Source organism: Benincasa hispida, chromosome 1 (genome assembly GCF_009727055.1).
Source record: "Benincasa hispida cultivar B227 chromosome 1, ASM972705v1, whole genome shotgun sequence".
NCBI lineage: Eukaryota > Viridiplantae > Streptophyta > Magnoliopsida > Cucurbitales > Cucurbitaceae > Benincasa > Benincasa hispida.
Window position 1 is genome coordinate 9,078,681 of NC_052349.1, and position 72,089 is coordinate 9,150,769.

Sequence of the window (72,089 nt, forward strand, 5' to 3'; positions counted from 1 at the left end):
TAGTTTTCGCTAGTCCTCATCTTCCTACAGGGCGAGGAACTTATTGGAAGCATAACCAACCACCTCATGCTATTATAAATTTATGTTTTGGGTCCCAAATCATATGTTTTATGATATGTTGCATGTGACTGTGCATTTGGTCACTACAAGTGAGAAACTACTTACTGAACTATTATATTTACAGACTTTGTAGGTAAGGACACAGGTGGCAGAACTGGACGTCGCTCAAAAGGGCCAACCATAAACTCACAATTAGTGGCATATATGCAATGTTTATGGTCCTGGTGTTTATGTAAAATAACTTTTTATACAATTTTCTACCTATTAATAAATTTTAGAATATGTTTTTTTTTAAATTTTTACCAAAACTCATCTCTGATAAAAAAAGTCTAAGTATGCATGTCGTAGCGATCATAATATGTAAGGATCTGGTGTTACAGTTGGTACAGAGCATTTGAAGCCAAGTAGGCTTCTAACATTAGAAGAGTCGTGGTGTTGATTGGTTGGCCTATTAAGTGATGCCCCATAATTTGCCAAATACTGTAAGGAATTTTCAAATAAGTAATTAGATAAATAATTTAGTAAACAATGGTATGAAAAAAAAAAAAAAATTAGAATTGCTTCCTTACTATGAAAGAATGTGTGACCAGATGCAATCACAAGAGCTCTAACACGACGAGGCAGACCTCGAAGTAAATCAGGGTTCAAAATCAAGGAAATGGACAAATGCCATACGTTAGTTACCAAGATCACTACAAATACTAATACAAAATATGATAATGGAAACACAACATCATCCACCACACGAATAGACTTCTTTTAACCTCTATCAATGATAGTCGTCTATTAATTTATATGAGTAATGAACACAACATCATCCACACACCAATAGAACTTCTTTTGACCTCTATCATGATAGTCGTCTATTAGATTTTTACTGATACACCATGATAGAACTTCTAACAATGTCTATCACAACTATCCAAAAATAACAAAATTTTCAATAAAATGTATGTGCATGTATCATAAACTATCTTAAAAAAAAAAAAGATGATCATCTCTTGATAAGCAATTGATCATAGTCTATCATTGTTTATAAGTTATATAATATCGATAATAATGTTTTAGCACAATATCTTTTTACCATTATTACTGACTAGAAATATATCTTCTTCGACAGAAAAAAAGAATGAACTACTAAGGGCAAGCCAGGCCAGAATCCATACAGCACATAAATTGCCATCCAAAAAAGAAGGTTTTAATGGCAGTGATTTCAAGCCAGTTTAGATCACTGATGACACAGACTTTCATTAATCTCTATCAATGATAGACGTCTATTAATATTCTATCATGTGAACTAACCCTGATAACTTTCTACGAATGTCTCACAAACTATCACAAATTAACAAATTTTCAATAAAAATTGATAGTGCATGTATTGCATAAAACTAGTCTAAAAAAAAATGGAATCTCTTGATAGGCAAATTTGCATGCATTAAATCTTATCATTTTTTTAAGTTTTATAATAATAAACAGCATGGTTGTATGCACCAATTACTAAAAGCCAACAACTTTGGCTTATTGTTTACCATTATTTAGCTAGAAATATATCTTCTTTCGAGCCAGAAAGAAGAATGAACACTAAAGGTAGGTCGCGGGCAGAATCCGATACAGCACAATAAAATTGTTATCCAGAAAGAAGAAAGTTAATTGTGGTGATTCAGCCAGTTTGGTCCAATACAATAAGGAATCTAAAATCATTTTCTCTCAATTTGAAATCATTTTTTTGCCAACTACCACGACCACTACGACTACCACGACCACTACGACCACCACGACTACTACTACGACTACCATGACCACTACCACTACGACTACCACGACCACCACTACTACCACTACTACCACCACTACCACCACTACTACCACCACTACCACCACTACTACCACTACTACCACCACTACTACCACTACTACTACTACCACTACTACCACTACTACCACTACTACTACTACTACCACTACTACTACTATGTTTATGCTAGGGACTAGCAGTGTATGTATGGGACTAGCAATGTATGTATGGTTGCATCTAACCTTACGTTTATGCTAATGGTTGATGTGGGATGTGACTCTAACCCTACTGACTGCATGACCCGTTAATCATGGGTTAGTTTTCGCTAGTCCTCATCTTCCTACAGGGCGGAGGAACTTACGTTGGAAGCATAACCAACCACCTCATGCTATTATAAATTTATGTTTTGGGTCCCAATCATATGTTTTTATGATATGTTGCATGTGACTGTGCATTTGGTCACTACAAGTGAGAACTACTTACTGAACATATTATATTTACAGACTTTGTAGGTAAGGACACAGGTGGCAGAACTGGACGTCGCTCAAAGGGCCAACCATCAAACTCACAATTATGGGCATATATGCAATGTTTTATGGATCCTGGTGTTTTGTAAAATAAACTTTTTATACAATTTTCTACCTAATTAATAAAATTTTAGATATGTTTTTTTTTTAATTTTTACCAAAACTCATCTCATGATAAAAAAAGTCTAAGTATGCATGTCGTAGCGATCATAATATGTAAGGATCTGGTCGTTACAGTTTGGTATCAGAGCATTTGAGCCAAGTAGGCTCTACTACATTAGAAGAGTCGTGGTGTTTGATGGTTGGGCCTATTAAGTGATGCCCATAATTATGCCAAATACTGTAAGGAATTTTCAAATAAGTAATTTAGTAAATAATTTAGTAAACATAGGTATGAGTAAAAAAAAAAAAAAAAAATTAGATTGCTTCCTTACTATGAAAGAATGTGTGTACCAGATGCAATCACAAAGAGCTCTAACACGACGAGGCAGACCTCGAAGTAAATCAAGGGTTCAAAATCAAGGAAATGGACAAATGCCATACGTATTAGTTACACCAGATGCACTACAAATACTAATACAAAATATGAGTAATGGAAACACAACATCATCCACCACACCAATAGACTTCTTTTAACCTCTATCAATGATAGTCGTCTATTAATTTATATGAGTAATGGAAACACAACATCATCCACCACACCAATAGACTTCTTTTAACCTCTATCAATGATAGTCGTCTATTAATTTTTACTGATACACCATGATAGACCTGTCTCTTATACACATCTAGATGTGTATAAGAGACAGTATATTTCTTTCGACAGAAAAGAGAATGAACTACTAAGGGCAAGCCAGGCCAGAATCCATACAGCACATAAATTGCTATCCAAAAAAGAAGTTTAATTGGTGATTTCAAGCCAGTTTGATTCCAAATGCAATCAGGAATCTAAAATCATTTTCCTCATTTTAAATCCTCTCATTTGAAATCATTTTTGGCCAAATCCAAACAGCACATAAAAGCTTCAGATTACTATTACTCTGTCTCTTATACACATCTAGATGTGTATAAGAGACAGGTTATATATAGTGATAATAATGTTTATCACAATTATCTTTTTACCATTATTACTGACTAGAAATATATCTTCTTTCGACAGAAAAAAAGAATGAACTACTAAGGGCAAGCCAGGCCAGAATCCATACAGCACATAAATTGCTATCCAAAAAAGAAGGTTTAATGGCAGTGATTTCAAGCCAGTTTAGATCACTGATAGACACAGACTTCTATTAATCTCTATCAATGATAGACGTCTATTAATTTCTATCATTGATACACCCTGATAGACTTCTAACAATGTCTATCACAACTATCCAAAAATAACAAAATTTTCAATAAAAATGTATAGTGCATGTATCATAAACTATCTTAAAAAAAAATGAATCTCTTGATAGGCAATTGATGATAATCTATCATTTTTTATAAGTTATATATAGTAATAACAATGTTTATCACAATTATCTAAAAGCAACAACTTTGTCTTATTTTACCATTATTTAGCTAGAAATATATCTTCTTTCGACAGAAAAAGAATGAACTACTAAAGGTAGGTCGGGCCAGAATCCATACAGCACATAAATTGTTATCCAAAAAAGAAATTTAATTGTGGTGATTTCAAGCCAGTTTGGTTCCAAATACAATTAGGAATCTAAAATCATTTCTTCTCATTTGAAATCATTTTTTTGCCAAATCCAAACAGCACATAAAAGCTTCAGATTACTATTACTATTATCATTATTTTCATAAGAAAGTGATTCATATGCAAAAAGCATGATATGAAAGCCTAGTCTATCTGAAGGAATTGAATTACAAGAAACCCTTTAAAATAGCTCAAAGTTTGATAATCTGTATCAAAATAGAGTCATCAAAGGGTAATATGCTCCCACCACAAAAAAACATCAACTCCTTAAATATTCCATTGTTTCTTTCCAACTAAAAAGTTGGATGAAAAGCTCTTATAAAATTATTACGAATAATCCTAGCTTTAGCATTGAGATGGTTTACCATGGAAGCAAAAGTGAAGAAGGTAAGGTTAAAGATATTACTAGAAAGAAAAAAAACGTAAGAGAACAGAGGATGAGAAGGCAAACCTGAGTTTTTTCACAAAGAATTTAAGCCCATTTTTTTAGTTTTGATTTGCTTACATATCTTTTAGCATTTAACCCTAATTTCTAGAAATCTTCTCTTCCAATCGAAGTCCAATTCTTGACAAAACCAAAAAATAGACTTAATTTAAATCATTACATAAACTAACACAAAACAATGCATCATGTAAATCATAGCTAAGAATAGTAGGAAGAAATTGTAGATTAGATAATCTAAATCAAAGAAATCGAGGAAGGGACGACTACAAAAACTAAAAATGGAGTTGAATGAAGCAGGTAGGCGAAATAGGAAAGTATATGCTCTCGTGCCGGGGAAGGCGTGCAGTGGCCGGAAATGGGAGGGTAGCAGTGGCTGGACGTGAAATAGGGTTTTAGAAGAATGAATCAAAGCTTAAAAAAATCTGACGCTGAAATAGAAAATAAGATCGATGGATTTTGTTTCATTTTTATGATAAAATTTATGTTTAAATTTTATTATGATCTGACTTTTGAATAATATTATATTTTGGTCTTCAAACTTTTAAAATGTCTGTTTTGAGTTGTAGATATTATTTTATTTTGGTTCATGAATTTTTTAAAATGTTCTTTTTAGTCCATAAATTTTTAAAAAGTATTTATTTTAATCTATGTTATATTGAGATCTTTGTTAACTCTTTAACAAAATGACAAGGTTACTTGTATTTTTTAATAACTATACTATCAAATAAGTTTGTTGTGCTAAAAAAAATCTAGAGTTTCAATTTTTTAAGGAAGAATTTAAGACATTTTTAGTTCAAAATTTCGGTCGTTCGGTATTTTATCGTGTTGGTTGTTGTCATTTTACTCCACCTTCATCTTACTCAATACATCTAGAGCTAAGTCATTTAAAAAATATAACCTCCCTCACATTAATATAATTTTACTAATAGGAACTAAAATAAACTTTTTTTGAAAATGTAATAATTATAGATTTGATCCCTCTTCAAAACTTATTTTCGTAAATGTTCAAACTTTTTTATATTTTCGTATATAAGATTTAATGGATTTTTTAACTAGAATATCTTTGAGTGTGGCGGGTGGCTGAAGGGAATATGGCATTGGGAAAAACTTTCCATATTTATGAAACACCTTAATGTTGGAGAGAAAAATACATTTATTTGTTTAAATTTTATTCATTTTTGTTTAATTTAAGAGATAAAATGCATTCATTTGTTGATATTTTTTCTCTTTATTTAATTGGAAAGAGAAAATGAATTTTTATTTATTTTTTATTTACGGTCGTTTCACGTGTCAATTATTGTTTTTTTTTCTGGCAGATTCATGTTATTTTAAATATACCGCATAACGTTTTGTTAGGTATTTGAACATATTATAACCAATATATAAATTAGAGATTGGTTCAATGCTCGACACAGATTATAATATAATCCAATACATGAAATATAGCATGGTATATAAATCACATATTGACTTCATGTTCGACATAAATCACGGTACATATCATAAATTTCATTTACATCACAGTAAATATAAAAAATCGAAATAAATAAAAAATTATATATATCTAGAGACGTCCATGGGGCAAGGCAGATCCCGTCCCCATCCCGCCCCTATTTCAATCCTCATCCCTACGAAATTCCCCATTATTTCCAAAAGAAAATTATAAAATTTTCTNCCGTCCCCATCCCGCCCCTATTTCAATCCTCATCCCTACGAAATTCCCCATTATTTCCAAAAGAAAATTATAAAATTTTCTAATTAAAACAATAGTATTTTATGTGCAGATATATAATTAAAAACTTAATCTCGTCAATTTTAAATTTTAAATATTACCTTCAACTTAAACATTATAACATAAAACATGGATATTTAAAAAATATATTAAACTATGAAAAAGTTGAGATGAAAATTAGAAAATAAGTAATTCTTGATGTTGTGATTTTTGTAATATATATATAATCTGCTCACACGATGTGAGTTTAAATAAATGCACATAATGTGAATTTTACATTTAAATTTATTATTATTACTATGTGTTTTTATATATATTATAGATATATGTGTTTATATATATATGTCATATATGTGCGTTAATTTAGTATATATTCATTGGGTGGGATAGAGTCGGGGCAAATAAAAATGATTTTGCTAGGAATATGAAAACTTAAAGCTTAAAATAGTTTAAAATATCAAAATTTGATGGTTATTAAAAGTGTAAATCAAATATTAAATTGAATTACTATGATCAAAGACATGTTTGAATGTGATTTTGAATATAAATTTTTAACGTTTCCTATTCAGTACTTATTTTTAATTTTATCGTTTATCCAGATCTCTACCAACACCAATGCCATGCAATACACGCCCCATAGAAAATAATAATCTAATGTTTGTAGAGCTTGATCTTTCTGCATATCCCCACCCATGGCTTTCCAGCCCACTCCCTTAAAGGGTCTTTTTGCTTTCTCCCATTGCTATCTCTAGGTTACCTCAAACTCAATTCTTACGGCCTACCCACGGCTTTCCAGCCCACTCTCTTAAAGGTCTTTTTGCTTTCTCCCATTGTTATCTCTAGGTTACCTCAAACTCAATTCTTACGGCCTTCAACCTAAAACAAAAGAATTAGAACCATCAGATTCGAAAGGATTTCATGTGTTTTGTAAATAAACTATTTACAACAATTAAAAAAAAAACCACTAATATACAATGGTAGACTTCTATCCATCTCTACCAATATTAGACTTCTATGAGTTTCTATCACTTAGTATTAATGATAGACGTCTATTAATTTTTATCATTGATATATCCTGATAGACTTCTAACAATATCTATCACAACTATCCAAAAATAACAAAATTTTCAATAAAAATGTATAGTGCATGTATCATAAACTATTTAAAGGAAAAAAATGATCATCTCTTGATAGGCAATTGATGATAGTCTATCATTGTTTATAAGTTATATAGTGATAACAATGTTTATCACAATTATTCTAGAAATATATCTTCTTTCGATAGAAAAGAGAATGAACTACTAAGGACAGGCCAGGCCAAAATTTATACAGCACATAAATTGCTATCCAAAAAAGAAGGTTTAATTGTGGTGATTTCAAGCCAGTTTGGTTCCAAATGCAATCACGAATCTAAAATCATTTCCTCTCATTTGAAATCATTTTTGGCCAAATCCAAACAGCACATAAAAGCTTCAGATTACTATTACTATTATCATTATTTTCATAAGAAAGTGATTCATATGCAAAAAGCATGATATGAAAGCTTAGTCTGAAGAAATTGAATTACAAGAAACCCTTTAAAATAGCTCAAAGAGAAGATAACCTACTGTATGAAGAAGGGTTCGATAATCTGTATCAAAATAGAGTCATCAAAGGGCAATATGCTCCCACCACAAAAAAACATAACTCCTAAATATTCCATTGAGAAGGTTTACCATGGAAGCAAAAGTGAGGAAGGTTAAAGATATTACTAGGAAAAAATGCACAACGTAAAAGAATGAGAGGCAAACATGAGTTTTTTCACAAAGAATTTAAGTCCATTTTTAGGCCAAACAAAACAAAAATAAATAAATAACTATAACAACCCGTAATTTCCTTTTCCAAAAAAAACTCAAATTATTAATAAAATATTTAATTCCTAAATTTTGGCATTTAATTAAAAAAAACGATTAATTCCACGAATTAATTTAAATCTTACCTAGATTTCAGGTTTAACGTGTCAATTACTGTTTTTCCACAATATATAAGTTAGAAATGATTCAATGCTTAACACAGTATAATCCAATACATGAAATATAGCACGATATATGAATCACATATTGGCCTAATGTTCGACATAAATTACGGTATATATCATAAATTTCATTTACATCATAGTATATATCAGAAATCCAAATAAATCAAAATTTGTATATATCTAGAGATGTCAGGTAGCAGGGCGGATCTCATCCTAATCCCGCTCCCTATTTCAATCCCCATCCCCGCGAGGATTGGGGCGGGGATTCCCGGGAATTTCAGGGGCATCGTTTCCAGCGGAAAAATTCTCCATTTTTTTTAACAATTTTTAAATTATTTGTGTTCAACCTTAATAAAATTTTATTAGTTAGGTGGGTCATTTCCAATGCATTATTTTTAAAAGAAAATTATAAAATTCTCTAATAAAAACAATAGTATTTTATGTGCAGAGATAAAAACTTAATCTCATCATTTTTAAATTTAAGTCTAGCTTTCTACTTAAACATTATAACATTCATAGTCATAAAAGTAATAAAATTTTAGATATTAAAAACATAAATATTTTTAAAATATATTAAACCATGAAAAAATTGAGATGAAAATTAGAAAATAAGTAATTATTGATGTTGTGATTTTTGTAATATATATTTAATCTGCTACACGATGTGAGTTTAAATAAACTCACGTGATGTGAATTTTAAATTCACGTTCTTTGAATTTCAATAAACTCACGGAACGTGAATTTATTAATATTATTTTTTTATTATTACTACTATGGTATTATATGTATTATAACACACATATATATAGTACATGAACCCTAATCAAATAAATAAACTCTTAGTTATATCAAATAAACAAATATATCGTTGGGTTGAAATCCCAACAAAAAAAATCGTAGTTATATCAAATAAACAAATATATTGTTGGGTTGAAATCCCAACAAAAAAAAATTCGTAAAAATTAAAAGGATATTGTATTTTTAGAAACTATTTAGGAAAATGTTGTTGTTTTCAAACTATTTGTAAAAATATTGTTGTTTTAAATAAGTCGAGGGTTGAAAATTCGACCATCATTTGTAAATGACTTGATTTATCTGAAAACAGACTTCCACTCATCATTTGTAATATATATGCTCGCGCATATCTTATGACGGTTGACAAATTTCTAACTAATCATCGTATATCACTCCAGTGACCGGCTCACTGTCAACAGGTAACCCCAATAACACTTCTATGTCTTGTAGAGTGATAGTGCACTCTATGTATGCGTCTCAGGCCTCCATCTTTCGACCAAGGCTGTGATCAGATGCCAGTCCAACTGAATAAATCCTGCCTTTCGACGTCTGCAAAATATTCTCCAGTAGTACGATCTCACCATACAACATATGATCGATGAATGGACTGGTCGTACAAAACATCGGGATCAATAGGTCCTGGGTTTATCTTGACGCTCCAATGCATCCCTTATTTCTGCTCTTCTTTTCTCGAAATAGTTCACGCATTTGAAGAATGTTATCTAAGCAGAGCCTTTAATAGGCAACATTCGAGCTCCTTTGAGGACTCCATTTATGCATTCTGATAGATTTGTCGTCATCCACCATATCTGAATCCTCCATCATTGTGCAAGTCCATTGCTCTAAACTAATGTTGTCAAAAAAAACTTAGACAACTCCGATTTATTCCAGTTGATATCTTCATTGCTTTGTTGAACTTTTGAATTTGAAACTGACACCCGACACGATAAACATAAACTGACACCCGAAATAGTTCATGTTATCACAACGAGATGGATTGGACAGAACCAGCTACTCGACAACGATGTGGATTTTGTACCAGTTAGGACATAATCGAAGGAAGTGTGCCTTCGTTACTAAGACAGGCTCCAGATAGTTAGGGATTGAATAAATAAATAATTTTTTTTTTATTATTATCATTTTATTGTATATTCAATTTTTTTATTATAATTTATTGTATAAATTCAATTCTTTTTATAATATCTACTGTATATTCATTTATTTTTTTTTTGTAATCAATAAAGTTTTACATTATAATAATCTAATATATTCAATTTATTGTCTAATGATTATTCAATTATAGTATAATATCTAATATATTCAATTTGTTGTCTAATAATTATTCAATTATAGATATAATAATCTAATATATATTCAATTATAGTATGATTATTAGCTATTTTTTCTCTTTTTTATATATAATTTCTATGGAAAGTTCAAATATAGTGAAGACTCCTTCGCTCTCTCCTTCGCTCTTGTCTCTCTTACGTTGATTGTGTTATTTTTCCATTAATGATTACTCTAGCTTTCATTTTCTCCTGAAAAAATCACAACACTTTTTTGATTATGGATCTACTTTTTTGTTCGTAGACAAAGCTAATTCGGAATTGTCTTTCATTCCAAGGAATAACTTGATATCAATGCGCTTCATTTTCGCCTGAGTTCGCTCCAGAAATATAGCCATCCTACCCCCTCACGTCAATCCCACAAGCCTCCGTCTAATTCGAAATGATAACAAAATGCATAGGTGTGTTAGAAGATAGCTCAAGTACATAGATATATAAAGTATACCATCTCATTACTTTATTTCCTCTTATGAGGGAAAAAGAAAAGTAATAAACCTTTCAATCTCGATGGGTGGATGTGTGTCGAAACTCACTTCGACAACCTAAGCGAGATTCGCGAGATTTCCCTTGTCGAGTGGTTGCAGTTTCGGCTTATGCATTGTTTCCAAGTTTTTTCTTTGTTTGACGAGTCTGCATGAAGCACCTCCACATTAATCAAGTTCTCAACGTTCGACCTTTAGCCTCGAATTCCCAAAACAACTATATTTCTCTAATAAGTTTCAGAACAAACAATATTTTTCTAATAAGTTTTGAAAACAACAATATTAATATTAAAGGTCCAAAAAATACAGATCATTTTTAGATTTTTATAACAAATTGATAGATAAAATAAAATTTAGAATCTCTTATTTTTGTTGACGACTCGTGAGGTCTTCACCAACTTTTAGATATACAATCTTGATTTCTCCTTGAGATAGATAGAGGTGGAATCTTTAGAGAGAATTTTTGTTATAAAAAAATTGTTTAAATTCATTATTTATTTAACCAATAAATTAAATCAAATTTAATTTATTTAATTATATAACAATAAATTCATTTTAAAAAATAAATTAAATCAATATTTAGTCTATTAAAATGAATCAAATAATTATTAATTAATTAATTAATTATTTCAATTAATTTAATTTAATTTAATTTAATAATTAATTAATTAATTTTACAATTAATTAACCATTAAATTAAATATCACATATTTAATTTAACCTTGTAATCGAATCATATTCAATTATGTTTTCTCTCATATTACCTATAGTTTTAATGTGCATCTAATGCGCATTAATTTAACCTATAGTTTTAATACGAATTCTATTCATATTAAATTTAAAGATTTAACCTCCTTTAAATATTTAGTTCTCCAATAAATTAGTTTTTGAATCAAATTCAAAATAAATTTATATTATAAAATTTAATTAAAATATAAATTTTATGTTATAATATATCACCATATATTATATTCTTTCTCTTAATAAATTTGAACATTTCAAATTACTTTAATTATCTCAATACTTTGTATGAGCTACCAATGGGACCTAATGTACCTACATATCAGAAACGAGATTAATTTGCTAAACTCATTAACCAAGTTAATCAATATTCGTCGATTATGGGTACACTTCATTTTAGACCCACAATTGCACTATTCTCACTCCATGTATATTTCTATGCCCATGGATATTGACCAATGACAACAAGTTAGTCTTCCACGGGTGTTCGTTAACATTAGTTGAGTCAAATTATTGTTTTACTCCCGAGTTAACTGCTTCTCTAATAAACAACATATTTATAGTCCAACCATTAAATAGAAACCTCTCTCGGGCCAGCAAGAGAGTAGGACCCTTTGTTCAAGTCCCGTAGATACCACTAAAGGGAACACTCCTCTACTTACCTAAAGTTGGGAATGAATTAATTCTATCTCGTGAAATTATGTTCTCAGCTCCCTACTTGATTTTGTCACCAAAATAGTAGACTTATTGAGTCGGCAAACTGGTTACTCTCACCCAAATAAACCAAAGGACTACCCTTCATGAACAGAGTCCATAATCCTCTCAATCCACCCCAGTGAAATAAAACATAACTAATCAACAGAGTTACATCTAAAGGTTACTATTTTGTGGTCTGGTCTTATACAAACTCATTGCATAGAATACCCTCACTTACATGTCCCTTACATGAACGTGTTGGATCATTGCATTTGTATCAATTACAATGTAGGTCATATCCATAATGTCACTAGGATAAGATACACATTCTCATCCATATACTATAGACCCTTTAGGTTGTATCTTGAACACTGATCCTCGTATGTCTCCACATATAGTTCAAGACTCACACAACAGTCTAAGATGTTAGTTTATTGGATCAGAGTTATTTAGGCAAGATAAATACAAGATAAGCAATAACAGTTTATTGTAATAAACATTTACAATATTTTATTAATGATTGGTCAAATATTACATTTACTATCTACGAGTTTTATGGCATAAAATCCAACATATATATCACAATATATATCAAATTTCTTCTTCGTGAAGCCCTACCACCGTCACCATCACAATATTTCGCCGTTTGAGCGTCTGTTGCTGTAGCTACCATCATCAAGTTGAGTCCCCCATAATCTGCCCTCCAGCTGGATCGTGCATTGTCCAAGTCTGTCATGTCGAGTTTGTCGCATGTGCACCGTTGTTTGAGAGAGGTTAAATAGAACGAGGGAGTCGGACGACCGTCTGTCGTCAAGCGGAGTCGTTAATTGTCATTCGTCGTCCAAGTTCGCCGTTCATCATCAAGTTCCAATTCAAGTTAGCCGTTCATCATTCGTCGGTCGTCGTCTAGTGCGGTCCTCAGTCATTTGCTCGCCAATTTCGTCATTGGTAGGCTGCTGTGAAGTGAAGAGAACGATGGATGGTAAAGAGAACCAGAGATATAGAATATGGGTTTTGAAAAAAAAAATGGTTACAATAAAAAATGCACGTAAATTGAGGAAACTTGAGTTTCTTTTTGGAAATATGTGTGATGGATTGTAGGACGAGGACAAAATTGTATTGGACTCTAATTTATGTGTAATTAAGAAGCTATTTGGACATTTTTGAAAATAATAGACAAACTATTGAAAAGTGAAATATAGGATCTTTTAAGGGCCTCATGTTTTATTATTCCATTAAAAATTTATGGACTAAAACGAATTATTTTAAAGTCTATAGACCAAAATAGAATCAGATTCAAAGTTTAGAGACTAAAATGGAATTTAAACCTAAAATTTATAATTCTCAAAGCTTCCATTGTTCGGGGAGTTGGGAAAAATATTACAATATTAGTTTTGGGTATTTTCCTAAAAAATTTAACACATCTTTTTGCCATTGTTTACTTTTCAAACACCAATGTTTTAAAATTATTTTTTTATCCACTTTTAATCTATCGTGTAAAAGAAATAAGATAGACGAGCTTTTGTCTTGTGTTTGTTGAAAAAGTCTAAAATTGAAAAAAAAAATCAAAAAAGAAAAATATAGAATGAAAAGTTAAAAACACATATAAAAGAAAATGACAGAACAAAGATTCTCTTCTTGTAACATTTTTTTATATATAGTATAGATATAATTTCAAAAAAATAATGCAATAATTATAACTTTGACTCCGAAAAAGGAAGGAGTGCAATTTTGTTTTCATGGTTGATTTGTAAGTTTTAATTTATCAAGTTGTTTTGTCATGATCGTGATATGTTTTAATTTGTTTTTTTTTTAATTAAATGATAAGTTTACGTGATTAACATTCTACTATTAGAACTTTTTTGTTATTATTTTAGTGTCCATCACATTAATAACATTTGATTTTACGCCAAAGTGTCGTGTCTTACTATCACCGGTTGCATTTTTTTTTTAAATGGTAATAATAATAATAAAAAAATAAAATACATATATATTTTTGTAAATTGAAAATTAGAAACGTACTATTGTATTTTGAATTGACACAAACATCTTACTAAAAATATAAGGACAAAATGGATATTTAAACTATTTGCAACAATTAAAAAAAGTACTAATATATAATGATAGACTTTTATTAACCTGTATCTATGATAGACTTCTGTTTCTATCACTTAATAGTAATAATAGACTTCTATCAATGCCAATTTGTGATAGACATCGATAACAATGTCTATAACAGCTATTTAAAAATAACAAAATTTTCAATAAAAATGTATAATGTATATATCATAAACTATCTAAAAGCCCAAAAAAAAAAAAAAAACCACAACAAAATGATATCTCTTGCTAGACAATTGATGATAGTATATCATTGTTTATAAGTTATATATAGTGATAACAATGTTTATCACAATTATCTAAAAGCAACAACTTTGTCTCACTCTATCATTATTTACTGAAAGGCTAGAAATATATTTCTTTCAACAAAAAAGAGAATGAACTACGAAGGGCAGGCCGAGCTAGAATCCAAACCAAACTTTTCTTTGTTTGAGCTGCTCCATGCACGCAAATAAAAAAATGTGTCCTGGACCGAGCAAGTGTGTAGAGATCTTCGTGGGACGATGAAGCCTTCTTCTTAGATAAAGATGTGTCTCATGCGACTCTCCCAGCCTCTTTCCTTGCCGTCAATGGAGAGTAAGCCAACGACCTTGCTTGTTTCTAATAGGTGCGGTAGCAATACCAAAAAAATAGGGAAGGCAGGGAGGGATAAGATTGAATAAAATGTGCTTGAGAGGGCAGTCTTATCTAGGATTTTCTTAACCCTCCTTTTTCGAAAGCGAAAGGAAGAACATGAAATTCTTTTTCTTTTCTTCCGCAGGGATCAAAAGATTTGAAAAATGATCTTAGAATGTGAAAAGGTTATTATATATAAATAGGAATTTGGTTTTTAGCAAGCACATTGACATCCCCTATGAAAAAACGAGATAAAAGGCGACCAACCGGTTCGTCAAGGGAGGACGAGGTAAATGGTGACGTCCCTGGTAAGAGTGAGGGAGATTCATCAAAGAAAGAGAAATACGAGCTATCATGATTGGTTAAATCAATTAAAATGAACTCAAAGCAGCTTTAATTGCAATCTGGTGGTGGTAAGATGGCGAAGAAATATGGAAAATAGAGTTTTCCAGCGAAGGGAGAGGAACTGTAGCCACCGACCATGAATAAGTCAGCTAAGAAGAAGCAAAGAAAAATTTAAGATACAACGGATTGAAGTCCTTGAACTATTAATAGAAAAGAGCAGATTTCAGCGATGGAAGAGGGAACTGCAGCCACCTACCATGAATGAGCGAGCTTAGAAAAAGCAAAGGAAAATGCAAGATAGGCAGATTGAAGTCCTGTACCATTAATATGGGTTTAGGTCATCCTTCGAATTTACAAATTTCATTTATGTCAATTTCTTTTTGACAAATGTTCCATCCATCCACTTACCTTAAGTTTCTTGTCAACATAATCCTATGTAGGCAGTAATTGTATTATTGATTTCTTTTTTGAGTTTAGTGTCTTTCTTCTCCGGTGAAAAGAAAAGAGGTGGGAGTAAGAGAAAAGAGGGTCAAAAAGGGAAAGAGAGGAAAAGAAAAGAGAGTGACTGTTAGTATATCAACCTATGTTTCCTTTATAACAGAAAACTCACGGTTAAGGACTTCAATTCAAATATTTTTCATCATGGTTGTTGGCATTGAAGATCAATTAATAGTACAAAATGAAACAATTGTTTAACCCTTTCATATGGTTGGTTTCTTTCAGCATATTGAACAATAAGTTGTTTTGTTGTATGGTTGTTGCTTCAACATGGTAATTCCATCTTGTTGACTCTTTGATTCTTATGTTCAAAGCCAATGAGTTTTCTTAATTTCAAAAGGTAACTAAGAGTTGAGATTTTCTTTAGAAGACATGATTTTTACTTTTTTAGCGATGCAATTTGAGATTTATTCAAGACTCAAATGAAATTTGAACACCCTCTAAGGGATATTGCTACAAAGGTTTGTATATTGATCACGTATTTGTCCTCTTTGACATTAATTTCAAGTAATTTTGTAGTATTGCATTAAATATTTTGACATTGAATTTGCCGAACTAGTTGGTCTTATAATGGCTTATAGGTAAGCTTGATTTGCGGAATTTTGATATAACTCGGTTTATATATTCACTATTTAGACAAAATTATCAAGGAAGTCGAGACCCCCCTACAAGCTTTCTAAGCTTTACCCAATACAAAGCAAAAAGAAAATCTATCCCCCCACACAACCTAAATATAGCCCCTCCTTAGGCCCACTTCCAATCTCTTTATTTTTCTCATATACCTCCTAACAACCGGGGCCTATCACTACCCACCCCAAAAAAATCACATTGTCCTCTAGGTGAAAATCTAGGAATTGTCCGATAACATGCAATCCATTTTTCCATGTAGCATCGTCAGATGACATCCCATCCCATTGGATGAGCACCTCAAAATCGGTATAAGATACCACAGTAGCTTCGATTTTGTCGATGCCCAAAACGGAGGTTGGTCGTATGGTCATTAATCCACCAGATTGCAACATAGGAGGAGTTGTAAGTCTTGGCAAAACAGAACCAATTGTCTTACATAGCTACATGAAAGACGGGATGAATATTGATATTGGTTGACAGCTTCAATTTATAAGCCACTATACCAATATGTTCAATAATCTTAAAAGGACCAATAAATCGAGATGCGAGCTTTAGATGTTTGTGGATGCCCAATGTACTCTGTCAATAAGATCGAATGTGAATTTTTATTCATTTTATGACTTAATAACTCATAATCCGATCTCACTGACTAAATATTTGCTTCACCAAAGGTACACTACTTAAACTATTAAAAATTGATGCAAGCAAAATTCCCCGGTACCTATGGGCCGAAACGTTTCATAAAGTAGTGCATATTAATTATTGATTACCATCATCGACTATTGCTTTTGAAAACCCTATTAATTAATAAATAATTAAGTAACTTAAGGCATGATTTCGAAAAAGATACCTTCCATTCTCTTGTTTGCGGCATTACCTATCCAAGGTGTTAGCCTATCTTGCACCACTCAAAGTCATCATAAACTCATTCAATAACAACATCTAGTGTATAATTGATGGTAACAAAATTATAAACAAAATCATTATCTATTGATAGACAAATGATAGTAGTTTATTACTGTTTGTTTATTACTGATAGACAATAACTATAAGTGTCTATATGTAATAGATAATGATAATGTTCTATCACTTGGTCTTCCATTGTCAATGATCATCATTCTAGTTATTATCATTGTCGTTTTAATTAACATTTTTAAACTAGCCACAAAACTATAAATAGAGTAGAAAAAAGAAGAATAAGATTTAAAGGAAAAGGAAAGGAGATGAAGAGGAGGAGTAAATGATTAAATTTTGATATTTGTGTAAACATTTTTCCTTATTTTTCTATTTTGGAAAATTTTTTGTTAGAAATGTCACCTCTGTTGTCTTTTGAATCGATACACACATAAGAATTTACTAAAAATATAAGGACAAAATGAATATTTGAAATTTGTATCATTATAATCCATTTTATTAGTATAAAAATATAGATAGTATAGATACATATAAATATTTTTATTTAAAATAACAAATAAAAATAAATCCTAATATTTTTTATTTAAAATATTTTTATATAAACATCTTGTATTCCTCAATTAACTACCGTTAACATTATTTCAAAATCCTACAGTTTTACTATTTTACCTTCATCATTTTTTATTCATTGTTACTGTGTTTACTATTTATTTCTCAAACCCTAGTATTATAGTTGGGCTATAATAACAAGGCTGTAATAACCAACTTTTCGTCCCAAACGTCCCAAAAGTTCTTCTAAAAAAACACCCCTCAAGTGCTTCTTAAAAAAAACTAAGGCGCAAGGCCTTTCACTTTTGTTCCTCTCAAACCCCTTATAATTCTCTATTTCTCCCATCTCTTTCTTTTTATTGCAGCATCGCAGCCTTACTTCGCCACTCACCTACAACAAGTTTTTTACCCTACTCCACCGTTGTTCCCCCGAGGCTTTGTTCAAGCTTTACTGTTGGCTATCAGAGACACTATTCTCCTTCCACCAACCATCGAATATTAGAGACGCGAGCTACCCGCGATGAGGCTACCAAAGTTCGCGAGAATAAGTTTTCAGAGTTCAACGCTCTAGGTTCCTTCAAACTTGATTCAAACCTTAAAACTCCACTGTGAGGCAAGCTGACAATATTATCCCTCTTTTGTTCTTCGATGTCGTTTTTTATTATACTGAAACCCTTCTTTGCAATGTTCATCTTTAGATTACTCTTACCATTCTAAACCATCAAGTTTATTTGTATCCATACATCCTATAGGTGAAATATCAAAATCCAGTTTACATACCACAATATTAACATGAATAAATGTGGATTGTTGTTAAAATATTTATGTATATGCATATCTTCTCGTGTGTGATGTCGTACATGGGCCAGCTTGGAGGCATTTTATAGACCAACTTGAAAATTCGGATTCGTTTTAAACGAACCCTATCGGTTTATTTTTGAAGGGCCAACCCAACCTGACTCAACAAAAAATTGTTGGGTTGGTTTGGGTGGGTCATCTTTTTTTTTTTTTTTTTGAATTTTGATTGTCATATTCTTATATATATATAGTCGGGTCGAGTTGGGTCAACTCGACCCTAGTCGGGGTAACCCGAGACCCAACCTGAAATTTAATTTTTTAATATCTTTTAACCCAATCCAACCCAAAAATAAAATATAACCCAACCCAACTCTTATGATTTGGGTTGGGTAGTCCAGATTGGTCAGATGATTAGGTTTTTTTAACATGCTTAAAATTATGTCTATTGTACGCTATAATATATTGGGGTCTTTTGGAATTTTGGAACTCCTTTGGGGTTTACCGTCGTGGGCCGCCGCTTTCAGTCAACGTCGGGCGTCTTCGCTGGGGTGGGCTTCTGCCGGTCGTCTTCTGCGGTTTTTGCGACTGGGTTTTTGGGTTCTGGGTTCGTTTCGAAGTGTCCATGGGTTTCGCCGACTGGGTTGTCTGGGTTTGTTCATTTGTTCTTAAGCGACCGTTTTGTTGGCAGACGGTGAGGTTTTGTCAGCCGATTCGTTCGAGGTTTGAGACAGTGACGGTGATTAAGCAGTTCACTGAGGTTTTGTTTGTTAATTTCTACGATTTGTTGGATGAGGTTTGGCAGCCGATTTTAGATCTGAGGTGTTGGCAGACGGTGACAGTAAGGTGGTCTGCTGGTACATTTTCAGTTACGGCTTTGATATGAGGTTCGGGCATTAATAGATTTGAGGTTTTGAGGTGTGGGTTTATCCACGGTGAAAGTTGGTGACGATGGTGTGGAAGCGGTCGCCTTTAAGACTGAGGGAGAAGAATGGAGGTCGAGTTGCTCGTCAACCCTTTCATCTGCTTAGACTGGAGATCGATTTGGGATTGGGTGCTCGTTCTTTGGAGGTGAAGGATTTTGGGTTGTCTAACGGTCGTTCTGAGGAAGGTGAAGGGTCCGGTATGAGGAGTGTTGGGTTGAAGAAGCCTCTATCGTCTGACTTAGAACTGGAAGAAATTCGAATTATGGGGGATGAACCGGGTGGGCTGAGTATTGGGTCAGTTGTTGGGCAGGGAAGTTTGGGCTCGTGTGGAGTTGGGGCCCAGGAAGTGAAGGATGTCTGGGAGCCTTGAGGGTGTTGGAGGCCCGGATGAAAACCGGGTTGTGAGGGGTGTGGGTTGGGCCTTGAGGGAGCAGGGTAAGCAGAATGTTGGGAGTGGGCTGAGGCTGAGTGAAGGGAGTGGATTGGTGCAAGGGGAGCTGGGGTCGAAAGGCGTGGGGGCGTCGGTGTCGCGTGGTGCTGGGTCGGAGTTGGGAGGTTCGGAGGAGGGGGCAGAAGTCGACAGTGAAGAGGTTTCACGGGTTGGGCTTTATGGAAGTGAGGGTCGTTCAGTGGACACACGGGTTTTTTGTGAGGGAGAGGAGGGGGTGTGGTTCTGGTGGTTCGGGTTCCGGCGTGAAGGGGGGAATTCATGGGCCGCTTTTTTGGGTCTAAGTTGAGGGGTAATTTAGAGTTCATTTCCCGTGGTTGAAAATGATAAAGTTATTGTCGAACCTTGTGAGGAGATTATTGATAAAGGTGTTTGTTTGTGGGAGAAATCTTTGGTTGGTCAGTTTGTGGATGCCAAACTCCTATTCTGTTATTTGTTGACTTATTCAGAGAATTTGGGGACGTGTAGAGATACCAATTATTAGCTGTTGGAGAATGGTTTAAATATCTTTAAATTTAAGAAGGTAGAGTCATGGGATTGAGTGCTGGAGAATGGTCCGTGGCACTTGGGTGGCAAGCCCATCTTATTACGACAGTGGTCCCCAGGTATTGTTCTTAACCTTGTTTTTAATTCTGTTCCTAATTGGATTATAATGGAGCGTGTTCCCTGGAGTTGTGGACGGATAGGGTTTAATAGTGTTAGCTAATGTCATGGGTAAATCTGTCCCTTTGATTTTGCAACAAGAGAGTGGCGGCGGTTATCGTATGCGAGGGTTTGTGTTCAGGTGGATGGTGATTCGTTAATGCCTCATTCAGTCATTGTTAGAATGTGGGGCCAGAAGTTTATTATATTCCAGTAGTGTATGAGTGGGAACCTCGTAGGTGGATTTGTAGAGATGTCCATGGGGCTAGGGATACCATTCCCCATCCTGCGGGAATTTTTCCCCGTTACTCTTTTTTTTTTTTTTTTTTTTTTGTAAAAAGCTAATTAATTTAAATCGCTAATGTGAGCAAATTTTATTTAAATAATTAACTTTATACATAAATTGTTTATTATGGTTAGTTTTATATGACAATTTGAATTAAAGATAAATTAACTCAAATTTTGGCCTAAAAAAGCTAATTAATTATTTTTAGTAGAAAGATAAATCACATATATAATCTAAATTTAAACATTCAATTTAAACATATTCATTATGTTTCCAATAAATAATCAAATTTTAAATTTAAATGTAATATTTATATAATAATAATAATAACAACATAACATTAGATAACCATTACTAAATAAATATGTAAAAGCTAATTGGACGAGGACGGGGAACGGGGTGGGGTCGGAGATGGGAAATGCATTCCCCGTTCCCATCCCCATTTAGCTCACGGAAAATTTTTTCCCCACTCCTTCTCCCATTCCCGCCTAATCAGGGAATCCCTATCCCCGTGGGGAAATTGGACATTCTATGTACTTATTGTGGTTCTTTAGGCATAATAGGGCTGTGTGTGAGAAACAGATGTGTGGAACAGGGTCAAGAGTTTATGTATTGTGGCAGTTAATGAGGGTGTTTGGAGAGAATGGGGGAATTGAGAGTGTGAGAAAGGGGCGGGATTTGGGTATTAGTGCGAAGGGAGTTAGTCTAGTGGATGGGAATAAGGGCGCGAGGAGAGTTGACGAGGTTACTATGGTTAGTCGTCGTAGACTGTGATAGAGGAGGTGTAGGGCATAGGGGTAGTAGTGGGTCACCGGGTTCGGCACCCTGAGAAGTAGAGTAGTTTATGGGTCCCCTGGAATTATGGGGTTTGTAAAGCATGTTGATGATTGTAATCAGTTTGATGTTTTGGGTGATGAGGGGGAGACTCGTTGGCATTGACACTATGCAGGAAGATCATGATCCGTTGTCTGTTATGGATGGGATGTTCGGAAGTTCGAGCAAAGGCCCAGTGGGAGGTGGTAGGTGTGATTTCTTGCAAAGTTCATGATTTGGTGTTCCTGAAAAGTTTGGGGGTTGAATGACCTTGTTAAGTGTAGGGTGGTGGCAGACTTTCTGGCTTCATCCTCTGTTACTTTATGTTATTTGCTTGAAATAAGAGTTTGTCGCGAGAATTTTGGTATGATAATGGGTAGGTTTGGTGATGCTTGGAGTTGTGTGTGTAGCTATAGTGTGTGGGGAGTTGGGAGGATATGGGTGATGTGGCATAAGAGTGTCTATGATTTTTCTATTGATGTCAGTGAGGAGCAGTTCATTTATGGAACCTTAGTGGATATTGTATCTAGTGCTAAGGTACATATTGATGCTATGTATGCCTTTAATCACGTAAGCGAGAGGAGGAACTTATGGTCTCAGTTGAGTGATGTGTGTGTTATGTGGCAGCTTCCTGAAGTTGTTTTGGGGGATTTTAATGCTATTTGTAGTAGTTCAGAGGATTTTAGTGGTTGCCTTAGCTTGAGGGAGATGGAAGAATTTGATGGGGCGTTATTGGAGGTGGATCTGGTTGAGTTGGGTGTGACAGGTAATTGGTTTACTTGGACTGGTAAACTTCAGGGGAATGGTATCTTGCACCGGTTGGATCGATGCTTGTCTAATAAGGCATGGAAGGTAGTTTTTCTGTATTTAAAGGTTAGGGTTGGTCAGTGGGGGATTTCTGATCATAGCCTTCTTTTGGTTTTTATAGGGGAGACAAGGAGTAGGCCGCCTCCTACGTTTCGTTATTTTTCTCATTGGGCAGAGGCTGAAGGTTTTATTGATACTAACAGGTTAGTGTGGAGAAGGTATGAGAATGTGTCTCATATGGTTAGCTTTGTGCGAAATTTGAAGGCAGTGAAACGGGTTTTTTGTGCATCGTTTGGTAGGCGTATCTTTGTGTTAGCTAATGAGGTGTGGGCGGCTAGGCAGGTTATGGAGGTTGCTCAGGCTGAGGTAGAAAGGGATCCTACTTTAGAGTCGGTATTGCGGAGGTGGCTCGGGCCACTGAGTTGTTCTGGTTAGTGGCGAGATTGGAGGAGGCGTCGCTCCGAAAAAAGGCCAGGGTGAGGTGGCTGAAGTTAGGTGATATGAACACAACTTTTTTCATCGTTGTGTTTATTCTCGTCTTAGTTGCAGTGGTTTATTTACGGTTGTGGATGCTGAGGGGACTAGCTAGACGGTGCATGATAGAATGGCATGGGTGGCAGTAGAATTCTTTTGGGGTTGTTTAGGGTTTTAGCCTGTAGGGTATAGGGATCTTACTGCCCGAATTGGGGATATTGTGTAGTTCAGCTGGTCCAAGGAGGGGGTGGAGGCACTTAGTCGGCTAGTGAGTCGAGAGGAGATTCAGAAGGCTTTATTATCGATGAAGTCTGGGAAGGCTCTTGGGTCTGATGGGTTTTCGGTGGATTTTTACAGAGCTGCTTGAAGTGTGGTTAGGGATGACTTCTGTGACGTTGTGTTGAATTTTTTTTTAGACATGTTACCTGCTTGGTGGAGTTAATTCTACTGCTATTACTCTTCTCCCAAAGAGGCGAGGAGCTGAACGTATGGAGGAGTTTCGTCCTATTTCTTGTTGCAATATTGTGTATAAGTGTATCTCGAGGATCTTAGCTGAGAGATTACGATTGTGGTTGCATGCTTTCATCAGTTGCAACCAATCTGCATTTGTTTTGGGTAGGTCAATTTTCGATAACATTTTATTATGTCAAGAGCTTGTAGGGGGCTATAAGAAGGGCAGAGGGAAGCCACATTGTGTGTTGAAGGTAGACCTTCAGAAGCGTATGATTCGATCAATTGGGATTTTCTGTTTGGTGTGCTGTTGGCTATAGGTATGCCCCTTCAGTTTGTTAGTTGGGTGAGAGCTTATGTTACTTCGCCTAAGTTTTCTGTGATGATTAATGGTTCCCTTGAAGGGTTTTTTTCCTGGTAGGAAAGGGTTGAGGTAGGGGGATCCATTGTCTCCTTTTTTGTTTGTGATGGTGATGAAGGTGTCTAGTTTGTTGAATAAACCTTCTATATGATTTATGTTTCATGATCGGTGTGAGCGTGTGGGGTTGACTCGTTTAGCTTTTGCAGACGATTTGATGATTTTCTGTACAGTTGAGAGAGATTCTTTGGAGTTTGTGAGGCAGGTCCTGGCAGATTTTGCAGGGCTGTTTGGGTTAGTTGCAAATGTTGGGAAGAGTTCCATGTTTGTTGGGGGTGTAGAGTCTGGGGAGGCGGAGGAACTAGCTGCGTTTATGGTTTTCTCTCTTGGTTCGCTGACTGTTAGGTATCTGGGTTTACCTTTATTGGCGGGTCGGTTGAGGGATGTGGATTGTGCGCCTTTGATACAGAGGATTATAACTCGTATTAGAAGTTGGGTAGTGCGGTCCCTCTCCTTTGCTAGGAGGTTGCAGCTTGTTAGGTCTGTTTTACAATTCTTTCAGGACTTTTGGTGTAGCATCTTCGTGTTGCCTGCGTGTGTAACTCATGAGGTTGATCGTCTACTACGTAGTTATTTATGGAAGGGTAGTGCGGTGAGTCGGGGTGGTATATGGGTGGCGTGGCATAAGGTGTGCTTGCCATCGGGAGAAGGAGGGTTGGGTGTGAAGCATGTGGTCTCTTAGAACCAGGCTGCTATTATGAAGCTGCTATGACTTCTCTTAATTAAATCGAGATCATTATGGTAGCATGGATAGAGGCGTATGTTTTGCGTGGGCGGTCTTTTGGGCTGTTCAGAGTGAGATTAGGAGGTCTTGGTGCTTGAGGGCTATTTTGCGAAGTAGAAATAGATTCACATACCTAGTTCGTTTGATGGTCGACAATGTTCGGTCTTGTTTTGTTTGGTGGGATCCTTGGCTGTCGGAGAGCGCGATGTTGGATTCATACGGGTCTACGGTGGTTTATGATGCAGGGAGTAATTTGGAGGCGCGATTGTTGGAGATCATGGATGGTGAGAGAGGTTGGAGGTGGCCCACGGTGTCTTGGGAGCTTCCTGAGATTTGGGGTCTTATTCATGCAGTAGGGCCTAGGGTGAGGGGGGGGGGATTATTGGGTTGGGTGTTGGATGCTAGTGGTCGGTTTTCTATCGCTAGTGCATGGGAGAATTTGCATCCTCGTCGTCCTAGGGTGTCTTGGTCTGGTATTTTGTGGGCGGGGGTGGTATTCCGCGTCACTCCTTCTATGCGTGGTTAGCTGTGAGGGACAGGTTGAGTACGCAGGATTGGTTGAGGAGTTGGGGTGTGTTGTCAGGGGGTGCCTTCTGTATGGGGGAGGTGTAGAGTCGCGAGATCATTTATTTTTTGATTGTGGGTTTGAGAGAGAAGTGTGGTCTGGGGTGTTGCATCGGTTGGGTTCGTCGCATCGGGTGGCGGGTTGGGATGTAGAGTTGAGTTGGTTGTGCCGAGTGGGGTCTAGTAAGGGGGTGCGTAGTAAGTTGTTCCGAGTTTTCTGGTGTGCTTCCATATACTGCATCTGGTAGGAGCGTAATCGGCGGCTGCATGGAGGTCGATCGAGGTTGGTGTCAACACTGGTTCACCTTATGATCTCTACTGTTCATGCTCGTGCTGCTTTCGGGTTCTTATCTAGTGTATTTACAGATTTTTTTTTCTTTTTGAACTTTACGTTGTTCTTTTGTTTTGCTATTGTCACTAGTTTGTGGGGTTTTGGGTTCTTTTCTTTGGCTTTCTCCTTGGTGGTTTGCGAGTTTGCGTTTATGTGTTGGTTTTGTTATGTTCTTTATCTTATTGGCTTTGTTTTGGTTTTGTTACCCTATTTTTACTTGTGCTTTGTTGCTTTGATGCCTTATCGCGAACTGTGAGACCCTCTCGTTGTTGTATAATAATATCACCTATTCTTAAAAAAAATATTGAGGTCTTTTGTTGATTTTTTTAATTTTATTTTCTATGTAATCTATTCCAAGTTTATTAGAATTAAAATAAGTATGTATCAAAGATATTTTGATTTTATTTCATCTATGAATTGGAAGATTTAAATTAATTTGATAGGGAATCTGAAAAAGATTAGTAACATTGAGTTATGGAATAAGATTTTATTTGGATTTAATTTAGAAAAAGATTTAGAATTGGAAGGAATTTGGATTTAATTTAGAAAAAGATTTAGAATTGGAAGGAATTTGGAATTAAAGGAGAAAAAAAAACGAAGGGTTTAGTTATTTGAATCGAAAGTAAAGGAAAAAAAAAAGAAGGAAAAAGAAAAGAATTACTCGCAAAAAAAATATTTATTTCTTCTTCCCTTTCGTTTCCAACGCTAGAGCCCCCTCCTCCCTTCAAACCTGCCGTTGCCGAAGGGAAGTGGTTGCCTGACGCCGCCGACATCCGAAGCCCTAGCTGTCAACGTCTCAGCCGCACACTTTCAGTCAAGTTTCTTCAAGCCGCGCGTCGGTCGTCAACCTCGCCGACGTTGTTGTCGCGCGCCGCCGGAGTTCCTCAGCCTCGTTGCGCGTTTTCTGTCTGAGCGTCCCAACCCTCGCCGCCTGCAATCATCCGCGCGTCCCCCGACAGAGCCGTTACACGACCAAACCGCGCCGCTCCTCATCTGGTTTGTCAGTCGGCCGCTCCGTTTTGTTCGCCAGTTCGTGGGTTGTTGTTCGCGCCTTTGGATAGCCACGTGTCTGTCTGGTTCTTCCAGTCGCTGGGTCTTGTCAGATATGTGTGTTTTGGGGTAAGGACTGATTTATTTGATAGTTTATGTGAGAAGATCTCCTTCACCCATTCAAGTTTTTGCCTGAAGCGCTATTCGGTAGAGTTTGGGGATCGAATTTGCGCATTTTTTTTTGGAATGTGCTGTTTTCGAAAAGTTTGAAGTGATTTAACTGTGGGTCTTTTCTTGATTTTTTTAAAATTTTTATTTAATTTTCCATGTAATCTATTCTAAGTTTATTACAATTAAACTGAAAGTACGAATGGAATGTATAGGCATGTAACCCACGCTTAAGAATATAGGCTAATTAGGGAATTATGGTCAAGCTACTGATTTGGAATGGTAAATGGTTAACGAAAATCTTGATCATCTCAGGTTACCATAACCCAACGTCCACACAGATAAGGTTTAGAAGCCTAAACTCCATCATCTACGATTATCACTGCATATCACCAGTTGCACTCCGATCCACCGCCTTTCATCGGTAGGATCGTAGGTCGTCATCATGCGCTCCGGAAACTTGAGCAACTCGAAGAAGAAGAATAAGAAGAGTAACAAGACCAAAGATGAGAAAAATGTTCCGTCTTTAGCCTCGGAGCATACTGGCATCAACCATGATCGAGCCAAGAAGAAAATTATCACTGATGCTCGGTTCTCATCCCTGCATTCTGATCCTAGGTTTCAGAATGTCCCCAAGCATAAAGCAAAGTTTGTTATTGATTCACGATTCGACCAGATGTTCGTAGATAAGAGGTTCTCTTCGTCGTCGGCTCCATTGGACAAGCGAGGCAGGGTTAAGAAGGGTAAGTCGGAGAATTCATTACGTCATTATTATAAACTTGAAGAGAAAAGTGAAAGGGATGAGGATGGCAATGAGGATGGTGTGGAGGTAGAAGAGGATGACAGTGACACGGTTGGTAGTGATGTCGAGGTAGAGAAAAAGAATCAGAGATTAGAGAAACTTGATTCAAGTAGTGAGTTGGAGGAGCCAGAGTCGGAGGATGATGATGATGTAGAAACTGAAGAATCTAACTATACGACTGAAACAGATGAAGGTGATCTTGATGATATTTATGACGATGAAACACCTGAATTGCCGGTGCGTTCTGAATGCATTCTTATATTGGGTTATTTTTTGTATTGTTGCTTGTGTGAAATTGGCTGCAATCTTTCATGTTTTGACATATTCTTGTATTGGCAGGTGGAAAATATTCCAGAAATTGACAAGGAAACTCACAGGCTTGCAGTTGTTAACTTGGATTGGAGGCATGTGAAGGTATGCTGTTGATGAACATTCTTTTAAAATGAATTTGTAGCTTCAAGCAGTGTAACTTTTGTCAAAAATGGACCAATAGCCTTCTTGGGTAGTGTTTATCTTGTCAATTATTCATCTTAGCCAAGTCCAAATTGTTACTTGAATTGTGTTCTTAATTACATTATAATTTCTAACCCCATGTTGAATCATCAGTTAGTTCTCCATTTTTTTCAATGTACCTAAAACAATAGATTCAAACCTTAATGGTGTACAAAGAATTGATAGAAAATCTTGTAACAGATGGGAAAGCTGAGCAAGGAGAGGCTAAATGGATTATGTCTGCATTTACGAAGTTAATGTGCACAATATTTTGATTTGGTTCCTCATTAAGGTGCTGTTCCCTGAATGAAAATGTTATTGTAGTCAAGGGGATAGATTATATGGATTTGGACCATTTGGTTCATATTGTAGAGTAGTCAAGAGGAATAGCGAAGTCTGTATTGGATGGCTGAAATAGTGTCCATTCTGATGCCCTTTGAAATCGTTTTAATTTTTATTGTCCTACATCTTTTCTGTCTTATCAAAAAAAAAAAAAAAAAAGAAAAAAAGTCACCACCTTTCTTGAACATGATCTATTTTATAGGTTGTACAATCGTGTCCTTGGGTTTTCAGAGTCCTATATATATATTTTTTTTCTATCATTACTTGTTCGTGCATTAACATTGTGGTCTATTAGATTTCAGTTATCTTTCGAGTGTTCCTTTGTGATTCTTGTTTGTCTTGTTTCCTTCACCGAAACGTCATTTTATATTTAGAAAGTATCCTCAACCACCACCTTTCGAGAGAGATATTCCTCTCCATTTGTCCACTTTCGATTTAAACCGCTCCTCAAGATTTCTCCAAGCTTCCTTCACACCATGAGTCCTACCAATAGTCTCCCTTGTTAATTTTTCTCTCTTTTGCAAGCCCCGGTCAAAGTTATAAATAGCGTAGAAAAGACCATTAGAGACTTTGTTTGGAATGGAGGTCCTTGTAACCCTGCATCCCACCTTGTCAATTGGAACTCTAGCTCCCTCCCTACTATTTATGGTGACCTTGGTATCGGGTCTCTTCGTCAAAAAAACATTACTCTTCTCATGAAATGGCTCTACTGCTTTTGTCATGAACAGGATGCTCTCTGGAGGCGCTTTATTGTGGCTATTTATGGCTTGGATCATTCTGGTTGGGTTACAAACATGCCTAAAATGGGAAGAAATTGGAGGCTGTGGACAGGAATTCTTAAACATAAAGATTTGTTTTTTAAATTCACAGACTTCATCATGGGTGATGGGAGAGCTATTCGGTTTTGGAAGGATAGTTGGTGTGATGATCAGCTCCTGGCACAAAAATTCCCTAACATCTTTTCTCTCTCCCTGAAAAAGGACACCGTTGTGGTGGATTGTCTGAATTTTACTAGTCGATCTTGGACTTTTGGGCCTTAGAAGGATCATCCTCGAGAGAGAGAGAGAGATGGGCGATTTGATTGCCATTTTGGAAATTCTGTACTCTTGGGCTCCTCAGAGTGGTTGTGATAGCCTCAAGTGGAACTTAGAGGTCTCTGGAAAGTTCACTACACAGGCTACCTTTTTTAACATCGCGAAGAGCACCTCCTCCAATTTTCCTTTGGTGAGAGTTGTTTGGAAGCTTAAAATTCTAAAGAAAGTGAAGTACTTCCTTTGGTCCCTTGCTTATAGAAGCCTTAATACTCTCGAAAAACTTCAAAGGAAGCTCCAACAATCCTCCCTCAGTCCTTCTATCTGCTGTCTCTGTTTGAAAGGTGAAGAGTCCCTTGATCACTTGTGTTTGTAGTGTGACTTTATCTCTAAGGGGTGGTCCCTCCTGTTTATAGAACGTTTGGTCTTGACTGCTGCCTCCCAAACAAAATTGATGATTGGATGATTGATGGGCTCAATAGTAGAGCCTTTTGTGCTAGAGGGAAGGTGCTTTGGAGATGCGCTTCTAGATCCCTTTTGTGGTGCATTTGGAAAGAAAGGAACAGTAACTGTTGAAGATAAGTTTGTTTCTTTTGATTCTTTTTGGACTGTTCAGCATACAGCTTTTTGGTGGTGCACAAATTGCACCAATTTTTTTTTGTAATTTCAGCCTTTCTATTATTTTTAACAATGGGAAGACTCTTATTCAATAGCTACTGGGGGGAGGGTGGTCTCAATCCCTGCCCTTGGGTTGTTCTCTATTGATCTTCTTTGAATATATGTTTCTGTTTCTCATTAAAAGAAGAAAGAAAGTGTATCCTCAATCACTTGTCAATGTAAAGAAAAGTAATAGCTGTTTTATTGTATAAGGCTTGACCCAATTCACAATGCTTGGATATGTACTAGCCTTACCTTTTTAAATGTGAATAGTCCATCTCTCTTACTTATTTGCAGCTTTACACACACTTCCGCAGACCTGTGATAATGATATTCTATAGCTGCTCCTAATCTGTGCTTGACTCAGTTAAATCATGTTTTGTAGGCTGTTGATTTGTATGTGGTACTAAGTTCATTTCTTCCAAAAGGTGGGCAAATATTGTCTGTGGCAGTTTATCCATCTGAGTTTGGGCTTCAACGTATGAAAGAAGAAGAATTGCATGGTCCAGTTGGACTGTTTGATGACGAACAAGAGAAAAATGATGAGGATGATGATGATGGCGAAGAGATGGACAATGAGAAATTGCGAGCTTATGAAATGAGTAGGCTAAGGTATTTTATTTTGGTGCCTCTGTTTATAAATGTTAGAATCTATATTTTGTTTAAGATGTACAGTGTAGTGCTAAAAGGATGTTGTAACTATTGAATTTTCTGGATTCTCTCTCATGAAGAAATGGTAGAAGGCACGGAAGTATATTCCTTAAGTGGATGTGGGGATTTTTTCTCCATATGATATATGAAGACACAATTTTAGTCATTTTTGGATCACAAATATTTGCAGCAGCAAGCTGCAAATTCTGCCTAATTAGTTGTTTTACTTTTAGAGTTATGTTAGTCATGACTCGTGAGAATTAAAAAATGCATTGCCCATTTAATAAAAACTGTTTGTTTTCTTGATTTCACCATCGGGTTTAGTCTGGTCTTAGTAGAAAAAGATGTGTGCTGTATATAACTCTCCGTCTATCTTTTAATCATAGCACTTTGTGCCATCTGTGTACAGGTACTATTTTGCTGTGGTGGAATGTGATTCTATTGCGACTGCTGATTACCTTTATAAAACATGTGATGGAGTGGAGTTTGAAAGGTCATCAAATATTCTTGACTTGAGATTTATTCCCGACTCGATGAAATTTGAACACCCTCCAAGGGACATTGCTACAGAGGTTTGTGTATTGATCATTTAATGTACTTGCCCTCCTTGACACAAGTAATTTTGCAGTATTGAATTTAATAATTTGATATTGAAATTACCATTTTTTAGATGAAAAATATTGAAGATGTCATATACTCTAGACTAATTTTCAAACACATGCAAAAGCAAAACAAAATGCGAAAAACTAGTTAGTCGTGCCATAACTTATGGCTAAGTTTTATTTGATATGAATAGCAGTTTAGTTCTATCCTGAGGTTTAAGGCAAAAGGCATGGTTTGAAAAAAAAACTCATTATACCTTTAGCATTTGATGATTGAATCTTCTTTGCCTTTACAAAAGAATGAAAATGTAATTATGAATCCAACATGACAAAATTTTAGGTAAGAAAATTGAAATATGAATTCAACATGACAAAATTTTAGGTAAACATATTTATCAGTGAGTATGGAATTCAAGATTCATTTCAGTATAAACGATTGAAGTTGGAGTCATGTATTCACTCTTAATGTGGCTTGAATTCTGAGGCTTGGCTCCATTGGCCATGGTTGGGACAGACCTAATATTATGAGAGCTTCAAAGTAACCAAAGGAACACTGATTGAGAAAGTTTAGAGAAGATTAGTGTCCAGGTTTAAGTAGCTTGCTAGGATTTATATAGCGATTGTGTTTGCTTTCATTGGAAGGTAGTGTAAACTAATTTGAAACAATGATTGTATAATTCTGTGAAAAGTAATAGCTCTTACAACTTAGGACCCCTACTTAAAAGGCTTTGAACCAGCCTTTGTTCCTTAACTAACGGGTACCAAACTAGGCAATAACTTAACCATTAACCAAGATAAAAACATAAAAAATAGAGTAAAGGTTAAAACAGAAATTAAAATACATGAAACAGAGAACCTGAAGCCAACATACTAAATGATTTATATCAGAAGGTTACTCTATGGGGGAAGGAGGGAAAGAGGGAAGGATCAACAAATCAAAGAGTTAACCGATCACTAGAACTTGTTGCATAAAATGTTGTTAATGTCTCATTAACCATTTTTTTCTTATAGTTGTTTATCGTCATAGTTAATTTTCTTGGATTTACTCGATATGATTTTTGTTACTTGTTCTTGGCTTAAATCCTTTCCTTCCTTTTGTAATTGCACACCATATAGTGTTCAGTATATGGTGTGGGAAGGTAATAGGAAGAAACTAATGGCTTCTCATCCTTTGTATATCAGGCACCATCATGTTATGAAGTTTTGAATTTCCATACCCCAGCCCTGCAGCATAGTAAAATCCATCTTTCATGGGATGAGGATGAACCCCAAAGAGTGAAGGCCTTGAAACGAAAATTCAATGCGGATCAGGTTTATGCTCGGTGACACAATGATTCTATGCAATTTTTCAAAAGCATTTTGTGTTATATGTCCAATTCCTCTACTGACAATATTTTCACTTATTTAGCTGGCCGATTTGGAGCTCAAGGAATTTCTGGCGTCTGATGAAAGTGATAGTGATGACGAGAGTGATGACGGAGAGCGAACAGACAAAAAGCGTAAGAAAGGCGATAAGTACCGTGCCTTACTTCAATCTGATGAAGATGGCGAGCAGGATGGTGGTCAGGATATGGAAGTGACTTTCAATACTGGCTTAGAAGATATAAGCAAGCGCATCCTGGAAAAGAAGGATAAGATATCTGAGACATTATGGGAGGCTCATCTGAGGAAAAAACGCGAGAAAAGGATGGCTGCAAAAAACAAATCCGCACACTCATCAGATGATGAAAACAGTGACACTGATAGAGAAGTTGACGAAGTGGATGACTTTTTCGTTGAAGAGCCTCCAGTCAAAGAAAGCATGAAGGATCGAACAAAAAGTATTAAAGATAGGGAACATGTTGGTGTGGACGGGTCAGTGGAAGCAAGCAGAGCGGAGCTCGAGTTGCTACTTGCTGATGATGAGGGCGTTGATACTGGTATCAAAGGATACAATTTGAAACATAAGAGGAAAAAGGGGAAGGAAGATATTGCCGAAGACAAAATACCCACAGTTGATTATGATGATCCGCGGTTTTCAGCACTCTTCAATTCACCTCTCTTTGCTTTAGATCCGACTGACCCTCAGTTCAAAAGGTATCTCTAATACTACTGAAAACTATGAAATACTTAAGATTAGAAACATCAATTTATTTCCAAATTCCAGATATATGACGATTGCACTCACTATATCTTTCTCACACCTCATATGAACCTATCGGGGGAATATGCTTCATCCATTTATATTCTTGTGGAGTTTTCCCATTAATCTGAGATATTTTCAGGAGTGCCGCTTATGTTCGTCAAGTGGCATTGAAGCAGCAAAAGGGCGACGGATATCAGTCAACAAAAAGTCAGCATGGCAAGTCTTCCACAAAACAACCTGCAGTGTCTGGGGAAGACGAGGTGAATGGTGATGCCCCTGTTAAGATTGAGGGAGATTCGTCAAAGAAAGAGAAGTACGAGCTATCGTCATTGGTTAAATCAATTAAAATGAAATCAAAGCAGCTTCAGTTGCAATCTGGTGGTGGTAAGATGGCGAAGAAAGATGGAAAAGAGCGGTTTCCAGCAAAGGAAGAGGAATTGCAGCCACCGACCATGAATAAGTCTTCTAAGAAGAAGCAAAGGAAAATTTAAGATACAGCGGATTGAAGTCCTTGAACAGAACAAATTGCAACAGGGAAGGAGTTGTAAGTTTTGACAAAACAGAACAAATTTCCTTATGTAGTCGGGATACATGAAAGACCGGATGAATATTGATATCGGTTGGTAGCTTCAATTTATAGGCCACTAGACCAATACGTTCAATAATCTGAAAAGGCTTTAATAAATCGAGATGCAAGCTTTGGATGTTTGTGGATGCCCAGTGTGCTATATCTATAAGGTTGAAACTTAATATATATCCAATCTGTAACGACAAACTCCACCTCTCGCCGTTTAGCATATGCTAAAGACTTCATCCTTTGTTGTGTGCGTTCTAAAGTAGCCTTCGACTCCTTCAACATTTCATCACACTCCTTTAAAATGCCATCAACTGTTCCTACCACGACTGTTCCTACTTCATATGCCACCAATTTTGGCATTGGCCTGCCATAAACTATTTCGTAAGGGGATTTCTTTATGAATTATGGTAAGATGTGTTATAGTTGTATGCAACCCATGCTAACTATTGAGACCACTTGGTCAGCGAGTCCATTACGAAATACCGTAGGTATGCTTTTAATCCCGGATTCACTACCTTTGTTTGGTCGTCGATTTGAGGGTGGTAGGTGGTGCTTCTCTTAAGTTGTGTGTCCATCAATCGAAACAATTGCTCCTATAATAGGATTGTAAACACCTTACCTCTGTCAGATATGATACTCTTTGGTATCATATGAAGTCGCACGATCTTCTTGAGGAATATCGCAACTACCATGGTGGCTATATATGGGTGTTTCAATGGAGCAAAATGAGTGTATTTTTGTTGGGATTGGTGTCCTAATTCTCCCAGAGTCTCGTAGTTTGTAAACAATTTGTACACATTGTTATTAATAAAATAAGAGTTATTTTATTTGCATTTACTCATATCCAATAAACTAAGATCCATGGTTGTTTCATATAAACTTAAACATGCATGTGAGACATACAAGTGGATCATGCCTTAAGTAATAACCTAAATGGTCTGTAGTATAAGGATAAAGGAGGGATATCTTATCCTGGTGACACTACGGATACGAACCGCTTTGTAGATAGTTGCAAGTGTTGTAACGTGCTAAAAATGGTTTGATCTTGACCATTCATGTTGAGACATGCGAGCGGAGGTGTCCTATACAAGGAGTTTGTATAAGACCGGACCACGAGATGATTCGTCTCTTTATATAACGCCATTGATAATTGAGACTTACATTTTACTAAAACGACCATAGGTGACGTGATTTTAATCCTGAGTGTTTTGGGAACTCCTGCCTATGAGGACAGTCCTTTGATTAGTATAGGTGAGAGTGGCTAGATTGCCAATTCAACAAACCTACCTTTTTGGGGATTTGTCTGATTGGGGAGCTGGGAACTCAGTTACACAAGATGGAATTTACTCCTTTCTCGAAGCAGGGGTAAGTAGATAGATTGCTCCCTTAATGGTTGATTCCGAGTCTTGAACATAGTGGCCACACCCTCTCTTTGAAAGAGAGGACTTAGTCATAGTAGGACTATGACTTATTGTTCATTAGAGAAATCAGTGGTACTTAAGAAGTTAGATGTAACAACAGAGGAAAAATGGTAAATTGGCCTAGCTGTACTTACGAGCGATTTGTGAAAAGTTATCGCACTGTTGATTGGTTAATATGGACACAGAAATATATCTATAGTGAGAAGAGTGCAGCTATCGGTCTTTAGTGGAGTGCTCGACAGTTAATAGATGGTGGATCTCGTGACTAAAGAGTTTAGTCAACTATTCACATACCATTGGAGTTTCAAACTACAGGTCCATAAGGTCCCCTTGGTAGCTCAATGGGTTCAAGTTGAGAATCAGATTTTGGGGTTGATTTGAAGTGTTCAAATTAATAAGAGGAAATTCCAAGTAATTCATATATTCAATAACAACATTATTGGGTTCAATATTGTATCAGCCCCATAGGCTCTAGCAATAGGTGCTAAGCGTTAGACGATGGGGTGCACGATGAGCGTAAGGTTGAGCGTTGAGGCCCAATATTGAATTGCAAAATGATCTATAGTATATGAATAAGGTTGGGTGCCTTATTCTTGTGACACTGTCGGATGCGACCCACTCTGTAGTTGTTACAAGGAGTTGTAAAGTGCTACAGATGAAGTGATCCTAATTCGTACATGTGATGACATAAGGAGTGGGGGCATCTTGTGCAATGAGTTTGCACAAGATTGGACCACGAAATAAGTCACTTTTACTTTATAATGTTGTTTACTGTTTATGACTGACTAACAACGATGACCCAAGTAACTTAACCTGAATCCTGAGCTAACTATGAACTCCTGTTTATTTAGGATTATCCTTAGATTTGCATGGGTGAGGGTTGGCTCAACAGCGCCGACTCAATAAACCTCTCATTTTAGGGATAAGACCGGGTAGATAGCTGGGGACATAGAATGCAAGATAGAATTCACTCCTATTCGCTTTAGGGATAGTAGAGAGGCTGTTCCCTTAAGTGCTGACTCCGGGTCTTGAACAAGGGGCCCCACCCTCTCATTGGTCTGAGAGGGACTCGGTTTGATAATCAGATCACATACATATTGTTCATTAGAGGATCAGTTGACTTAAGGAACAAGGGTAATCTCAGGAGTAGAACAACCTTTTGACCCAACCATTATTACGAACAAACTGTGAAGGTTTAACTTACTAATCATGGTTATATCGAGTGGACACAATATATCTACAGTGAAAAGAATGCAACTCTGAGCTTTAGTGGAGTGACCTAGTAGTTAATGAATGAAGGTTAATTCGGTGTAAAAAGTTTTAGCCAATTAATATCGGATCGTTGGAGCCCATGATCTATAGGTCCACGAGGTCCCCCTACTAGCTCACGATTAGCCTTAGAGTAGCATGATAAGTTTATTTGAAACGTTCAAATTAGAATTAAGGGAATTAGTAATTATATGTGATATAATTACACGTTTAATTTTGGAATTATACAAAATTGGAGAATCAATTAATATTTAATGATTTAAATATTAAATTCATGAATAGGGATTCATGTTGGTAGTGGAATTGGTGATTAATTAATTTAATATTTGATATTAAATTAATTAGAATTAATTAAATTGTTCAATTAATTACTAATTATTAATTTGATTAGAAAAATTAATTTTGAATTAATTTTTATAAAACTAATATAATTTCAGTTTTAATTATAAAATTAAAAACTGAAATTAAGATTTGATTTTGAAATTAAGAAGAAAAATAGAAAAACTCAAAAGTGGGGTTTTCACACTTCTAACCAAGTAGGTTATTCACCAAAACATTAACCAAATTAAGTCAAATTCCAAGTAGCTGTTGGAATTCATGCAACAATTGAATTTGCATGATGATCATACAATTGTAAACTTGAGAATCTGAGTGGAAATGGGCTTGTAAAGGTTGCATTTTGGCTGAAAATTCGTTTTGAAGAAAGTGTTCTTCATATTGTCAAAAACTAAAAATCTTTTCTCCTTATTCCCTTAATCCAAGTTTTTTTGAGTCCCACAAATCAATCTAAGGCACCAAAAGGATAGTAGGGAAGACATTGTGGTAGTTCGCGAGTAGAAATCAAGGAGATTGCAGCTGAATCAAGCTTGAAAAAGAATATCTTCAAAGGTATATTTGAAACCCACTTTATAGTTTATGAGCACGTTGAATTTAAAGCCAAAATTAATGAATTAGAATGCTTAATGATCCTGTTTTCTTCCGTTGCATGTTTCTTAACTCTATCACTAACTCATCCAACAATTCGTTCACCACAGGGATCGGAAAATTATCAGGGATTGTCACTTAATTAAGGGCTCGATAATCAATCCAGAACTGCCAACTTCCATCATTTTTTTGAACTAAGAGAACGAAGCTAGAAAAAGGGCTAGTGCTTGGCTGTGTTATTCCTGCTGCTAACATCTCCTCCACCAACTGTTCAATCTCATCTTTTTAGAATTGTGGGTAACGATATGGTCTTACATTCACAAGTCCTTCACTTAACTTTAGTTCAACGACATGGTTATGATGTCTTAACGACAGAAAACCCTCAAACGAATTAAATATGGATTGGAATTGTTGCAATACTTCTTGAATTTCCAAAAAACTTTCAATATTTTCTCAGTTGCTCTGGTCGTCGAGGACTTTCACCATATTTAATTCAAGTAGTACTCTTTGCCCCTCTTCTTTGACACATTTCATCATCGACTTCAGAGATATTTGAGACTTTACTAAGCTTCGATCGCCCTTTAGATGGACTCTCTACTCATCGACTTGGAATTCCATTTCCGAGGTGCCCCAATTGAAGGAAATCAAACATGAGGATTTCCATGAGCAGTGGAAAGATCGTTCCAAATTCCATTCGAATGAACACAATCAATTACAGTCTAAGAACGAAAACTAACAGGTCATGAAAAACTAGAAATTACAGCATGCTTATAAGAGTATCAAGGGATAGAGTATGCACACCTTTGAAGAAACATTCTTTACGAATCCCTCGATCAATCTCCAAGCGCCCAAGAACTGCAACGCTCGAACGCAACGACTGGAACAACACGATCACCAACATGAACACAACCTCCACGAAACCAATCGAGTCACACTCGATTCACGAAGTGAGTGAGGACACCACCACGATGGTTACCTTGGTATTCTCGGTGTGAGAATCCAGGAGTTGTGGGCTTTGTATGAACTTGGCTTGAGGAAGTGACTAGAGGACAACGATCGTGTCGACAATCGAGCAAGTGAGAAATAGGAAGCTGTCTATTGTATAGACGATGTGCTCGATCGTTTAGTAAATGGCAACCTATCGTATAGACTTAACCACTCAATTGTTTAGCTACGATCAGCTAATGAACTATCGTACAAAGCTCCACGATCGTTTAGTCTGTTAGCTATCGCTTAGTGAAACACTTTCACTTGATAGCTTATCCGTGAGTTATTTCCAAAAGTGGAAACTCACTAAATTTAGGAAAACAATTTTTCTTTTATCTTACGGTTACCATAAACCACCAATAACCTCCACCTCAATCGGTTATTAGAGAAAAAGAAATTAATTATCATATAATTAATATATTATAAATAAATATGATAACCAACTTACCATATTATATTTATAACCTATAGTTTTAATATTTCATCTCATGAAACATACCAACCATAGTTCTTTTTCTATTTTATGATACTTAATGTAAATCATATTTACATTAATCCTCCACTTGATGTATCTCATACATTACACCAATTATATCATATTTAATTGAATTTCCTCTTGTTAATTTGAACACTTAAAACTAACTCCAAGAACTGATTCTCAACTTGAATCTATTGATCTACCAAGGGGACCTTATGAACCTGTAGCTTGAAGCTCCAACGGTACGTGAATAACTGACTAAACTCTTTAGTCATAGAATCCAACATTCGTTAAGTGTCGAGCACTCCACTAAAGATTGACAGCTGCACTCTTCTCACTACAGATATATTTCTGTGTCCATATCAACCAATCAACAGTGCGATAACCCTTCATAGATCGCTCGTAAGTATAGCTAGGCCAACTTACAATTTTGCTCCTGTAGTTACATCTAACTCCTTAAGTACCACTGATTTCTCTAATGAATAATAAGTCATAGTCTTACTATGACTGGGTCCTCTCTTTCAAAGAGAGGATATGACCACTATGTTCAAGACCCGGAATCAACTCTTAAGGGAGCAATCTATCTACTTATCCTTGCTTCAGGGAAGGAGTGAATTCCATCTTGTGTAACTGAGTTCATAACTCCCTAATCAGAAAAATTCGCAAAAAGTTAGGCTTGTTGAGTTGGCAATCTGGCCACTCTCACCCATACTAATCAAAGGATTGCTCTCAAAGGCAAGAGTTCCCAAAACACTCAGGATTAAGGTCATGTTACCTATGGTCGTTTTAGTGAGATGTAAGTCTCAAGTATCAACGACGTTATATAAAGAGACTAATCATCTCGTGGTCTGGTCTTATATAAACTCTTTGTATAGGACACCCCCGCTCGCATGTCTCCACATGAATGGTCAGGATCAGACCATCTGTAGTACTTCACAATACATGTAAACCTCTATAAAGCGGGTCGTATCCGTAGTGTCACCAGGTTAAGGTATCCCTTCTTTATCCTTATACTAGACCTTTTAGGTTATTACTTAAGGCATGATCCACTTGTATATCTCATATACATGCTTAAGTTTATATACAATAACCATAGATCTTTGTTTATTGGATATGAGTAAATGCAAATAAAATAACTCTTATTTTATTCATAACAATGTGTACAAAGTTTACAAACTATGAGACTCTGGGAGAATTAGGACACCAATCCCAACACCAATCGCATTCAACACAATCCAACGTCATTAATCACTGAACCCCAAAATCAAATCAGCACTCTCCAAAGGCAAAGGGAAAAAATCATTAAAGACGGTTAGATTAGGGAGACTGAGGATCATACCTTTGCAGTTTCCGTTTGTTTGAACTTACTTCCCTGTGCCCAACATAATGCCATAACTCAAAGTTGCAAACCGGGGGCAATTGAGTGAATTCACCAATGCTTCATCAATAAAGTTGTGAGATTCTCTACTATCAATTAGAACTACCACGTCCCTCTTGCCTAACGCGCTTATTAGTTTCATTGTTTTTGGAGAGTCTAAGCTAACCAACGAGTTGAGGGATAATTCAGGTGACTTAGCTTTCGTCGGTTCAAGAACCAATGTCTCTAATGTCGTCAGAGGCATTTCCTTTTCCGCGGCCGATCCCTCGATTGCTTCGATTGTGCTTTCCCTTTCTTCCTCATCATTGTAGATCAAGGTTTAGTTCCTTCTTTTTGCATCGATGACCCGCACTATAATTTTCATCACAGTGCTAACATAGGCCTTTATCCCTCTGACTTTTCATTTCGCTATCCGACAACCGTTGGAACGATCCCGTAGTGAACGATTTCCCATTCATGTCACATATGGTCACTGTGTTTGTGTTGGGGTTGATGCCCTAAATCTCGTAGGGTCCTATAGTTTGTAAACCTTGTATGAACAAACTTTTATGTGATTAATAATATTTAATATTTTGTTCACTTTGTCTATGAAATATATGATATTTTATTTGCATTAACCACAAACCAATAAACTAACATTCAAGGTTATCGTTGTAACTTAAACATGTATGTGAAGACATACAAGTGGATCATGTTTAAGTGATAACCTAAATGGTCTGTAGTATATGGATAAGGTTGGGTACCTTATTCTGGTGACACTACGAGTATGACCCACTTTGTAGGTGTTACAAATGTTGTAAAGTGCTACCAATGTTCTGATAGTAATCATTCATGTATTAGACATACGAGCGGGGATATTCTATACAAAGAAGTTTGTATAAGATTGGACCACGAAATGCTTAGTCTCATTATATAACGCCGTTCATAATAGAGACTTTCATTTCACTAGGATGACCATAGGTAACATGACCTTAATCCTGAGTGAGTTGTGAACTTCTGCCTATGAGGGTGGTCCTTTGATTTGTATGGGTGAGAGTATCTAGGTTGCTGACTCAACAAGTCTACCATTTTGGGGATTCGTCTGGTTGGGGAGTTGTGAACTCAGCTACACAAGATGAAATTCAATTCTTCTTTGAAGCAGGGGTAAGTAGAGAAATTGCTCTCTTAAGAGTTGATTTTGGGTCTTGAACAATGTGGCGCCACACCTTCTCTTGGCCCGAAAGGGGTTTAATCATAGTGGGATTATGATCTATTGTTCATTAGAGGGATCAGTGGTACTTAAGGAGTTAGATGTAACTATAGGAACAAAATGGTAATTTGGCCCAACTGTACTTACGAGCAATTTGTGAAGGGTCATCATACTGTTTATTGGTTATATTTAATGGACACAAAAATATATCTGTAGTGCGAAGAGTGTAGCTGTCAATCTTTAGTGAAGTGTCCGACCGTTAATGGATGGTGGATAATGTGATTAAAGAGTTTAATTAATTATTCACGTACCATTGGAGTTTCAAGCTACAGGTTCATAAGGTCCCCTTGGTAGCTCAAAAGGATTTAGTTGAGAATCAGTTTTTGGCTTAATTTGAAATGTTCAAATTAATAAGAGGAAATTTAATTATATATGATACAATTAAATTAATTAAATTATATATGATATAATTGTCATAATGTATTTGATACATTATAGTTTAATTGGAGGAACAAATATTTGAATATGATTCAAATATATTATCTATGAATGAGATTCATAGTTGTTAAATTTAATATAAATATGATTTATATTAAATTTCATAAAATAGAGAAAAAGAACTATGGTTTATATATTGTATATGATGCATATTAAAACTATAGGTTATAAATATAATATGATAAGTTAGTTATTATATTTATTTATATTATTAATTATTTGGATAATTATTCCCTTTTTCTCTTTAACCACCTTAGTGGGAGGTTAATTAGTTTTTATGGCAAAATGGAATAAATAAAATATGATTTTATTATTCCAAAAGAGAGTACACTTTTATGAACAATCTACATGATTTACTTAGTGCCTATACGATAGTCTCATTGAACTACACAATTGAAGAACTTTCTATGCGATAGAGAGTTTCTTCCTTAATTATCTTCCTTCTCCAAACTTCAAACTCCCTCCTAACCAAAATAGCCAGAGCCTACCACTCCTGGATTTTCACCCCGAGAATACCAAGGTCATCAAATGAAGTTGTCATTCACTTTTGATTCGAGTGTTTTGGTTGCTATTTGTTCGAGGAAAGTTCGTGCTTGTTCGAAGTGTTCGTGAAAGTTCGAGGGATTTTCGTGAAGAAGAGTTCTTCAAAGGTATATTACTTGAATGTTGTTTCTTATTAGAAAACATGCTGTAATTTTATATTTTGATGCATAATCTGTATCGTTTATTGTAAACGTTTATTTTCAATTGAAATGGGATTTGGACGATTCGCTTCCGCTCATAGATTCTCTGTAAAACGAGTTCCTTCAGTTTGATGACATTGCTGAGCTACAAACAGGGTTAAGGGGAATAGTCCGAGTTATTGTCAAGCTCGGGCTTGTCTGAGCTGGTGACGAATTTAATCCTAGTGACTTATTAGGCGTGCTTGGGCTTCTTCCTCCCCCCCCCCCTCTATTTCTTTTGTCGGGCTTCCTCAGTGTCTTCAATTAGTTGGGCCTTTCGCATTTTCTCTTTGAGGCTCACCAATTTAAACATCCTTATTTCAACTTGGATATCCTTCTTGAGCCCATTTACAAATTTGCTCTCTAAAGTTTCATCGATAAAATCCTTCAGAGGTTCAGATAACTGTTCAAACTTACGCCGATAAGCCCTTACCATCCCTTTTTGTTTCAGATTAAGGAACTATGCTTGACAGTCCTTCTCCTTCGTCTGCAAAACAACAATTGCTCCTTAAATTTTGCCCATGTGTCCATTAGCATTCTTTCTTCTTCCCAATAATGCCATTCCAGTGCCTCCCCTTCCAAGCAAAGCACCATTGCATCGATTTTTATCTTTCTCTGACAATCGATTAAACACAAAATATCCTCCACTCGATGAAACTAGATAAATGGGTCCTCCCCTACTTTACCTTTGAAAATCGAGATTTCAAGCTTTTTTAATCGCATATCAAACAAAGGTACCTCTCTCTTCTCCTTCCCAGATGTGCTCCCCACCCGTTTAACTTTCTTCTTTGTTGGTTGTTTACCCTTATCAGTTATTGTGCATCTAGATGATGGGGATCTATTTCTGTCCTCGCTTGTGCCTCCTCTCCTTGACCATGCCTCAAGTGCCGATAACATCTTTTGTTCCATAGTCTCCCCCATAGCTTCAAATCGTGCTGCCATGGAGTTCTCCGTTAGCTGCTACAACTCCACAAACCGTTGATCTATCCTGGTCTCCATTCCCACTTGTAGCAATGTAAGTTGTTCTTCAATTGCTGATATTTGAGCCTCCATTTTTTTTTCACTATCCTTTGAGGAATGACGACTCCGATACGAAAATGATAGAACTTGGTTTATATATTCACTATTTAGGCAAAATTGCCAAGGAAGCTGAGACCCCTTCCCCTTACAAGCTCTCTGATCTTTACTCAATACAATGCAAAAAGATAATGTATCCCTCTCCCTGCACAGCCTAAATATAGCCTCTCCCTCCAATCTAACAAAACGAATCTTTCCCCTCAGGCCTACTTCTAGTATGTTATTACCCCTAATTAACTAATATTTCTTTTGCAATGATCGAAACCATTTACAATTCATTCTCCATTTCTCTTTCTTTTTCTCATATACCTCCTAATAACTGGGGGCCTTTCAAATTCTTCTAGTTCTCCATATCTAAAGGTTTAAGGCAAAAGACAGTGTTAAAAAAAAAAAAAAAAACTTATCTTGCCTTTAGCATTTGAAGATTGATGGTGCATTTATTTTGAGAGGGTTAAAAGAGCCCTTTAAAGAATATTAATCATTCTTATGTTCGGTAAAATAGATTGGAAAATCCATTAAAATCGCTTTTAAAACTTCTGACTAGCTTTTAAATTTTTGTCGAATTAGATTCCACCTTTTTATTAAATTTTTAATTTTTCCTTCAAAAGTAAGATGTATTTTATATCCTAATTTTTTTTATACATTTAATCCAACATTTTTTTTTTAAAAAAATCATACCATGTTGCTTATTTATTATTATTATTTTTTAAAAGTTAAACTTATTTCCCTTAATACCTGATCGCTAGTCTAGATCAACAAAATATAACATTTTTAAAAATTATTTTCTTAAGAATAGTTTTATTTATAGTTATTCTATCTAAAACATAATAATCGAATATTTAATTTATCAAACACTCTAAACAATTTATTTAGATATAAGGCTAAAACTTACCAAACACTAATTTACTTCATATTACAACTATTTTTTCTAAAAATACACGTCGCGAACAATTATTTTAAAATCTAAACAAAGTCGAAATCTTCTTTGCATTTACAAAAGAAGGCAAGTTGTTTTAGGAAGCATAGAGGAGATTAATATATTAAAAAAATTGTACATATCCGATAAAGCCAAAGAGTTGCAAATGCAAAAGCATTTTTCCTATCTAAAACGAGTCGTTTTCATGGAAAAGATAACCCAACAACACCAAACACAAAGATTTTCAATCCCTACGCGCATTGCTTGGGTCCCACCCATCCCATCCATGCTACATAAAAACATAATTCAATTCAATTACATACATATACATTATTTCATTAATATATACCCTTTTCCCCCTTCAACTATTTTGTTGTATTAATATCAATTCTTTTTTTAGAATTAGCAAATGGAACGAGACCAAAATGAGTATAATTCAACTGATATAATATTTGTACTATCAATTTCAAAACCAGAGGTTCGATTCCCTCACTCTATATATTGTCAAAAAGGGAAAATTATCGATTTTGACCCAATTTTTTTCAATTCAAAAGTAACCTCATTTTTAAAATCTACTATTTTACTTCTTTTCCATCTTTTTAGTCTTTAAGTGGAGGGATCCACCATATAAAAATACCATAACAAGTGACAAACTATCTTGTTTGTCTCGTAATGTTGTAAATTTGTCTTGTGAAGTTATTTCATGAGACAAAATACTTACTTATGAACTCAACTTTATGAGACAAACGACTACTTTTCAACATAAAAAAATAAAATACTACTTTTCAATATACTTGCCTCTTTTAGAACTCTTAAAAAGGAAAGAAATTGTTCCCTTCAACTTTTGATCCTCTAAAAAAGGATTATTCTCTAAAGTTGGGATCCTCACGTAAAGTATTTCTATCTTAAAACAAAATATGAAATTGAAGATTGAAGTTTTTAATTTATGATATATGTGTTAGGCAAGTTGGGTGATTTCATATTCAAGACAATTGAATGGTTATTTATTGAGCGACCAAATGATATTTTCACATGGTGGGTCCCTCCACTTGAAGACTGAAAAAATGGAAAAGAGGTTAAAAAAAAAAGCAGATTTTAAAAATGAGGTTACTTTTGAATTGGAAAAAACTTTATGGATCAAAATCGACAATTTTCCGTAAAAAAAAAAAAGCATGAGAGATATGAATCTCTGATTTCGAAAGAGGTAAAATATATGCCAATTATTACTCAACTTTGTTCTTTACAACTTATAAAATTTTTTATAAGTTATTGAATACAAAATTGAAAGTTTCAAGAACTTAATAAATACCTTTTAAAATTCATAAACCAATTAAACACCATGTACTTATCAAATACATTTTGTAACACCCTGAATTTATCATGTAAATTTTCATTATTTTATTTTGGTTTGTTTGGATGGATTGGAATTCAGGATTTAAATAAAATTATCCAATTAATTTTAATTTAATTATTTTGGATTAATTGAGATTTAATTTGGATTACATTGGACTAGTTTGTTAAGATATTTTGATTTTATTTCATTTACGAGTTAGAAGATTTAAATTAATATGCAAGGGAATTGTGGAAAAGATCAGGGATATTAAGTTATTGGATAAGATTTTATTTGGATTTAATTTAGAAAAAGATTTGGAATTTGAAGGAATTTTGAATTAAAGGAGGAAAAAGGAAGAAGAAAAATTATAAGCGGGAGGGTTTGGTTATTTGAATTGGAGGTAAAAGAAAAAGAAAAGGAAGGAAAAAGAAAAGAATTACTTTTTCTTTCTCCCCCGCTCGGTTTGCGTGTAAAAAGAATATTTATTTCTTCTTCCCTTTCGTTTCTAACGCTAAAGTCTATGAAGCACATATACTTCATGTGAGGCAAAGAATTCGTATCATACACGTATCAGTTATTGATATTTCCAGATACTTCTCAGATACGTATCTGACTAACGGCTTGATGTATCTATTTTTACGCTTACTTTTTTTAAAGAAGAAAGACAAAAAACTCATATAATCTTTTTCAATCTAAAACTAGGCAACCTATTTTTTTTAAGTAAGAGAAAATATACCTTCAATGTATCAGTATCCTTATTTTTTTAGAAATATATAAAAAATGATGTATCCTTCAACGTATCCGTATCTTAGTTTTTTAGAAATTGATGAATCGCTGTATCCAATTGTATCCGTATCATGTAGTCGTATTCGTGTTTGTGCTTCATAGGCTAGAGCCCCCTTCCCCCCTTCAAACCTAGCATCGTTGTTAAAGGGAAGTGGTCACCTGACGCCGTCAACATCTGAAGCCCTAGCTGTTAGCGTCCCAGCCGCACACCGTCAATCGAGTTTTTTCAAACCGTGCATCGGTCATCAGCCTCGTTGAGCGTTATTGTCACATGTCGCCGGAGTTCCTCAGCCTCGTTGCAAATTTTCTAGCCCAAATCCAAACGTCCTAGCCTTCGCCGCCTGCAATCAGTCGCGCTCATTTTCGCAGTTTCGTTCACGTGTCGCCCAATAGAGTCGTCTGATGACCAAACCGCACTGCTCCTTGTCTGGTTTGTCAGTTGGCCGTTCTGTTTTGTTTGCCAGTTCGTGGGTTGTTGTTCGCGCCTTTGGATTGCCACGTGTCGATTTGGTTCTTCCAGTCGTCAAGTCTTGTCAGAATGAGTGTTTTGGGGTAAGGATTGATTTATTTGATAGTTTATGAGGGTCTTTCTTGAAGATTTCCTTTACCCATTCAAATTTTTGCTTTAAGCATGTTTCGTTTTCAATTTTCAAATTAGAAATCGAGGTTTGGAGGTGGTTAAAGCCACTGTTCGGTAGAGTTTGGGGATTGAATTTGGGAAATTTTTTTTGGAACGTGTTATTCTCGAAAAGTTTAAAGTGATTTTTGGATCCGCGCAATTAGATAAAGATTATTCAAAATTTGTCTAAATGAATTCATAAACGAATTAAAGCTGTAAATGGTTGGATTTAAGTGTGGGTTTATGTAGTAGGATTCCATTCAAGTTTTTGTCAAGATTATTTTGGTTCTGATAACCAAGTTTGGATGTTGGTTTGGACTCAATATCAAGGTAAGTGACTTTCTACTGGTTCGCCTTCGAATCAATCGTCCCTACCACTTGGACTGTTTACTTAAGATTACTTGGATTATTTCTTGAGACTATTAAGACTGGCTTGACTGATTATTCTAGATTGTTTGGACTTATAATTTATGGCTGATTGAACTGCATGATTTAATGGCATTGACTAATTAGATTGGACTGTTAGATCATGATGAATGTGTTGTTGACTGATGATATATTGAAAATTTTGCCCCTAAGATAAATGACTGTAAAATATAACACAAGAGTTATATGAAAACTAATACATGTTAAGTTATGGGGTTCTTGTTAGTTTTTATTATCTAGGCAGGTGTATACATATGAATGTATATGTGCACATTTATGACTGATCGTGGACCTCCAGATTACACATTATGATTGATGCATGTTCCTTCGGATTCATGTTTATGACTGATTGGTGTACCTTCAGATTACACATTATCACTGATGCGTGTTCTTTTGGGATCATGTTTATGACTGATAGGTGACCCCTTCAGGATCACTGCGGCTAAAATGATATGGGTGTACATCGATGCCTAGATAAACTAGCTAACAGGTAACCTAGAGGGCCTGAGAGTGGTCACTTATTGAGTATTGTTATATTTTCCTTTCCTCTTTTATGTTTTTCTTTCAGGAAATGACGAGAATAGACTGGCGAGGGATAGATGGAACCCGTGATAAAGCCATACAAGGATTAGAAAATGCTTCTGCACATGTTATGTTTTTTTTAATGGTTTTTGTTCCTTTCATTTGAGTACGTTGTTAGATAACATGTTTTCACTAATTTTCTTTGAGTCATTTTCTTTGTAAATGTTTTACTTGGGATCCTAACTAAATGTTTTGGTTATTGAATTTATAATTAAATTAATAATTCATTTTATAATGGTTATTTGTGTTTTCACTGTATTTACATTATGTCGGTCAAAATGTTTGAATGAACACGTGCATTATGTCGTAATGGTCCTTGTCTGAGTACTTGAAAGGTCGAGTCGTTACTGATAGTATCAGAGCCTAAGTTTTAGGTTTTGTAGACTGACTTATGATGTAAGTCTTGGTTTTGTGTCCCATATGGCCAACTATGAATCCTTCGTCCTCGTCGGGTATGTTTCTAGTTGAGATGTTTTAAAACTTGTATGTGCATGACTTTGTCTGTTTTCTCTGAGGTTGGTATTAGAATATTTACTTTCACTGAGAAATTAATTGAGGATGGACTATGAATGATAGAAAATGCCGCCACGTCGAAGTGCATATAGGGGTGGTCGAGAAGGAAGGACGATGGTAGTGTTGGGGTTGATGCCCTAAAGTCTCATGTCCTGTAGTTTGTAAACAGTTTGTACGAACGCTTGTGATGTATAATATATGATATTTACTTCACTTCTTGATTTTGCTCATTTGATTATTTTATTTGTTTTACCACAAACCAATAAACCTAAAATCCCTAGTTGTCTTTATGTAACTTAAGCATGTATGTGGACATATAAGTGGATCATGTCTTAAGTGATAATCAAAATGGTCTGTAGTATATGGATATAGGAGGGAAAACTTATCCTGGTAATGTTACGGATGCGGCCCGCTTTGTGGGATAGTTACAAGTGTTGTGACTTGTCACAGATGGTCTGATCCTGATCATTTGTGTAGGGGATATGCGAGTGGGAGTGTCCTATACAAAGAGTTTGTATAAGACCTGACCACGAAGTGTTAACGTCTCGTTATATAACACCATTCATGACAGAGACTCCACTTCATTAGGATGACAATAGGTAACATGACCTCAATCCTGAGTGAGTTGGGAACTCTTACCATTGAGGGCGGTCCTTTGATTTGCATGGGTGCGAGTGGCCAGTCCACTGACTCAAACCTATCACTTTGGGGATTCCTCTGATTTGGGAGCTGGGAACTTAGCTACACAAGATGGAATTCACTCCTTCCCGAGGTAAGTAGATAGATAGCTCCCTTAAAGGTTGATTCCAGGGCTTGAACGATGTAGTGCCACATACCTTCTCATGGCCCGAGAGGTATTTACACATAGTTGGACTGTGTTATATTGTTCATTAAAGGGATCAATGGTATTTAAGGAGTAAGATGTAACTACAGGGGCAAAATGGTAAATTGGCCCAACTGTACTTAGCATCTGTGAAGAGTTATCGTACTCATGATTGGTTATATTTGATGGACATAGAAATACATCTGTGGTAAGAAGAGTTCAGCTATCGGTCTTTAGTGGAATGCCTGGCAGTTAACGAATGATGGATCTCATGGCTAAAGGGTTTAGTCAGCTATTCACATACTATTGGAGCTTCGAGCCATAAGTCCATAAGGTCCCCTTGGTAGCTTGGATAAAAGTTGAGAATTAGTTTTTGAGTCAGTTTGAAATGTTCAAATTGACAAGAGGGAGTTCATTTATATATATGATATAATTGAACTGGTTAATTATATATGATATGATTGAATAAATGTATGAGATACATTATTTTGGAGGAAATTGGATATAAATATGATTTATATCAAGTAGAGGAGAAAAAACTATAGTTGATATATGATATCAAACTATAGGTTAAGAATATAATATGATTATATTCATTATGTTACTAATTAGGCGGTTATGAGATAATTGGCCGAAGTTTTCTCCGGATTCGTGAAAAAGTGGAAAGTTGAATTCAGTTCTAGTAACTGAAGAATAAAATGAAAATTGTTTTCATTTTGCAAAAGACACACTAATTCGCTCACGGTGTGAAAGCCTTGTATCGCTTAGTTGTTGAAAGCCTATATGATAGCCCCATCTACTAAATGACCGCATCCGTGCTTTCTAAATGATTGCCCACGATTTTCTAAACGATCACTTACTTTTACTAGACGATCGCTTAGTGCGTCGAGCATAACTAAATAATCACTTACCTTTTGATAGACAATCGTTTAGCAATTACTACACGATCGTGTACCCCGACCTAGAAGATCAAGCACCTGACTATACGATAGTCTTCTCATTTCTACCACTTGCTTGTTCGTAGTACATAACTGCTTTTCCTCCTCCCCTCTACCAGTTCCATCAAAGTTCATCCTTTGGATTCTCACTATGAGAATACTAAGGGCTTCGAGTGGTGGCGTTGTCCCCATCGCTTGGTGTTCGTGTGCTACTGATCGTGTAGACGACCGTGGTAGTGCTAGGCAATTGCCTGCTAGATGAGAAAGAGCGTGAGGAGTTCATTCACGGTGAGATCAAGATTTGTGAAGAAAATCTTCAACTGGTAAGTTCTCGATCTCTTGTAATTTATTTTTAAAAGCATGCCAATAGTTTAGTACTTTTCAATGCATATTTGTATGTTAGAATGTATGTGTGGAAATTCTGTCACAATGAATTGGAAAGATCCACTTCCGCTCATAGGTACTCTTGTATAAGACTTCCTTCAATTGGTATCAGAGCCAATTTCTGATATTCCAATTTCATTGCTGCAAAGAATTGCATATACATTCTCGGTGGGTGCAACATATCTACTATTTGTTTAATTGTTAAATCGCCTGTGGATGTGTGGATTAATGGAGTTTTCTGGGATGAAACCTCGGTTTGATTAATTCTTTTACATTTTCAGTTAATTGTAAAGGCCCCTGCGTTTTTTTGCATAATTAATTGCTATGGAGATTGTAATTTCAACGTTAGTTTGAGTTTGAGTCGTTTGTGAAGAAGTTCGGAGCAAGGGTTGCTGTTCTTCGAGGAAGAAGACGATCAAGCATTGATCGGGTCGTGTAGCGATGAGGTAGGAGATCGCTGAGTATCGGATGCTCGAGTATTGTTTAACGCGTGCACGCACTAGACGATCGTATAGCTCAGCAAGCCTCATTGCTTAGTTCCTGACTATACGATCGTGGAGTAATTGCACGACAAATCGTTTACCTTTTCGCGTGTTAAGCGATTGTCTAGACGATCAGACTTCGCAACCTTGTTGTTGTCTAAGCGATCGTTTACTTGAAGGCTTTTACTAAACGATGGAGCTTCGCCCGATAGTTCAAGACCTAGTTTGCTTGTGAACCGGTTTGCTCAATGGAAAAACATAATAGATAGAATTTTTCATTCCGGTTTTGTGTAGGTTCATCCTGGTCCATTAATCTTTGGTTTAATACATGAGATGTATGTTTAATTATATGTCATATGGTATGAACATATAGAAAAATTTCACCTTAGGTTATGCATTGGTCATGCATCATCTCTTTATTATAAATGTTATAATTTTGAGAAGCATGATTTAAATTATGTAAGAGCATGCTCATGCATCATATAATATAAGAGTTATATTTATGCATGCATAAAAAGCATTGGCATGCATCATCTTTATATTATAATTGTTATAGTAGGGTGTATGGAAAACATGTTTGCTTGGTTATTTCATGTATATAAAAGTTATGTATAGTAATGACCGGACATTGTATGAAGCATGACACATAGGTTACTTTATAAGCGTTTAATTCTCCCGAAGTCTCATTGTTTTGTAATGATACACATTGTTTAATAAATAATATAAGTGTTATTTAATTTTGGCATTTACTTATATCCAATAAACAAAGCTCCTTGGTTATCTTATGTGAACTTAAGCATGTATATGTGGTATACAAGTGGATCATGCCTTAAGTGATAACCTAAATAGGTATATAGTATAAGAATTAATGTAGGATATCTGATCCTGGTGACACTACGGATACGAACCGCTTTGTAGAGGTTTGCAAGTGTTGTAAACTACTACAGATGGTAGTTCCTGACCATTCATGTGGAGATGTGCGAGCGGAGGTATCATATACAAAGAGTTTGTATAAGACCTGGACCACGAGATGACTAGACTCTGTATATAACGCTGTTGATACTAGAGACTTACATCTCACCTAAATGACCATAGGTGACACGTATTAATACCTGGAGTGTTTTGGAAACTCTTGCCTTTAAGGGCAGTCCTTTGATTAGTATGGGTGAGAGTAGCCAGATTGCCAACTCAACATGCTCTACCTTTTTGGGGACTTGTCTGATCTGAGAGTTGGAACTTAATCACAAAGATGGAATTAAGTCCTTTCCCAAAGCAGGGATAAGTAGAGAGATTTTCCCTTAAGGGCTGATTCCGGGGCTTGAACATAGTGGCTACAACTTTCTTTGGAAGAGAAGACTTGTAATTAGTAGGACTATGACTTATGTTCATTAGAGGGATTAGTGGTACTTAACGAGAAGCAATGTAACTACAGGGGCATAACGGTTATCGGCCCAGCTGTACTTACAAGCGATCTGTGAAGGGTTGTCGCACTGCTGATTGGTTAAGATGGACACATAATATATCTGTGGTAAGGAGAGTTCAACTGTCGATCTTTGGTGGAGTGCCTGACAGTTAACGGATAGTGGATCCCGTGATTAAAGAGTTTAGTCAGTTATTCACATACTATTGGAGCTTTGAGCTACAGGTCTATAAGGTCCCCCTGGTAGCTCAATGGATTCAGTTGTGGATCAGTTCTTGGTGTTGATTTGAAATGTTCAAATTGACAAGAAGTATTTTGATTATATATGATATAATCGGTATGATGTAGGAGATACATCTAGTGGAGTATTAATGTAAATGAGATTACATTAAGTACCATGAAATAGAAAAAGAACTATGGTTTATATGTTTCATGAGATGAAATAATAAAACTATAGGTTATAAATATAGTATGATAAGTTGGTTATCATTTATATTTAATTATTAGATAATTAAATCTTTTTCTCTAATCACCAATTGAGTGGATGGTTATTGGTGATTTATGGTAATCGTGAGATAAAAGGAAAATGGTTTTCCTAATTTTAGTAACTTTTGGCAAAAATTTATTTTTGAGATTTCTCTCGCAAAAAGAAACTCACGAGTGCTGGTCAAGTAAATATCGATTTACTAAGCAACAACGTGTTTTAGTAAACGATCGTGTAGTGTTTGTAGGTGGCAGACACCAAGCTAAACGATGAGCTAAACGATCGCTTAGTTTTAGCTAAACGATTGGGCATCAACCTATACGATAGGTTCCTGTTTTCTCCCACTTGCCCAATCGTGTACATGGTTGTTCTTTCCTCCTTCGTCCGCCTCAACCTAAGTCCGAACAGAGCACACCCTCTGGATTCTCATACCGAGAATACCAAGGTAACCTTTTTGGTGGTGTTACACTTAACTCGACACCGTTAAGGTTTTGTGGAGGCCGTTCGTGTTGCTGAGGAGTTCGTGACCAAGGCGAATGTAGAGGACGAGTACGCAGTGTTCGTGCTGCGGAGCGGTCGTATTGTTCGAACGTTCGAGGTTGCTGTGTTCGAGCATTGGTGAGCAAGGAGCATGGAGACGAGTCTAAAAATCTTCGTAGAGTTTTCTCCTTGTTCATTTGTAGTTTTTCATGCTGTAATTTCTGTATTAATTGCATACTGTATGTTTCTATACGACTGTAATTTGTAACGTTCATTTATGATTGTAATTTGGAATGATCTTATTTCCGCTGCTCATGGAAATCTCGAGTTAGATTTCTTTCAGTTATGTGCAATGTGTTTTAGTTGTTTCTTTTTAAAGGTTAAAGAGAAATTAGAACTAAAAGCAATAAGAAAGACATGCATGCTCACTTAGGTTTAATTCATGGTTTTAAAAGTTTAAAACTTGGATGACATAGACCTAAGATCACGGTTCTAATATGATTAGTAACCCTTAAGATTTAATCTTTTAATCAGTTTAATATGATTAAATTGACTAATAAAAGATTAATGTGTAGCAAATTTATCTATAAGGAACCTTTTGTCTAAGGCGGGTTCTATCTAGGCTAGGTTATTTAAGTTGACGGAAATGTAACACCCCTATCTGGGAACCTACTAGAAAGGTGAATTAGATAGATTTGATACATGCATGCAAGTTATGGACAGTCCATTAAAGTGTTTAAATGTAACTACTTGAACTTGTTTATTTCATAGACAAAAGTTGTTTATGAGCAGACTTAAAAAGATGACTTAGACTAAAATTAGTAGCCGGATTGTCTAGGTTAATGAACCTCTAGGTAGAACATTCAGTGGAGGTACTTGAAACATATAATGCTTCATTTAAACCTTTCACGTTTCTCTCATATAGTCCACACCGTAAGATCTACAGTCGACCTCGTAGCACCGTGGGAGTGTCCCCCTATAGGATAGTGTTTTGGTAGGTCAATGTCAAGGTGGATGGAGAGAATATTCATAGTAAGTGGGAGCGGGAAGTGCGAAAAAAGTGGAAGGAGTTATAACTCCCGCCTAAATTAATTTAATAATAAAAATTATATATATATATATATAACCAACTTATCATATATATATATTAAACTATATGTGTTATCGAATATAACATATAACCTATAATTTTCATATTGTATCAAATATAATATAACCTATAGTTTGAATTCTCTTAATCATTTACGATATTTAATATAAATCAAATTTATATTTAAAATTAATTATATGAATATAATCCATATAATTAATATTTGAATCATATTTAAATATTTATTTCCTCTCAAAATAAAATTTATATTATAATATATCAAATATATTATATTAATTATATCATATATAATTAATTCCCTTAATTAATTTGAACCATTCAAATTAACCCAAATTAATTCTCATAATTCCCAGTTTAGCTACAGAAGGGACCTTATGGACTTGTAGATTGAAGCTCCAATAGTACTTGAATAATTAATTAAACTCCTTTAATTAAATTAACTCAACGTCCATTAATTTCCGATCATTCCACTAAAAACCGACAGCTACATTCTTCGAACTACATATATATTTCTGTTGTCCATTGGATATAACCAGTTAATAGTGTGATGACCCTTCACAAATTGCTCGTAAGGTATAGTTGGGCCAAAATTCTTGTTTTGCCCTTGTAGTTACTTCTAACTTCTTAAGTACAACTGATCCATCTAATGATAATAAGTTATAGTCCAACTATGACCAAAACCTTCTTGGGCCAAGAGAGGGTGTGAAGCTGATGACATGCAAAAATACATGTCATCTTAGGCCTTTTATGTAGAATTATGAGGGCTGTTAAGCAGAATATGCGACAATTATGTTAGGAATTCAATGAAGAAATGAGTTTGTGGCGTTCAACATTGAGAATCTCGGCTAACCCATTATTATGCGTTAATTATCTATTTTTGTAGCAAATGTAGGAGTGACGTAATGCAGAAGCCAGACTACCACATGCAGAGAAACTCTCCATCGCAGAGGCAAATGCATACGATCAATGCGTGGGTGTTGTGGTGATCAACCACATATGTCCATCGCATAGGAGTTGCGATCGTCAAGCGATTGCTATCATCGTGTAGAGTTGCGGTAATCAAGCGAATGTGGTCACTGCACGATTGCGGCTACACGATAACGCATAATAGAGGATCAACGCAAGGTTGGTGGAGTGAATGCATCAACGCATATCTCGGAAAAATCAAAAGATGATGTTGACATTTCACCTACCACACTGTTAGCAGTAGAGATTCAAAAAGGACTAACGACCCGCGAATGTCAGAATCAGAGCAATCCATTAATGCTATCGGCGATCCAAGCTCTATATATAGAAGCCGATGAGCAAAAGTTTAAATCATCTAGGGTTTTTCGCCTGAGGCTTTCCTTAGGGCGGATCCCTGTGATCTAGACTAACGCGTGAGAAGGAAGCTTGAGAGTTCTTCATCTCCTTCATTCCTTCCGAATGACGACTGGAGACTTCGCTGGAGCTAGATCTCGAGAGAGTCAGTTCCACCACCCATCCATGACACCACCAGCAGCCTTGACACATATCCGCTGGAAGCAAGACATTACTTCCAGCTGGTTCTTTCATTTTCTTTTCTTTTCTCATACATTTTCTTAATACATTATGTGTTCAATGCATTTCTGTGTTTCCTTCGATTCCATCTCCATCTTTCTTTACTTAGCATCCTTAACTTTCATTGCATCACTTAGTGAGATTGCTAGAGTATCGCATACTTATCATATGGATTAGAGATATAAAGCATGTAGCAAACCACCGACAGGTGTGTGTTGCTTGAGTGTGTGAGAAAACCTTATTTTCTTAGTGTGAAGCTGTAGCAACGCTTGTCTATGAGTAAAGTCAGCAACAACCAACTGTCCAGGAAAGTAAGTGGTTGGACGCATTAAGCAATGTAAGCTATTGTTCACTAGAGATAGGAATAATCTTGCGTCAACCAAGTTTATGTGGTTACCTTATCTTATGTATGCGTCCATCACACCTTTAGAGCTACTCGAGAGAGAGTCTAAAGAAAGAACCTAAGACTTGAAAGAGCTAGGTTAGAATCAATGCTCGAGAGAGCTAGATTAGGTTTGTATAAGCAAGAATGGAGACTTAGGAATAAGCTCCGTTTTCTAATACATAGCGTATCCACCCTACGGAGAGAACAATGGCCGCGTCCAAGAAGTAGGATACGGTGGCTGTATGCGGTTATCTCGACCCTTTTGCATACACATCGCATACGTCCTAGATTTAGGCTCTAATGTGTGTAGCATGATCGCATAGCTTGCGTTGGCTGAGGTTGCTCTTGCGGTCACTCTTAAGGGTTGCAATGAAGACATCCTCACATTTTATCTATTTACCATCCATTTATTGCGCGTCAACGATTGTCATGTCTCTACCTCTCATTCATACTTCTCATTGCGTTGTCTGTTAGTTAGGAGTAGGAGTAGTGTTAGCATAAAACCCCTCCATCATTCTTTTATTCAATCGCTGCACACACATTTCCGCATACATCTAGCTACAAGTCCTTGAGTTTGACCTAGGATTACTCGAGAAACTTGCGTTTGCGTTATACTGGGCGTGTGCGCAAGAAAACTTATGATAGGAACGCATGACCATTAAGAAGATACATCGCATATTACGTCCACGTAATTTTAGTCGTCAAGTAATTGATAACTAATTTTTCGTCATCAGAAGCCACATTGTTCAAGTCCTGGAATCAGCTCTTAAGAGAGCAATTTATCTACTTACTTCGATATTAGGGAAAGAGTGAATTCTATCTTGTGTAGTATGCTCCCAGCTTTTTAATCAGACGAAACTCCAAAATGGTAGGCTTATTGAGTCGGCGATCTGACCACTCTCACCCATACAAATCAAAGGACCACCTTCATAGGCAGAAGTTCACAACTCATTCAGGATTCAGATCATGTCACCTTTGGTTATCCTGATGAAATGTAAGACTCTACTATTAATGACATTATATAATGAGACTAATCATTTCATGGTTCGATATTATACAAACCCCTTTGTTTAGAGCACCCCCACTCACATTTCTTTACATGAATGATCAGTATCAAATCATTTGTAGCACTTTACGACAATTGTAACATCTACAAAGTGGGTCGTATTCATAATGTCACCAGGATAAGGTACCCAACCTTGTCCATCTGCTACAAACCACTTAGGTTATCACTTAAACATGATCTACCTCTATGTCTGTACATACATGTAAGATAACCTCAGATGTTAGTTTATTGGTTTTGTGGGTTAATGCTACTAAATATTGAATAAAATACCTCAGATTTTATCAACTAAATAAACCGTTTGTTCATTACAATTACAAACTATAGGACCCATGAGATTTAGGGCATCAACTACTGAGGTTGATGCCTTAAATCTCGTAGGGTCCTATAGTTTGTAAACACTTGTATGAATAAACATTTTTGCGATTTATAAAATATGATATTTTATTCACTTCAATCTCTGAAATATTTGATATTTTAGTTGCATTAACCACAAACCAATAAACTAAGATCCATGGTTATCATTGTAACTTAAACACGTATATGGAGACATACAAGTTCATCATGTTTTAAGTGATAACCTAAATGGTCTGTAGTATATGAATAAGGGGGGATACCTTGTCCTGGTGACACTACGAGTATGACCCGCTTTGTAGGTATTACAAATGTTGTAAAGTGCTACAAAATGATCTGATCTTGATCATTCATGTATTAGACATGCAAACAGGGATATTCTATACAAAGGAGTTTGTATAAGACTGAACCACGAAATGTTTAGTCTCGTAATATAACGCTGTTCATAATTGAGACTTTCATTTCACTAGGATGACCATAGATAACATGGCCTTAATCCTGAGTAAGTTGTGAACTCCTGCTTATGAAGGTGGTTCTTTGATTTACATGGGTGAGAATGGCCAATCGTCGACTCAACAAGCCTACCATTTTAGGGATTCATCTGATTGAAGAGTTGGGAACACAACTACACAATATGGAATGCACTCATTTCCCAAAGCAGGGGTAAGTAGATAAATTGCTCCCTGAAGGGTTGATTCCGGGGCTTGAACAATGTGGTGCTTGGCCCGAGAAGAGTTTAGTCATAGTGGGACTATGATTTATTGTTTATTAGAGGAATTAGTGATACTTAAGGAGTTAGATGTAATTACAAGGGAATAATGGTAATTTGGCTCAACTGTACTTATGGGCGATTTGTGAAGGGTCATCGTACTGTTGATTGGTTATTTCTAATGGACATAGAACTATATCTGTAGTACAAAGAGTGCAGTTGTCGGTCTTTAGTGGAGTGCCCAACAGTTAACGGATGGTGTATAATCTAATTAAAGAGTGTAGTCAGTTATTCACGTACCGTTGGAGCTTTAAGCTACAGGTCCATAAGGTCCCCTCGGTAGCTCAATGGATTCAAGTTGAGAATCAGTTTTTGGGTTAGCTTGAAATGTTCAAATTAGCAAGAGGGAATTTTATTATATATGATATAATTAAATTAATTTAATTATATATGATATAATTGATATAATGTATTGATACATTATTATTTGATTGGAGGAACTAATATAAATATGATTTATATTAAATGCCATAAAATAGAAAAAAGAACTATGGTTTATATGTTGCATATGATGCAATATTAAAACTATAGGTTATTAATATAATATGATAAGTTAGTTATTGTATTTATTTATAATTTATTAATTATATGATAATTAAAATTTATTTTCTCAATAACCGACATTTATGGGTGGTTACACATTTTTGTGGCAGTTGAGGGATAAAACGAAAATAGTTTTCTATTGTCCCCGCGTGTTATTAGATTGACTTTCAAGTGACTAAATGATAGGGATCGAGTTTACTATATGATAGTACTCTTTTCTAAACGACCGAGTATCGAGTCCATACGATAGGCTTCCATCTACTACACGATACTGTCATCGCCTACTCGATCGTTTCATCCTTGCCTCTAATCCAAAATTAACCAGAGCCCACCACTCTTGGATTCTCACACCGAGGGGAAGGGCTGTCCAACCAGAAAGTAGGACGAGTCCAATTTAGCTCTAATCTTGTAATACTTGAGTTCCGGATCGAATGATCAATTGAGGAGCCGACCGAGTTTCATTCATTCTTTTTTCTTTCCGGTTGGTAGCCGTCAATAGCCCAGATGAAGATAGAATGTCCTTTTGCTCTCGAGATCCTAATGCCAACTGCAAGATAACATCAGAAGCGTCAATGGATCGTCGAATAGGGGGGGTCCGCCGCCCGATTCGACCGACTTTTGGATAACAAGAAGGCGAGCTGATCCGCTTTGATCTAGGAAAAAGCCCAGTCAGCCAGCACTCTCTTTTCTTTGTCAAATTCCGTCTTACCAAACAAGACGGACTTCTGACCAACCCACGAAGGGTTGTGAAGTTAATGTGTGCCAGTACACTACTTCGAATTTCTTCTTCAATTTCTCAAGCCGCAAGAGTGAAGGATCGAAAGGGTCTCGCATTTTACCGGGAAAAACGATAGGAACTTAGTTTTAGGGCAGAATGATCAAGGAAACCTAATTTCATTTCATTTTCCCGGGTTTTTTGATTGTAACTGCGTCGTGAGCTACCACTCATGCAGCGGCAAAGACCCGCAACTCTCGAAGAGGAAGAGGCCACCAACCGCAACGACTTTATTAGAAAGTCGAATTACCAACTTTTACACGAATTTTCAAGTGGATGAGATCAGTCGAGTGGTCTCAGTTGGAGATGGGCTTGTCCGTTTATAAAGAATATTGGTATTGGCTGACACAACCTCCTTCCTTCAGCATCCGGAGCAAGAACTGGTAGTCTCCCATGGTCCAGGGGCCTTCGTTCCCTCTTACCAAGGTAATTTGTGGTAGTGTTCGGATTTGTTCAAGGATCAAGTTGATACTCATTGCTGGTGTTCGAGGGAGTTCGAGTTTTTGTTCGTTGCGTTCGAGTTTGATCGAGGGAAACACTTGAAGAAAAGTTATTCAAAGGTATTGTTTTCTTGATCTTTTGTATTTATTTCCAGAAGTATGTTGTGATTTATTGATTAATGCATGATCTATTTAATATGATTGTAAATGTTTAAGTTCTTTCACAATGAAGTTTGGGACGATTTGCTTCCGCTCAAAGGTCCTCTATATTTAAAGTTCCTTCAACTGGTATCAGAGACAAGTTATTCTAATTTCCAAATTCCGTTCATGTATTGAATGTCATTTACAGTCTTGGTGGGTTTTAAATATCTGCAATGCTTTTAAGTGTTTGTGGATGTTGTTGATGGATGTTTCGGGATAATTGCCTCTGTTTAAATATTTCTATACTTTTACATAAGTTAATTTATAAGGGTCTTAAACTCTATCTATTACATTTTCCATCGAGCAAACTGGTTCACAGGCGAACCGGGTCTTGAACCGTCGGACGAAGGTCCCATCGTTTAGTAAATGCAGTCAGGCGATCGAGTACCAATAACTATGCGATGAAGCATGAGGTACCTGACCGTTTAGAGCACAAGACAAAACACGCGAGTTCTAAACGATCGTTTAGACGACAATTTAGTTCTGAAGCCCAATCGTCTAGACGATCACTTAACAAGCAATTAAGTAAATGATTTACTCCATAATCGTGTAGTTAGAAACTAAGCGATGAAGCTTGCTGAGCTACACATTTGTCTAGTGCGCACGCGTTAACCTGCTCCCGAGTATCCGACTCAATGATTGTCTACCCATTGTTTACATGAGCCGACCAACGCTTGATCGTCTTCATCCTCTAGGAACAGTAACCCTTGCCTTGAAGCTTCTTCACGAACGACTCACAGACTCAAACAACTTGGAAATTACAGACTTGATAGCAGTTATACGCTCAAAAAAAGCAGGGGCCCTTACAATTAACTTCAAAATGTAAAAGAATTTAAAAACCCAAAGGCTTCATCCCAGAAACTCCATTAATCCTACATCCACAAACTATTTAACGCTTAAACAGAGAGTACACATGCTTTTACCCACCAAGAAAGTAAATACAATTCTTTGCATCAATGAATTTGGAATATCAGAACCTAGCTCTAATACCAATTGAAGGAACTCTTATACAAGAGTACTTCTGAGCGAGATCATTCTAAACTCATTATGATAGAATTACTGTATTTACAATCTAACAGAATAGATATTCAATAAATAACAAATTACCGGCATGCTTTTAACAATTAAATAATAAGAGAACGAATACGTACCAGTTGAAGAACCCTTCTTCACCAAAACTCATTCTCCTCCAAGGAATGCTCCTCTCGCTCTCGCTGGGACAGTCCAAGAAAATTCGTTCACCAAATCACAGTCGTCTACCCACAAACAACCTCCACACGAATACAACAATGGGGAGGACACCACCACTTAGAACCTTCGGTATTCTTGGTGTGAAAATCCAGGAAGTGTGGGCTTTGTTGGATTTGGCAGAGGGAAAGAGGAAAAGAAGATCGTATACCACGACCAAGCAAATGAGAGAAGGTTGATGTCTATCGTGTAGACGGTGCGTGATCGTTTAAGAAGTAGTACACAATCGTTTAGTAAATAGGACGTGATCGTATAGACGATCGTTTAGTAAACACTCGGGCGCACGATCATTTAGGAAAAAGCTAGACGATCGTTTAGCAAATCCAATGCGATCATTTAAAAAGAAGCGCGCGTGTATATGATCGTGTAGAAACATTGAGCTATCATGTAGGCTTTCGATTTGCTATGCGATAGGCAGTATACAACTCGTGAGCAAAATTCTATGATCTCTTGCAAAATAAAAACGATTTTCATTTTATTCTTCAGTTACGAAAACTGAAAGCAACCTCCCACTATCACACAGTTACAGAGAAAACGTCGGCACAATTATTTTATAATTGTCCAAAATAAATAATAAATATAATCATATTATATTCATTAACTTGTGGTTTAATATCACATCTTATGCAATACATTTAACCATAGTTCTTTTCTTCTCCATTAGATATAAATCATATTTATATTATTATCCTCCAAATAATGTATCTCATGCATAATGTCAATCATATCATATATAATTAACCAGTTCAATCATATCATATATAATCAAACTCCCTCTTGTCAATTTAAACACTTCAAACTGACCCAAAAACTGATTCTCAACTTGAATCCATTGAGCTATCAAGGGGACCTTATAGACCTATGACTCGAAGCTCCAATGATACGTGAATAGCTGACTAAACTCTTTAGCCACGTGATCTACCATCTGTTAACTGCCAGACATTCTACTAATGACCGACAACTGCACTCTTCTCTACACAGATATATTTCTGTGTCCATCGGATATAACCAATCAACAGTACGATAACCCTTCACAGATGCTCGTAAGTACAGCTGAGCCAATTTACCATTTTTCCCCTGTAGTTATATCTAACTCCTTAAGTACCACCGATCCCTCTAATGAACAATAAAAACATAGTCCTACTATGTGTGGACACCTCTCGGGCCATGAAAAGGTGTGTGGCATCACATTGTTCACGCCCCGGGATCAACCCTTAAGGGAGCAATCTATCTACTTACCCCTGGTTCAGGGATAGAGTGAATTCCATCTTGTGTAGCTGAGTTCCCAACTCCCAAATCAGACGAATCCCTAAAGTGATAGGTTTGAGTCAACGATCATGCCACTCGCACCCATGCAAATCAACAGACCTCCCTCAAAGGTATGAGTTCCCAACTCACTCAGGATTGAGGTCATGTTACCTATGGTCATCCTAGCGAAGTAAAGTCTCTGTGATGAACGACGTTATATAACGAGACGTTAACACTTCGTGGTCCGGTCTTATACAAACTCTTTGTATAAGACGCCCCCGCTCGCATGTCCCCACATGAATGATCAAGATCAAACCATCCGTAGCAAGTCTCAACACTTGTAACTATTCTACAAAGAGAGCCGCATCTGTAGCGTTACTAGGATAAGGTTTCCCTCCTATATCCATATACTATAGACCATTTTAGTTATCACTTAAGACATGATTCACTTGTATGTTTCCACATACATGCTTAAGTTACAAATGACAACCAGGGATCTTAGTTTATTTGTTTGTGGTAAAGCAATATCCAATGTTCATAGGCATAAGTGAATAAAATATCATATATTACACATCACAATTGTTTGTTCAAAACTGTGTTACAAACTATAGGACACGAGAGTTTAGGGCGTCATCCCCAACAATTACTTGTTATATAAGAGTTATATAGTAGTAATGAATGAACATTGCATGACGCATGAGACTTAGGTTTATTTATAAAAGTTATAAATACATTGTGTATGTCTAGCTTAGTAATGTGGTTGGTTTTAATTGTTTCATTCTTTAAAAGGGTTATAATTAATTAAATTAGAATTAAAATCAATAAGAAAGAGTTGCATGCAAACTTAGGCTTTAATCATGTTTTAAAACAGTTTTAAAATTTGATTGAGATATATCTAAGATCACAGTTCTAATGAGATTAGATACCTAAGTTTAATATTTTAATTCCATTTAATAGGACTAAATTGACTAATAAAAGATTAAATGTGTACAAAATCTATCTATAAGGGACCTTTTGGCTAAGGCTGGTTCTGGCTAGGTTGGGGTACTTAAGTCGATAGAAACGTTGTACCCCTACTTAAGAACCTACTTGGAAAGGTGAATTAGATAGATTTGTTGCATGCATGCAAATTTGATGATAGTTTATTAAAGTGTTTAATGAGACTTGAATCAAACTTGTGTAATCATCAAAGGCAAGCGTTGTTTTTGAGCAAATTAAACAAACACTTAGTTAAAATCAGTACCAGATTTACTAAGTTAATGAATCCCTAGGTAGAACATTTAGTACGAGGTAAATAAGGTATATGATACTTCACTTTACCTCTAGACGTTTCTCCCTAAAAAGTTTACACTGTGAGATCTATCCTCGACCTCGAGGAACCCTGGGAGTGGTCCCCCTTAAAGGATGGCATTTGGGTAGGTCAATATCAAGGTGAATGGAAAGAATTTTCATAGTAAATGAGAGCAGAACGTGTGACAACATATCCCTCGGTCTCTCTCATTAGGTTGGATAAAGTTTTCATGCATCACCTCAAGGCACCCTGGGAATGTCTCCCTAAAGAATGGTTGTATTTGCACAACTTTTTATCTGATCTCCAAAAATGGATAAGGTTGCTTTAGTCTCTTGTCCTAATTTGCTTTTTTCCTATGGTGGGCGCATTAAGGCGGGACTTTAGGGCCGAAAATGAGGGGTTACACTTACACAGAGTTGTTAAGGATGTTAAAAAATTTTGGACCGAACAATGGTGACTGTTGATTCAATTACAAGGAGTTATTTCTGTCTAATGGTTGAGATTGTCTCATTTTAGTGAAAGGGCACTTGATCACCCTACGTGGACTTTTATCCTGCCTCACTGGAGCATCATTGGAAAATAGATGTCATTTAAGGTACAGTAGAACTATTTTGCCAAAACTTAATTGGTGTTAAAAGTGGTAATGCAAGTAGACTTAAGGTTATTGCTACTCTTGCTTCATTAGCTGTCGATAAACTGAATGGCGAGAATTACGCTAGTTGTAAAAACACGATAAACACGATCCTTATCATCGATGACTTAAGGTTCGTCCTTATGGAGGATTGTCCTCCTATTCCACCTTCCAACGCCACTCGAAATGTTTGAGAGGCGTACGAGTGCTGGACACAGGCGAACGAAAAGGCTTGAGCGTACATCTTGGCTAGCCTTAACGACATTTTGGCCAAGAAGCATGAGCCCATAATCACTTCATGCGAGATCATAGAGTCCTTGAGGGGAATGTTTGGACAACCGTTTGCACAGCTCAGGCACGATGCTCTTAAGTTCATCTTCAACTCCAAGATGAAGGAGGCTACATCTGTTCGTGAACATTTTCTGAACATGATGGTCCACTTCAATGTGGCGGAGATGAACGGGTCGAGCATTGATGAGGCCAACCAGGTTAGCATTATTTTGGAGTGGTCACTAGAAAGCTTCCTTCACTTCGTTAGCAACGTTGTTCTGAACATAGTTGACTAAAACCTTACAACTCTACTGAATTAGTTATAGATTTTCCAATCTTTGCTGAAAAGCAAGGAAAAGAAGGTTGGTGGGGTAAATGTTACTTCATCATCCAGAAAGTTCAACAAAGATTCGACCTCTGGAATTAAGTCTGCACCTTCTTCTGTTGACACCAACAAGTGGAAGAAGAAGAAGGGCGGTAAGGGGAAGGCGCCTGCTAACCCACAACCTGCCGCCCCAATGGGTAGGTAACTAGTATGGGTTGACAAGGGAAAATGTTTTCATTGCAACCAGGACAGGCACTGGAACCGGAACTGTCCACGTTATTTGGCTGAGAAGAAGAAGGGCAAACGAGGTAAATATGGTTTACTGGTTTTGGAGAGTTGTTTAGTGGAGAATGATGATTATGCCTGGATTCTTGACTCTTGGGCCACTAACCATGTTTGTTCTTCATTTTAGGGAATTAGTTCCTGGTGGTAGCTTGAAGCTGGTGAGATGATGATGCGAGTTGGAACTGGACACGTCGTCTCAACTGTGACAGTGGAAGGTCTTTGGTTGACTTTACAGAATAGGTTTATCATTCTAAATGATGTATATGTAGTTTTCGAGTTAAAGAGGAATTTAATTTCTATAAGGCCTTTGCTCGAATGTAATTATACACTCAATTTTTCTGTTAATAAAGTGTTTATTATGAAAAATGGTGTTGATATATTTTCGGGTCAACTGGAAAATAATTTGTATGTGCTAATGCCGTTAGCAACAAATTCCCTCCATAACATAGAGATGTTTAAAACTGCCGTAACTTAAAACAAACGACTTAAAGTTTCTTCTAAAGAAAATGCCCAACTTTGGCACCTACGTTTATGGCACATTAATCTCAATAGGATTGATAAGTTAGAGAAGAATGGACTTCTAAACGAGTTAGAAGAAAATTCTTTACCTGTGTGTGAGTCATGCCTGAAAGGCAAAATGACTAAAAAACCTTTTACTGGAAAAGGTTATAGAGCCAAAGAGCCTTGAGTTAGTGCATTCAGATCTTTGTGGTCCGATGAATGTGCGAGCTAGGGGAGGCTATGAATACTTCATCACTTTTACTGATGATTATTCGAAGTATGGGTGCGTTTATTTAATGCAACATAAGTTTGAGTCATTTGAAAAGTTCAAAGAGTTCAAGGTTGAAATTGAAAACGCATTAAGTAAAACGATTAAAACGCTTTGATTTGATCGAGTGGAGAGTTTTTGGATTCTGAATTCCAGAACTATCTGATAGAACATGGAATCGTTTCCCAACTCTCAACACCTGGTACACCTCAGCAGAATGTGTATTGGAAAGGAGAAATCAAACCCTGTTGGACATGGTTCAGTAGATAATGAGTTACATTTCCTTATCGGACTCGTTTAGGGGCTTTCAATAGAGACGCAACTTACATCCTGAACTGCGTTCCCTCCAAGAGTGTTGTCAGAATTCCTTTGGAGTTGTGGAGTGGGAGTAAAGCTAGTTTACGTGAATAATAGTGGAGTTGTGATAATAGTGGTGCTGTGGCGAATTTTCGTGAGCCTCAGAGTCATAAGCGCGACAAGCACATTGAGTGGAAATACCATCTCATCCAAAAGATTGTGCATCGAGGGGACGTGATTTTCACGAAGATAGCTTCGAAGCACAATGTTGCTGATTTGTTTATGAAGGCCCTCACGGCTATAGTGTTTGGGGGTCACCTACAGAATATGGGTCTATAGAACAAACCATGGCTGGACTAGGGCAAATGGAATATCTTGTACTGGGCATTTGTGCCCTAGTTTATTGTTTTATGTACTTATAATATGATTATCTTGTACACCCGACTAGCTTTAGGACAAATGGGAGATTATTGGGGTTGATGTCCTAAATCTCGTAGGGTCTAGTAGTTTGTAAACATTTGTATGAATAAACATTTTTGTGATTTATAATATATGATATTTTATTCATTTCAGTCGATGAAATATTTGATATTTTAGTTGCATTAACCACAAACCAATAAACTAAGATCCATGGTTCTCATTGTAACTTAAACTTGTATGTGGGACATACAAGTGGATCGTGTTTTAAGTGATAACCTAAATGGCTTGTAGTATATGGTAAGGAGAGATACCTTATCCTGGTGACACTACGAGTATGGTCTGCTTTGTAGGTGTTACAAATGTTGTAAAGTGCTACAAATGATCTAATCCTAATCATTCGTGTATTAGACATGCAAGTAGGGATATTCTATACAAAGGAGTTTGTATAAGACCAAAATGTTTAGTCTCGTTATATAACGCCATTCATAATTGAAACTTTCATTTCACTAGAATGACCATAAGTAACAGGACCTTAATCTCGAGTGAGTTGTGAACTTCTGCCTATGAGGGCGGTCCTTTGATTTGCATGGATGAGAGTGGCCAGATCGCGGACTCAACAAGCTTACCATTTTGGGGATTCATCTGATTGGGGAGCTGGGAACTCAGCTACACTAGATGGAATTCACTCATTCCCCGAAGCAAGGGTAAGTAAATAAATTACTCCCTTAAGGGCTGATTCCAGGGCTTGAAAATGTGACGCCACACTTTCTCTTGACCGAGAGGGGGTTAATCATAGTGGGACTATGATCTATTGTTCATTAAAGGAATCAGTGGTACTTAAGGAGTAGATGTAACTACAGGGGCAAAATGGTAATTTGGCTTGTGAAGGATCATCGTACTGTTGATTGGTCATATCCAATGGACATAGAAATATATCTGTAGTGTGAAGAGTGGCAGTTGTCAGTCTTTAGTGGAGTGTCCAACAGTTAACGGATGGTGGATAATGTGATTAAAGAGTTTAATTAGTTATTCACGTACCATTGGAGCTTTAAGCTATAGGTCTATAAGGTCTCCTTGTAGCTAATGGATTCAATTGAGAATCAGTTTTTGGGTTTAGTTTGAAATGTTCAAATTAACAAGAGGGAATTTGATTATATATAATATTAATTCAAGTAATTCAATTATATATGATATAATTGATATAATGTATTTGATACATTATTATTTGATTAGAGGGACTAATATAAATATGATTTATATTAAATGTCATTAAATAGAAAAAAAAAAACTATGGTTTATATGTTGCATATGATGCAATATTAAAACTATAGGTTATAAATATAATATGATAAGTTAGTTATTGTATTTATTTATAATTTATTAATTATATGATAATTAAAATTTCTTTTTCTCAATAATCGACCTTCGTGGGTGGTTACACGATTTTGTGGCAATTGAGGGATAAAATGAAAATAGTTTTCTACTGTCCTGCACGTTATCAGATTGACTTTCGAGTGACTAAACGATAGGGATTGAGTTTACTATATGATATACTCTTTTCTAAACGACCGAGTATCGTGTCCATGCAATAGGCTTCCATCTACTACACGATACTGTCATTGCCTACTCGATCGTTTCCTCATTCTCTTTAATCCAAAATTAGCCAGAGCCCACATCTCCTGGATTCTCATACCAAGAATACCTAGGTAATCTTTTGATAGTGTCCGGATTTATTCGAGGATCGAGTTGATACTCATTGCTAGTGTTCGAGGGAGTTTGAGTTCTTGTTCGTTGCATTCGAGTTTGATCGAGGGAAACACTTGAAGAAAATTTCTTCATAGGTATTGTTTTCTTGATCCTTTGTATTTATTTCCAGAAGCATGCTGTGAGTTATTGATTAATGCATAATCTGTTTAGTGTGATTGTAAATGTTTGAGTTCTTTCACAATGGAGTTTGGGACGATCCGCTTCCATTCAAGGGTCCTCTATATTTAGAGTTCTTTCATCAACCTCAACAAGGATTACTTGGATTGTTTCTTGAGACTATTAAGACTGACTTGACTGATTGGACTAATAATTTATGGATGATTGAACTGCATGATTTAATGACATTGACTAATTGGATTGAACTGTTTGACCATGATGAATGTACTACTGACTAAGGATATACTAGAAAATTTACCCATAAGATAAATGACTGTAAAATATAACACAGAAGTTATATGATGTATGTTAAGTTATAGGGTTCTTGTTAGTTTTTCTATCTAGGCAGGTGTATACATATGATTGTATATGTGTACATTTATGACTGATCGTGGACCTTCGAGTTGCATACTATGATTGATGCATGTTCTTTCGGGTTCATGTATACGACTAATTCGTGTACCTTCGGATTACACACTATGACTGATGCATGTTCCTTTGGGTTCATGTTTATGATTGATTTATGTACCTTTGGGTTACACATTATGACCGATACATGTTCCTTCGGGATCACGTTTATGACTGACAGGTGACCTCTTCAGGATCACTACGACAGAGATGATATGAGTGTACACCGGTGCCTAGATAAACTAGCTAGCAGGTAACCTAGAGGGCCCTATAGCGGATCACTTACTGATTATTGTTATACTCATCCTTTCGCCTTTGATGCTTTTCTTTCAAGCAATGACAAAATGGACTGACGAGGGACATTAGAAATGTTTCCGTACATGTTCTGTTTTTTTTTTTTTTTAATGTTTTTGTTCCTTTCATTTGAGTAGTTGTCAAATGACATGTTTTCACTAATTTTCTTTGTAAACATTTTATTTGGGATTCTAACTAAATGTTTTGGTTATTGCATTTATTATTAAATTAATTTTTCAATTTAGAATGGTTATTTATGTTTTCACCGTATTTACGTTATGACGTTCAAAATGTTTGAATGAGAATATGCATTATGTCGTAACAACCCTTGTCTAAGTACTTGAAAGGTCGGGTCGTTGCACATTTTGAAGTTAAAAAATAACTTATTAAACACAATCTAATAATTGAGGGATTAAGAGTTATAATTTAGACCTCGTTTAGCAACCATTTTGTTTTGTTTTTGTTTTTTTTTTTTTAAAAAAAAAATTAAGTCTATAGATACTACTTCCACCTCCAAATTTATTTATTTGTTATCTACTTTTTACCAATGGTTTAAAAAATAAGCCAAAATTTGAAAACTAAAAAAAAAAAAAAAGCTTTTAAAAAATTGTTTTTGTTTTTGGAATTTGGCTCAAAATTCAACCATTGTACTTAAGAAAGATGCAATTGTAAGAAATGAGAAGGAATAGACTTAATTTTCAAAAACAAAAAAACAAAAACGAAATGATTACCAAACGGGGCCTTAACTATCAAAGTTTAACTATCAAAGTGAAGTTTGTGTTAATGATCAAGAGATATGTGGTTTGAATTTCCTCACACATTTATATCAAAAATCACTACAAGAATTTTTACATGTTCTGATATTTTTTCCCACGCATCAATTTTCGTTGGCATATACGTATTTATCTTGACGAAAATTCAATACGTCGGCCAAAATATAACAACGTGGACATTTTTAAAAAAAATTTATGCTGACAAAAATTTGAACTTATCCCAATGAAATATGCATTGGCAAAAGACACTAAAAAAACCCACATTATTCTTTTTTCCCTTACTTTTCCTTTGCCCCACTTTTCTTTTTCCCCCTTTTTCCCAAACCAATCTTCCTTACCCACTCTTCTCCCCCCTTCCCGACCCCACTCCCTATCCTGTCTTCCCCCTCACCCCACCTTCTTGTGTCATCTGTCCCTCCACCCCCCTCTATACCTCACTCTTCCTTCCCTTTTTACCTACCCTTTCCCTTCAAATTTT

At 36.0% G+C, this 72,089-nt stretch overlaps 1 protein-coding gene across 1 annotated transcript; it reads left to right on the top strand.

Moving 5' to 3' along the window:
- Nucleotides 1–26,321: 26,321 nt before the first annotated feature.
- On the top strand, nucleotides 26,322–34,257 carry LOC120075203 (pre-rRNA-processing protein esf1). The gene is made up of 8 exons (XM_039028411.1): nucleotides 26,322–26,802; nucleotides 27,157–27,880; nucleotides 27,983–28,057; nucleotides 30,551–30,777; nucleotides 31,226–31,388; nucleotides 32,601–32,729; nucleotides 32,827–33,494; nucleotides 33,683–34,257. Exons 2-8 carry the CDS (start codon nucleotides 27,287–27,289, stop codon nucleotides 34,032–34,034), a joined length of 2,208 nt encoding a protein of 735 aa, XP_038884339.1. The 5' UTR covers nucleotides 26,322–26,802; nucleotides 27,157–27,286; the 3' UTR covers nucleotides 34,035–34,257.
- The last annotated feature ends 37,832 nt before the right edge of the window (nucleotides 34,258–72,089 follow it).

What these genes read in the sequence shown, in the direction of transcription:
- LOC120075203 (XM_039028411.1), top strand. Translation starts at nt 27,287, where the DNA reads ATGCGCTCCGGAAACTTGAGCAACTCGAAGAAGAAGAATAAGAAGAGT. An exon ending in ATGAAACACCTGAATTGCCG is followed by an intron (nt 27,881 to 27,982) that starts GTGCGTTCTGAA and finishes TTGTATTGGCAG; the next exon opens with GTGGAAAATATTCCAGAAAT. An exon ending in GAAAATTCAATGCGGATCAG is followed by an intron (nt 32,730 to 32,826) that starts GTTTATGCTCGG and finishes TCACTTATTTAG; the next exon opens with CTGGCCGATTTGGAGCTCAA.